The sequence below is a fragment of the Strongylocentrotus purpuratus genome, unplaced genomic scaffold (genome assembly GCF_000002235.5).
Source record: "Strongylocentrotus purpuratus isolate Spur 01 unplaced genomic scaffold, Spur_5.0 spur5_scaffold_1, whole genome shotgun sequence".
Lineage (NCBI taxonomy): Eukaryota > Metazoa > Echinodermata > Echinoidea > Camarodonta > Strongylocentrotidae > Strongylocentrotus > Strongylocentrotus purpuratus.
This window is the reverse complement of record NW_022145594.1, coordinates 4,708,951-4,781,039: the sequence shown is the minus strand read 5'-3', so window position 1 is coordinate 4,781,039 and position 72,089 is coordinate 4,708,951. Positions and strand designations below refer to the sequence as shown.

At 36.1% G+C, this 72,089-nt stretch overlaps 3 protein-coding genes across 3 annotated transcripts in view; all 3 read right to left on the bottom strand.

The window, feature by feature from the left end:
* LOC100890476 overlaps nt 1-4,166 on the bottom strand; it is an 18,980-nt gene extending 14,814 nt beyond the window's left edge. Inside the window, exon 1 of the mRNA XM_003730711.3 lies at nt 3,785-4,166. The gene's annotated coding sequence lies outside the window, so the exon portion shown is untranslated. The remainder of the gene's footprint in view (nt 1-3,784) is intronic.
* An 8,157-nt stretch (nt 4,167-12,323) lies between these two features.
* LOC115918413 lies at nt 12,324-14,931 on the bottom strand. The gene is made up of 3 exons (XM_030977551.1): nt 14,876-14,931; nt 13,865-14,341; nt 12,324-13,381 (listed from the first exon to the last, which is right to left on the bottom strand). Exons 2-3 carry the CDS (start codon nt 14,270-14,272, stop codon nt 13,217-13,219), a joined length of 573 nt encoding a protein of 190 aa, XP_030833411.1. The 5' UTR covers nt 14,273-14,341; nt 14,876-14,931; the 3' UTR covers nt 12,324-13,216.
* A 1,758-nt stretch (nt 14,932-16,689) lies between these two features.
* Nucleotides 16,690-52,520, bottom strand: LOC100890539 (adhesion G protein-coupled receptor B1). Its single transcript, XM_030978190.1, has 9 exons — nt 52,387-52,520; nt 31,802-31,913; nt 29,391-29,500; nt 27,218-27,320; nt 26,190-26,282; nt 25,599-25,723; nt 19,302-19,368; nt 18,232-18,323; nt 16,690-16,831 (listed from the first exon to the last, which is right to left on the bottom strand). Exons 2-9 carry the CDS (start codon nt 31,847-31,849, stop codon nt 16,690-16,692), a joined length of 780 nt encoding a protein of 259 aa, XP_030834050.1. The 5' UTR covers nt 31,850-31,913; nt 52,387-52,520.
* Nucleotides 52,521-72,089: the final 19,569 nt, after the last annotated feature.

Here is a 72,089-nt window from a genome sequence, read left to right as displayed (position 1 = left end):
CCAACAAACAACAAGCATAAAACAAAGTAAAGAATTATTTTTTTTCTTCTAAACAAAATTCTCGCCAGCTAAGGGCGCTATAACCAATACCGGGAACAAATACAACCCCAACCCATAAAAGAGAGAAATTCCTACCCCCCCCCCCTTTTTTTTTTGTCATAGCATACTGTACAACATTATCTTGCTGATTGTATTTCAACCAACTTAGTTTTCATTTGAATAATAAATAAGTAGAAATGAATTCCAACAATCAGATTCGATTGACACGTTCGCCATAGCACAAATAGCAAGTCTCATAAACTTCTCCCAACACAAAAAGCAAAGACCAGCCTCGGAGTCCTGGGCTGCGTTTCACGAAACCGTCACAGTACAAGTTCAGCGACATCCTATTGAAACGTGTCTTAAACTTAATACACGCATTTCAATGGGATGTCGCTGAACTTGTACTTATGACGGTTTCGTGAGACGCAGCCCAGAGAAATCAACTCAAGGGCAATTTCAATACCCTATTGTATATCCAACAGAAATCCTGTTCTGATTACGTAATACGCAATTGACATTGTAATGATCCCACATTAAGGTAGATGACGTACAAAGGCAATTGAAATTGGCTTAGGTTGGATTTGAGTACTTGAGATTGTGTTTCTAGTTCAAGTACGACGTAGGAGACAAGTTGTAATCCGCCTATAATCAAAATAATCCCCTCGGCGTCTAATAAGCATTCAATACACTGTACATACGGATTACATGGTGACGACCTTGACGTCTCACTTGAAATAGTAGGGACTTTTAGATTTGCACGACGACATAGGGTCAGTCACCCCACTTTTTTTAAATATTATTATTATTCTGTTAATTACGATTACATAACCTCTGATTATATTTAGATAATTGATTACATTAATGAGCTGCAATCGAACAATCAAGGGCCTATTGTTGAAGCCTTTAGAGTTTTTTTTTCTTTAAAAGATGACGCAAAAGGATGATACGTCTTTCGGAATGTGACGTACGGTCGGCCAACAGACGTAAATAATCATATCTGATTGATACACGTCTGTAAATATCCAATCTTTACACATACACTCTGAAATTAACTTTTTTTCTAAATAGGCTTTGCGATCGCATTAAATTTTTACGTAACATTCGATGTTTATTCATACCGTATTCAATATTGTTGCATTAGCTGCGATCACGATTTAATGATCGCTTGATAATTGAATAATTAAAGGCATATTGCTAATTTCTTTGGAATAGATTACACGGTGATTTACGGAAGGTAACTAATTTGTGCCGATATTGATTGCCCTCATTGATTTAATATTCATAGTACACCAGTTGCGTGAAGTTATTTGAGGATTATAATAATATCAAGAGTAGAAAGTGAATTAACTCTATGAGTCAACGTCCTTTTGGCTCCAAACAGACTGAACGATATAACTGCACGGATAGGAGTTCTTAAATATATTAATTTATTTATTAAGTTTTATTTTAGTGGGGTAGTTCTATTCAAGCCCCCCAACAAATTAATGGCCTGCTTTTCAAGGAAGCACTACATTATACAGGTACATAAAATAACATCACATTTAATACAAAACAAAACAAATTTAAAACAGAACTACGTAATATAAAATAGTATAACAATTTTATTTAAAAAATGGATGCTCCACACAAATACATTACAACATTATTTTAAATAACAACAACAATAGCCAGGGCCTACAGCCCATTTATTTATTATCTTTAAGACAATTAATGCCGTGCTTCTTATAATTAATACATTGGTGGGTAATAAAGATGTATAAGATGTTAATTGATTGACGGACAAAATATTGATCAGTAGATTTAGTTCATTAAATTGTTGATTAACAGTAGATTGGTTGCAGAAGATTGAAGAAAAAGTACTTTGACCGCAAATAATAACTTCTAATTAGATACACGCAGTTTAACATGCTGGTGGGCTTCCTTTCCGTAAAAAGGAATTTTCGATTTTTCTCATTGGCATTGAGAAAATCTTTACTCAACGCTGAGTAAGTTATTTCCTGAGTTGCTAGTGCAACCGAAAGCTTGTATTAGATTTGTTTTTATTGTGTCACGCTGGTTGTTAATAGAAGGGAGTGGTATTACCCGCTTGGAATCATTTTTTTGCAAAAGGATATATCATCAGGAGCATAACTTTTGTATGGATATATAGTTTGGTTGAAAAAGGAAACAAAAACAAAAAATCTAATCTTGTAAAAGATACAGGATTGATTACGTCAAATATCTTTTTTTTTCCCAAAACCTCTTTTGAGTTAATTTCTTCTTGTTCTTCCTTTCCTCTTCTCCTCCTCCTCCTCCTCCCCTCCTCCTTCTCCTTCTTCTTCTTCTACCTTTCCTCTTTTCCTCCTCCTCCTCCTTTGTCTTTTTCTTCTCCCTCTCCTTCTCCTTCTTCTTCTTCCCGTAAGAGAAGGACATCGCAAGCGCGTCTTGCCTGAATACATTCTTTTAACGCTTATAGTGATTAACCAGTTCTACTATTCACATTCACATTTGTTGTTTATTCAATTGTTCAAATGAATATTCTACAGGCTCCCAGAAGTCAAAAGATAACAAGAAATATTATCTCTGAGCGCTTTTACAAATTGTCGTTAATCTCATTAACACGTCTACAAATTGAAAATGTGAGATGTTAACCATTCCTGTATCTTTTACAAAAAAATATTTACGGTTTAACATTAAATTTATTTAATCTTACATATATTCTAATAAATGTCATTAATCATAAACAATAGTCCCTGGCAAACCAGATAGTTAGGGGGGGGGGCTATATTTACAATATATCAAAAAGGAGTAATTTTCTAGCCGTGGAAGCAAATCTTTGTCCCCACTTTTATGGATTTGCCATGTAGCAATCAATCAATTGAATAATTAATAAATAAACACATATACATAAATAGATAAATAGATTAATAAAGAGATTAATTAATCAATTTATTTTTCATTCATATATATATCTAATTATTTATTCAATATTTTTTTTTGTCTTCATTCATTTGCTTAACAAATTTGTGTCATCATGGTTTTTGTTGCTGTTGTGGCAGTCAGAATTTTTGCCTTGCCCGACAACCCCATCCACAATAGGGTTGTCGAAATGAAACTGCCGATTCCTTCATATTTGTTTTTTCACGACCGTTTTGTAAATTAAATTTTAAGATATTATCTATTTTTAAAAGAACTTACGACTTTATGCAAACAACATGTTACGATATGAAAAAGTCACATATACAGTGTAGCATCAAATTTTTAGATTGATTTCATCGTAAACATTTTACAGAAAATGAAATAGAAGATGTCATTTTGTTAGCGTGAAACTGTTTGCATGTGAGTAAAACTCGGTTTTGCGTGATACACTATAGTATTGTTCCCGTTAAGTTTAAATTACTTTTCTCACCTCTTGTTATAAATGATATGATTGTGACAGTAACGGTTCTGTGTTCTTTATAAAGGGTAGTCTCTTTAGTAAATAAAAAGTGCTATGCAAGAGAGCCCTGTATAACATAACATATTTAAAATACAATTTGAAACATTGGACTTAAATAGCAAAATAGTGCAATATACAATAAACTTTATATTTACTCAGACTCAGAGCTTTATTAATCAATCTAAAAGAGTCATAGCGTCATATTCTGAGAATATATAAATACTTTCCAGAATATTGTGCCAATCATTTCCTGAAAAGATGTATGAAAACAATTATGTCAACTGTGCACAATAATTGTACAAGAAAGTAAGGGTAAAAACTTACCTTTTGAGGTGCGCTTCAGTTGAAACAACGTCGGTCGTTTACTTTACTTGTTTACTGTGTAAACATGCGGTAGAAGTTTATCGCTTCTCGATGCAAATATATCCTCTCGTCTGCTACAAAAAGTCATCTAAAACACCACTCTTTTCGATGTTTCCAACGCTTCAAATTTGGAATATACTCTCATGAAAAGAAGCAGAAAAGTACAACATGGTCGCGTTTTGAACGCCGTTTGTGATTATAGGTTTCCTTTCTAACGTAAATCTTGGTCGAGTGTTTATAACTATAGGCGAAGGAGGACGTGAAGAGGGGCTTAATACTTTTCCATTAGAAAGGATTCTTTTGATGTTGGAGGGAAGGGGATGGCACATACTCGCGAATGGACTTACAGATGATTTGTCTGACCGTTCCATTCATTCGAAGGGGTCCAATCCTTGTGTTCAAATTCACATTGAAGAGTATTTCTCACATATATTTGCTTTCTTACTCTGTTTTCGAATTACAACTAATTCTTGCTTCAACTGAAAAATTAGTCAAGATATTAAAAGAGAAGAAATGTATAGCAATCTGCGCATTCTCAAACAAAAAGTTATTTATCTTTCGCTGATGACTTTGCTACCCCCACAGGACATTATCGACTAGTCTATTGATATCCTTGTTGCAAAGAAAGGATTGTCTCTACGGCGGCCGTACATGAAGGTCCCTATATAAACTACCGCGGGCGTTGAGTGGGATAATGCGTTTATTCTCCAGTACGCTATTGAATGTCTCCTGTATCTAAGGGCACGCCAAACAAAAAAGTATAATAGTTGGACGAAGACAAGAATGGCCATTCCCAGACAGCCGAGGGCGGTATCACCGTCTAGAGGAATTACCCTCGTCTTCAGATTCTTTGATGATCCCTCGATAGTTCTTATTGTAATCATCTTGTTTACTCGTTTGATTAACTGCGCAAAGTAGCTAAAGTGGTGTCGATTGCTTGGCAAATAAAATGGACGAAGTATAGGTGTTTTCAGATTCCCAGGTGTTTTATAGTACACATAGAAGCACTATTGGAGTACATTAATAGGCTACATGTATATTTGTATGTAATTACTATTAAAATCTGCTAAATGCATTATAAGGACAGAAATGAAACGGTAGTTATATTATCATGTCATTTAATTAAAATGTGAAGAACAAACTGCCTGAATGTGAGATGGCGAATGCCCAAATAGTGGTTGTTGCCAAACTTGATGAGAGATGGCCCGCATTGCACCTATATCCACCGCCTCGTACGACTATGAATATAAGCTTAAACAGAGTGTAAATATATGAATGTAATGATAAGTGCCGCAAAACAGCAACAACAACAAGAGCAGCAGAATAATACCTTCATGAAAGACTCTCTTCTCTTTAATATACCCACTGCGTTACCATGACAACACAGTCAACATCTTCTTGATTCTACTGACGAAGCAAGGGGTATCTCAAATTTTAGGGAGTACGAGAATGTCACTCACAAGAAATTGGCGCTGATGATGATGATAATAATAATAATAATAATAATAATAATATTTTAAAGTTCCCTCCAAATTGTATTAAGTTAAACCGAAAATGGAAAATCTTTTTGCCCAATTGATCGTGAGCCCGGCAGCCACTGAGCAGCGCCAGATCGACGTTGCTCTATCCCTTATTGTTGAAGGCCAAACAAGGTAGCAACAACTCCCGTCTTTTAACGTCTTTTGGTATGACGCGGCCGGGGTTCGAACCTACGACCTCCCGGTTGTGAGGCGGACGCTCTACTGACTGAGCCAACAGCCCCCCCCCCCCCCTCCACACCCCACCCAGTCACCCTTCATGCTGTTGTGTACTTCTCTCATTTAGCCCCGCTGTACCCCTGGTCACTCCTGCCCCTTCCACTTCTAAGATCATTCCATATAGTGCCAACAGTAAAGGTCTTGATTAGACCATTGTACATCTAACTACGAGGGCATCATAAGAACATGAGCAAATACAGTTTACATCAAGAAAAGTGTAGCTAAAGTGCTAATGGTTATCCGACTATTGTTGTTTGACGAAGAAGTGTCGGAATTAAATAAGGCCCACTTTAGATATAATAGCGCCATAATCAAGCAATGCATGTCAGTTGCATGTAGTTTGTGCTCTTTTATTCAGAAAAATGAACACAATAAAGGCTGCGACATAACAATTTCAAGGAGAAAAACAAGTGTGTTACAAAAGAAATGCCAACTCTCACAGAATTCACGAAGTGTCTGAAAATACATCTCCTTTAGTTCGTCTTAAATTTGTAATAAATTAAATGAATGAAATTTGATTGGTAAGATACTGTTTTCAACTGTTTGTAAGTGTTATAAGGATTGTTCCGCTTTGAAATGAATGAAATACGTAGTTATTGTTGAAATATGAATAAGATAAAGATGCTCTGAATGTTTTAAAATGGAATTCTGACAGCAAAGTTATAAATGTATGTTTTTGTTTCTTAGGTTTAGAGAATCACCACACAAATGTGCAACCTGAATACTAAAATTGGAATTACGAATGTAATTCTTGATCAATAATCATCATTTAATATTATCAGATTTCTGTCGTTCCCCAAAAATAAATGCATTTAATATAATTATTGACATGGTCGTAAAGAAGTTGGGTTGTTTATTATTTTGGTCTAGATCATAAGAAAACAACAACACCCACAACAATGACAGGTGAAACAATTACCATTCATTGAGAGAAAAAAGATTTTTTTTTTTTTTTAAGAACAGTAATTATATAATAATTATATTTGTACTCCAGTTAACTAAAGCATTTAAAAGATATTCAATGCATTGTAGATATATGTATCAATTTATGATTTACTTCCCATCAACATTAATTTGACTGATTTTCAACGTTTATTTTCATAGGTTGAAAATGAGGTCCACCTTTAAAGCTTTTTGCACCAAAACAGCGGAAGGAAAATGAACATTTGATCACATGCATCTATCATTTCCCAATCCTTCATACAATACGAGCCAGAGCACATAAACTGTCATTATTATGTCTATGCAAATACTCCATCAGAGTGTCATTCTGGTGTGTATGCAAATATAAGGTGTTGAGTGAGAACGCACGTATACGTACAGATTGATTAACCCATAATGCGTTCTCCTTATACGCGTTACGTTCTGGTGATCGGTGACGGGAGTTTACTATTTATTCCCCGTGCTACCAACTCGATAACTGCAATTTTCACCTGTACCTATAACAAAATAGGGGGGGGGGGCTGGCTGATAATAAAACACTTTTTGAGGTAGAATTAAAATAAACACAAAAGCGTCATTGTGGATGAGTACAATACATGTCTAATCTACATAATACCAGGCTAATACAATCACTACCTAAGTCATTTTCTTTCTTTCTTTCATTTTTTGGGGAGGGGGGTGGGGATTTTGATTTATGCCAAAATCAGGTCTATCAACATGAGAGCTACGTATCTATAAGGCCCTACGTCAATTTCCAAGTTTGAACTGTGTTTAGGAATCAAAATATGAAGTACCTAAATCAAATGAAACGGAAACGAAATTTGAATTCGTTTTAATTCGTTTTTTATTTCTTCCTCAGAAGAAGTAAAAAATAACTCAGCCAATTATGTTATTATTGTTACGAGTTGTATACTGGATATAATTTTCCTGATTGCAATGATTTAAATCAAATTTTTCTATAGACTTTCTTTGGTTACTTAGAATTTCCCTATACGCATTCAGGAAAGGGAAAATACAAGGGAAAGCACAAGAACTCGGGAGAACAAACACTCAAGCCCTGTTTTTGATACGAACACAAAGATTAATTGTGTGGAAAATCACAATAAGGCGATCATAATTATAGCCGTGTCTATGATTACATTTTGAAATGTTTAACGTATCAGTTCGAACATAACTTGATGTGGGATAAACGATAAGGAATCGGAACTACCCTTGAGTTAATTTCTTGAAAGACTTTGTAATTCTGCATTTTGAACAGGTATGTTTTTTTTTTATTTCGAGAGGTAAATATATAACTTACCGACTGTTTGTTATTCGGTATCTCCTTCCCCCAATGTTAATCTTCCCATTTAATCATGCTACATTTTAAAAATAAGACCGGGAGGGGGGGAGCACAAATATCCTAAGTCGAACTTAACTCTAAGTTGGACTTAAAAACTATGGAGAGCCATTTGTAGCCTTAAAATATAATATATTCAAAAGCGTAAATTTAAGTATTTAAGACTTTTTATAAATTCCAAATCAAGAACATGAAATTTCCTTGATAATAGAAAATATGAATGATCTGAATCAATATTTTATGCCTTTTAAAATAACTTTTACAAAATGTTTTCACAGATGCTAACGGCTTTCCATAATTGTTAAGTCCAACTTAGATATAAGTTCGACTTAGGATCTTTGTGAAACACCCCCTGGTCTTCAAAAGTAGCTTTTATATCAGAGAACATGCGTTATTGGCACGTGAATGCTCATACCCAAATAATGATGTCAATTTTCTCATCGATCGTTAATTGCGGTAATGCGAACAAAGTCGACATAGTTCCGCCACCTCCATTGGGGCCCTAATTCCCGCCACCTATTCATTCGGTCACGTACTTTCAATCTTCGGACATCCACTTTAATGGAGGCACGCAAATTCGTAAGGGTTGTACATGGTGATCCCCTAGCAACGGACAGCATAGATTAAACATGTAAAGGGGGTGGCCATGTTTTACATCGTGGTCGCTATTCATGTGCCATGTCAATATTTGCATTATGTGTGTTTGGGGGTCCATCATCGTCACGGGAAAAGAAGAGGGTACGCCCCTCTTCCAGCTTCGCATGGCGTGAAGGGGGGGGGGGGGGGGATGGGGAAGGGTCGAATCGACATACATTCCCCTCTTTTGTTTTCAATCTCCCTCATTTCTCTTTCAACCCTTGTCATCTCAGCTCACTCTCTCAGTATATATATATAAAAGATTATCCTTTTCTCTCTCCCTTTTTAATTCATCCTCCATTCACAACTCTGTTTGTCTGTCTTTCCCTCTCACCCTATATCTCTCCTTTCTCTCTCTCTCTCTCTCTCTCTCTCTCTCTCTCTCTCTCTATTTATTTCGTTGCCTATCGCTCTCCCTCTCTCTCTCTTCCTACCTCTCTCCCTATCTCTATGCCTCTCTCCCCTCCCTCTCTCCCTTTCTCTCTGCCTCTCTCCTCTCTCTTTATCTATCACCCGCTCTGTTTCTGTCTCTCTGTCTCTCTATGCCTCTCCCATGCACTTACACTAACACAAATACTAAACGCTTTTTTCCTTCTACCTCTCTTTAAAAAATCTCTCTCTCTCTCTCTCTCTCTCTCTCTCTCACTCCCAGATGCTGTTTAGTTAAATCTCATTTGGACTTGTTTGTTCATTTCCACTCTCTCCCTACCTATTTTTGTTTCTAAATTTCCATCAAAATGTCTATAGATATCAGTATTAAATATAATATGCGATATGTTTCACTCAAGTTCTGACAGTCTTTAGCTGCTATTCTCGGTTGGTATCAGAATGAAAATATGGCTGAATAAACTTTACAAGAAGAATCTACAACAGTATTTCAGCTTGTTATTACAAATATTTTGCCTTTTATTAAATTTGTTCACATGCAAATAAATAACTTTGATCATATTTTGATTATATAAATAAGTCACTTTCTGTACAAATTTCAATCGTAATTAATGACGTAACAATGGAGCAACATAGTGGTATTACTATGGACATTCGTAGATAAATTTTGAATCATAATACATCCAATGCTACTTCAATCTCATTCAGCACTAGGTATTTTTCATGTGTAATTAAACATGAATCACATTTCATTCAATTAAAATATGATTGCGTACTATAAAAATAAAATAAGATATTTGTATTGACCTTCATTCAAAACCACTTCTCTCTCTTTATCTTGGCCTTAGAAAAAGATAATTCTTCGATCCCTCTCTGTAGCTTTCTCTGTTTTTCCGCTTTTATTTAAAGCCCGTCTATACTAGTTTGGCCAGGAGGAATTAGGCCACCCAGCGTGGTCCCTGACAGGTGGCTATCTCATCAACTCAGCTCTCCATAAGAAAAAGAGGATCATGGGGGTCCAACGGGCACCGCTTATGCATTGTTTGCTATATAGAGGGTGCAAGTAGCTACAAGTAGTACAGTAGGGCTTTAAAGCAAACTTTTATCGATGATTCATTTCTCATGTAACGTCCTATATTCTCATATTTTACAGACACATGCATCTTAATTAAGAATTGTCGTTCCCCTGCTTCTTGTTGTCTGGTTTTGCCAACACAATAACATTCACTAACTTCTCATGGAATGAATTATGAACGTTCAAATGATGAACACCATAACTAAAATTACGTAACGCTCGTCCACATAATGCAATCATTTAATTTCTAATTTCTTATTCAAATACAACAGGCGAAGGCACCCCTTTCAAAAGTGTGAGTGTTATTTTATTCTGCAAAGTTAACAATACTTATATTTAAATTTAAAATCTTACCCAAGCTCGGCCATGATAGGATTAACCGTTTCCGAGATATTTGTCGTAAAGGAATCTTGCAGGTAAAGTCTTTTACACCTTGTATAGGCAAGACACAAGTATATTTTAGGTAAAGCTTTAGATGAAGATCCATGCGAAATATTTATCGTCGTGTTATTATTTTGTAAGCCTTAAAGGGATCCAGTAACTTTGTCTCAGATTCTGAAACAAAATTCTGGATTTAGCTCATGCTGCAATGATAATTATAAACCTTTAGGTCAGTCAGAAACCCCACGACTTTTACAAGCCAATCGCCTGTCTGATTATCAAGATATTTATGATTGGAATTACACATTTTGAAAACCGTTTGCCGAACGGTTTTCATAGCACTACAGTCTATTGGGGAAATCGAGTATGGTAAAACCGGTCACTCAAAGATTTTTACTTTTTTGAGGCACTTCTTGATCATTTTGAAGCGCAATTTTTTAGGGCTTCAATATAACACCATATCACAGACACTGATAACACGTAGGGCCGTGTATCTCAGATTTAGTTTTGTTAAACGATCTCTTTAATGAGAACAGCTTACACAGTATTTCTTATTTCTGCAATTGTTTCTGTACTCATTTCAAACGTTCTAAAACACTCATACGATTAGGTTCATTGATATATATCAAGTGATTTGGCTTTGATAATTTAACACGTATCAATTAGTTCGTTTCAATTTGAATGATATATTTTTCATAGAAAAGAATTGAATGGAATAAATCCAACGATTATGAAAGCATTTAAATTATGCTTATTTTCACATCGCTTGACATTATATTCTTTCTGGCACGAGTATTCCCATTTTCCGACATATAATACAGTAATATTAGAGTAAAAACATGAAAATTTTGTTCAATATTACATATTAGAAATTGCGTATACAATAGTGAATAAATATTTATTATTCAGTGAGAATTATTGCACATAAGAGGTTTGGTTTGCCTTTTAATTTTGTTTGTTCGATTACAATTACCCACATCATGTTTTTGTTTTTGGTTCTTCCATTAATGCAATGCAGTTAATGTCGAAAAAGCAGTAATTTGAAATTGGACACTGCAGCATATTATATGGACATAGGGTAGAGAGAATAATAGAGAGAGTGCATGTCATTGTAAAAGTACGAAGTGATTTTGACGGATTGGGACATAAATTTCACACAACTTAAACGACATGGCAACGAAAATGGAAGAATACCGCCCTCAGGCGCTCTGAGAAAGAAAGACTTGCGTGTCATCATTAAACCTTGATCAAAGTATGCACTAATAAGTTCGATTATACCAACAAGTAGTCCATGTAAATTCTAACACTAGCCAAATCACTTTAACCCGTTGTCTACTGAATTCATTTATCCCCTAAACAATAAACCTTGATATCAAAATAAGCTCAATCGTTCCCCCATAACCCCAATCCTTTTGCAATGACAAAATAAATCGAATATCATCGAGGTATATGCAGGATCATTCGTTTGGGTTGTCTAAGTATTTCAATTTTTTTTTACTCCCTTCCATGAGGAAATTCTTTTGCTCGGCGTGATCTTGAACTGTTTGGCTCTTTGTTACTGTAACACTTACTTTAGATGTATTCCAATTCTCAAAGTACTGGGGGCGTTTCACAAAGCTTTTTTTTCAATGACAAATAACATAAATCAGTGACAAATCTGCTGATATCCAATCAGAAGCAAGAATATCAGTAGCTCATAACACAACTTGTCATTTGTCACTGATGACAAGTCTTGTGAAACGCCCCCTGGTGTCCTGCGGTTGTGTGATCGGATTACGTGAATGCTTTGACGAAAGCGGAGCTAAAGATGATTCCGTTCTGCAAATAATTATGCTCATCAACTCTGAGGCCCCTTTTACTTGTTGTAGTTTACTTGTAGATAGTGGTGGTTATTTTGCCTGACAGCTAAGAAAGCAAGAAATGCTTGTTAGTAAGCAACCAGTAGACCGACGGCTTAAGGTCCTCTCTGAGGGACCTTGTAATGAGGATTAATGCCTTACCAAAGGGCACTAGCGCATCGACTTGGTTTCGATGATGCAGACGTGGCTCGTCATCTTTGAAAATGATTCACACTCCACTGGCAATACACGACCATGAAGATAACCATCCAGTAAGATGCTGAGCGCATTTTATACATCAAATCATCAATTCTTAACAATGCTTACGTCTATTATAGAATAAATGACGCAATAATAAGAGGTTAAAGTTAATAAACATTTCAGCTCTCAGCTGCTACTTTGCGTAATAAGTCAATCAACAAATTTAATTATTGGAAAACTTCTTTCAAAAAGTTGCAATATGACAACGCTCCCAATGACTTATCTGAAGCTACAGAGCTACCCAATGGAAAACGCGGGGCTCTGTAGTTCGCATGTCTCTGTTCACATCTTGTGTGTTCTTCACTACAATAATTATGCGTTTCAAAATATATAAAAAGTTACTGGTATGAACGCGGTCATGACCGGTTGCGTCAGAATCAGTTGCTAAGGCCATGTTAAAAAGTGGTTCTTCTTGCATCTCGTTTTCTATAATTGACTTAATACAAGTGCCCTAATTTTGGCGATAGATGATTATGTTCGCAGCACTGTATTAGTCAAGACCTGGGGGCCAGAAGAAGCGGAAACCACGAAGAAAAATTCGTTCTGTTTATATAACATAACGTTTCTGGTTGCGACCGACATATCGGGAAAGGGAATAGTCTAAAGACCGAGATATCGGAAAATGTTGCTTTGAGACCGATACATCGAAAAACAACGTCAAGAGACCGGTTCCGCTACATTTACCGGATCGAACCGGTGTACGTGTGAAGGGCTTTGAAAGACACATCCGCGGTTATGACAAATAAGCGTTCTTTTTATCAATTCATGATGTCTTGATCACGTCTTCCCCATTATTTTTCCCCAGCCGACTCTCTTCTTAGGCGCTGGTACAGGGCTTGTCTCCCGGCTGTCATCCGGGGAGTCTGACTGGTCGGTGTTGGTCATCTTCACGTGCTCTGTCTGATCGGTCAACTTCCGCACCGGAAACACTTTTAGTTTTGCCTGGAGTGGGATGAATGGAAAGAAATAGCAGAGCATATGAATACACAGTTATAAGTGTATTTGGTTTTTGAGGTTTATAAAACATAACATTTGGCTGCAGCTGCAACAATGAACATCTAAGTTAGATGTGGACATACAGACTGGATAGCAAAATACTGTCTCTTTTGTTATCGTGTTTTCCTTATCTTCGACACTGTTCTAAACTGATTGTAGGCTACTCTAACTAGGGACCCCGGGAACGAGGAGCCCAGCTGTGTAAAGGTTGGTAGTCGCAGATGTATACAAATAGTTTTCGTTAGTATTTTGGTCAGAAATTATAGTAGACGATATTACAGATCCTATAGGTTTATCTCTTTCCCTGTCTCAGGGCCCACTATGCATGATTTCTTTTCTCTAATTGTGGAAATGAAAATCCTTCATTTAATCTGATAGTTGTTGGATCTTTACGCAAACATAATAAAATGGTTAAATCTGTGATCTTACTTTAAGATTCAACGTTGACGCAACAGTGGAAGCAATGGATGAAGTAGAATCGTTGAGGGCGTCCCTCGCCTTCTTATGATCGATCAGTACCCTTTTCGATCCATTTCGACCGTTCTGTTTGCTGGTTCCCTCTGAGCTATGTGCTTCCCCATTACCATTGCTCATCAGCGAACCCGATATCGTGTTTGCCCTCCCGCTCGAGTTCAGGCTCGAATTCAGAATTGCGTTAAATCTCGACGTCGCTGATCCCGTTGCAAGATTCGAAGACGATGAAGCGACGCTGGCGGGATTGTTGAGACCAGCGTAACCGACGGAACTTTCATTGTCCATGATGATACTGTTCTCGCCCATGTTACTGATTTGAGAGATTTCATCCCGCCAGCCCGGCCGCGGGGAAGGTGAGTCCATTACCGCTCGAGAACTCTTACGAAACCACGGACAGCATGGCCCAACTCGTCTCTCATATTCTGACTGTACCTGTAGAGTTTGTTTAGGGGGAGGGGGAGGGAGTTGGGTGAAGAGAAACAAAGAGATACAATATTATGACATTGTAAAACATGTAGAGAGAAAGAGAGGATCTTTTTATTTTATCATTACTTTAAGACTAACATATTTCATGTGGTTCTAGGACACCTACTCCCTGGACAACCACCCTAGGATAACCACCCCTAGGATAACCACCCTCTACGAAAACTACCCCCTAGGACAACCACCCTTTAGAAGGACTACTCCCCCTATAATAACTACCCCAGACAACTAACCCCCAGACAACTACCCCTACGACAACCATCCTCTAGGACAACTACCCCCGGACAAATATCCTAGGGGGTATTTGTCCGGGGGTATTTGTCCGGGGGTAGTCGTCATAGAGGTTAACCACCAAGGGGTTGTTATCCGGGGTGGATGTCCAGGGGTAGGTGTCCGGATACCATTTCATGTAGGCCTACTTCATCGCTCTAAATATGGAGAGTTAGCAATGCTCTACTAAAAATAATTATTTGTCAATCTTACCTCTGTACTGAAGACTCCGAAGAGAAGAAATACGCAGATACTCTGTGGAAGTGCAAACAGAATGAAGAATACACAACATTAATTTATCAACAAGCAAGAGCCAGTACGATACATATAGAACAGAATAAGGAAAGTATCTAAGTATTAACTAGAAGAAAAAAAGGATTGCCCAAATTCCAAAACAAGCTCAAGCAATCAAGGAGAGGGGTTTTGATATCCTCAAATTTAACATCAGGGACCCGTTTCACAAAGATTTTTTTTAATAACAAATGACAAAAATCAATGTCAAGTCTGCTGATAACCAAACGGAAGCAAGGATTTCACTAGCTTATAACAAAAACTGTCATTTGTCACTGATGACAAGTTTTGTGACATGGGGCCCAGGAGTAAAAATTTAAAAAAATAAAAAGGGGGGACCTCAGGTTTTTAAATCTGCTAGCAAAAGAAAAAAACCAGCAGTGTCAATAGACCTATATGTTTAATTTACCCACTGACATTTTTTTCCTCAACAATTTTTGAATGAATAATGTAGAGGGCGTTACATCGCGAGGCTACCATTGGATTAGTGACAACGCCACTGTGAAAATGTCCTAGAGTAAATTTGCGTCTTGCAAATTTTTATAAAAAAGGACATTTCCTACATTTGTCAATCGCCACACGTTGAACCCCTTCCTTGCCTCTATTAGATTTTTAAACAAAACGGGGGGGGGGGGGGGTCGTGTGGATTATGACGTCAGCCTTTCGAAATGCTATTCCCTGATTGATTGCGGTAAAGAGTTTCTCTAATTGGTCAATGAAATTTGACGTCATCGCGCGGCGACTTTTCTTCGGGTTTAATCAATAAATAAAACACAGTTGCTAAATACAGAATGTGTACTTTGTATGTACTGCACGTTCACAAATTTCCCTTCTCGATCTCAAAAGGCATTTTGTCAATATCTTGAATGAGCAACACGCTTCCCACGCGTTTCAGTGAATATTTTAAGAAAGAATTTGAACATGGGTCATGCGGATATGGGAAAATAAAATGCAATTTAGAATTACAATAACTTTTAATTAATAACAATAATAATCTGGATTTATTCAGAATACCGTCTCTTAGCGCTTTACATATACCATTACCCCGGTCGGATTCATTTACGGACAATGTGAACCATCTCCTCTCCCTGGGGAGTATTCCTACCATATGGTCACAGTGAGTGCATATGCAAATACTGGCGCAAATGCTTTAGTCATCGTACTGGGCCCCCATTTCTCTCTTGGGTAATGAGTGGCAAATATAGATTAATGCATTGCCAAAGGACATTAATCAAGTGTCATTTCTTTAATTGCCGCCCGCCATCTTCAAATATATTTCCTCTGTTACACCGTTGTCATTATCATATGAATGAAGCAAGGATGTGGGATGGTGATAGAGGGCGAGAGAGATAGAGAGAAGAGGGGGGAGGGGGATAAAACTACTAAATTGTTAAAAATCCCATGATGCATTGCCTGAATGTTCAAAGATCATTTAAAGATGAAACATTCATCAAAGAGAGCGCGAGTGCAAGGGAGAAAAGGATAGAGAGAAAGTGAAAGACAACGAGATGGAGAGCCAGAGAACTGAAAAGCACTTGCTTCTACTAATTTGTTAAAAGCCCATGCATAATGCACTGACTGCTGTTCAAACACACACACACACACACACACACACACACACAGAGGGGGGGGGGGCAAACAGACAGGAATACTTAGAGTGAGAGAGAGAGACATACACAGACCCACACACACACCCACACACACACACACACACATATGCGGGGGTGAGAGATAAATTAGAAAGTACTTGCCTCTACTAATTTGTTAAAAGCCCATAATGCATTGACTGCTGTAAGATTTAGCCGAAGTGCTAACACGAAGAAGCTCCAGTCCAGAAGTAGAAATGTTGAAATGACCGCACATGCCCTCGCATTAGGACTGTCAGAGAAAGAAAAGATTGCAAATATTCTTAACAGAAATGAATTAAAGATCTCATTGAATTATTGTAATAAAAATAATAATTATGATTATTATTCGCTTTAACATAGCGCTAAATACGTCGACAATGTCTCTAAGCGCTCTAGAAATATGTTATTATATATGGAATTTATTTCTATAAAGTAGCTTCAAGAAAATGCTGTCTTGTTTATCCAGTAGAATGATGACAAGAAGCCTAAAATTGATGAAAGAAAATATTTAAGGTTTGATGATTGTGCTTAGGTTTTATGTTACACTGAAATGAGAAACAACATGATTGTAAGTGTGAAACAATACGATTATTCATCTATTCTTCTGCAAAAAAGTGTACGCATATTTTGTAAATCATTGTGTTTTTTGACCAATCAAGAAAAAAAATACGCTCTCGGTTTCTGGGTACATCCCTGTATTCTTAAAAAGTGTTGACCTAAATCAGTTTTGTAAATTGTGTGCAAACTTATTTTCCATATTATTTCTAACAGAATGCAAACTGAGTTGTATAAAACATCGATAATCATTAATAAATAATGACTCATTCCGTAGATTAGGTTGCCAAAAGCGTGATATTTTCCATTTTGCGCGACTCCGTAAATTATTCAACCCATGAAAAATCGATTTCTCTTTTGCTTCCAAATAGAGCATAAATTATTCAAGTAATACCTCATAGCAGAGCCTGATATATCCAACCAATTTCACCAAAGTGTGAACGGACTTAATATTTCATGGAGTCACGTGGCAAAGTACCATAACAATGTCTTACAATTTTTGAATTCGAACTGAATTAATGGAATAAACCATAGCAAGTTGTAATGGTACTTTTTAATCATAGAATATCATATATTGTGCGTTATCTATTATTTGAAATTAAAGGGACTGTTTAGAAATGTTTGAAATGTATGGCGTATGGAATGTTTAATCATCGTGTCAGAAATCACGAACTAGTGTGAAAAAAGCACGATCGCAACCACTTTCGAAAAATCAACTTAAAGTAATTTCGATAGCCCCGTTCTTTACCCTTTAAAATGAGCGAACAAAACAATAACATATTACGTAATACGAACATAAATTCTATAAGATGACATTGTTCAATAGGTATATGACATTACCATTGAGTTGATTTTTCGAATGTAGTTGAGATCGTTTTATTATTATGACTGGTCGACTAATATTATACATTTGTAAAAACTTATTAATTCCTTTTTTTTCCAGAGCGAATGTCACGTTATCCTTCATTCAGGTGAATGAAATAATTTGTATCGAGGCTCTTTACGAAGACGTATGCATCAAAATGCGGTTACATTACGAAAATAGGCTATTCGTTGGGTAACCATGGTAACAAGATGTGGTCACATGATACTTACACCACAGATAAGACTTGCGGGAGATTCTTCTTGTCTTTCTTCTTGGTTGTAACGTATTCGTAGAAAATGTAGCACAAACAGGTGTAATTGGTCTGGAAAATAAAGAAAAAATGATATCAATATATATATGCACAATTGCATTGTAAGAATAATCCGATAATTTGATATCTCTAGAACCATTATAAAATGATATTTATTTTACCTGGAATAAAAAAAAAAGCATAAGGTACTTCTTAGTCTTTAGTCTGATGTAGAATCAGTTAGAATCATGAACGGACATAATATTATTTGGTAGTTTTTCAGTTTCATCAACGCCTTTGATATTGGCGCTTTATACATTCCTGGATTGGATTGGATGTAGGGGACAAACTTACAGAATATAAACGGTAAACAAATGTTGCACTGATGTTGATATTAAACAGAGTGATCATGGTCTTGGTCATATTTATTAAAGGGGTAGAGAAAAAAATTAGCATATAGAGTCAGAAAAGAAGAGAGATAAAGAGCGAAGGAGGGAAAGAGAGAGAGAGAGAGAGAGAGAGGGAGAAGGAAAGATGGAGAGAGATAAAAAGAGAAATAACTGAAATGAAGAATAGATAGAAATAAAGAGCAAGTACGAATAGCCTATAAGAGAAAATAGAAATGAGAAAGAGAGAGAGAGAGAGAGAGGGGAGAAGGAAAGATGGGGAGAGCGCTTTGAGCATGTTTATGTAAAGGCGCTATATAAATATCAATATGTTTGTATGTACATGTATGTATGTAGAGATAAAAAGAGAAAGAACTGAAATTAAGATTACTATATATATATATATATATATATATATAAAGAGCAAGTAGGAATAGCCTATAAGACAAAATAGAAATGAGAGAGAGAGAAAATAACGCACATACACGCACACATACATACACACAAACCAGAAAAACGTAGTGCTGAGAAACATGGCGAAGGAAGGAGAATGCACAGAGAAGGAGGAAAGATGCGGGGTTGGACAGGAAAAAAATATCGGAATAAACGAGATTTCCAAGAAGTAAAAAGCTCAGCATTACAAAGGAATGGAATTCATATTTACCATGATAATAATCAGACCTGGTACGAGGAAGGCAAATATGATGTTTTCCTCCACGGGAAGAAAACAGCTGTAACAAAAAGAAAATAAGATAAGAAAATAACAAATGATGAGATAGGAAATCCACAGGATTGGCACATAATAAGCCAGCACTGGATAGGTTAAGATATCACACAATCTTTTGTAAATCTTAAATTAAATTAAACACAATTGAGCACTCTACCTATTTAAAGACATTGTGTAACAATGTTAAATCTGGGATGCACGGCCATACGTGTTATGAGTGTTTGTCATATGGTGTACTATTGAAGCCCTAAACAAATTGCGCTTCAAAATGATCATGAAGTGCCTCCAAAATGTAAAAAAAAATGAGTGACAGGTTCTACCATACGCATTCCTCCATTAGGAAAACGGTTTTGAAATTTTGATTTCCAATCATAAACATCGCGATAAGCAGACAGGTGATCGGCTTGTAAAAGTGATAGGATTCCTGACTGGCCTAAAGGTTAATAATTATGATTGCTGCATAATCCAAATCCATGACTTTGTTTAGAATCTGAGGCAAAGATACACAATCCCTTTAATGAAATCTAAAATTGCCTTTGATAACAACGGAAATTGTATTCGGGCCCAGGCAGTACTCTGTATGTTCTTCTTTAATAGTAAGCATACTTGATAACATTCGCGAAGATGTTAATGAAGCTAAAGGATTATATAGTTTTTCTAAACAAGTGACACTTCAATTAATCTATTTTCTAATTACGACTAGTACAATGTTTGAGGTAGGCGGAATTAAAAATAAGGTGAAAGCAGTTTTTTTTATAAAACCCTATGTTGTAATTAATATTTCATAAAAGGAAATGAGTCGGTATATCAAGCCTGCATGATTAATCAAGCAATAATCCCCGGGGATCGCAACGCGAGAACATCTAAAAAATGGTTTAAACCGCGGCATCGAGAAGCTGAAATGGGCTAAGCCTTTTCTCCTTTCTACCTCTTCGTACCTTTCTACTTCTATATTTTCATCCTCTTTTTCGATTTTCACCATCTCTTTTCCGTTTTATATGATATTTATTTTCCATCACATATTTGTATATTTCCTAATGAACCCAGTTATTAACACGTTGCTTCATTCAGAACTTTCATTAAAGTGACTCGGTAACATTGCCTCAGAGTCTGAAAGGAAATCTTGGATTTAGCTCATGCCGCAATCATAATTATAAACCTTTTCGTCAGTCAGGAGTCCTATGACCTTTACAAACTGATCGCCTGTCTGATTATCAAGATATTCATGTTTGGAAATCGATGTGTCAAAAACCCTTTTCCTTAACGATTTTTAAAGCACTACAGTGAACTGGGGAAAATTAATTAGGTAAAACCGGTCACTCAAAGATTTCTACTTTTTTCAGGCGCCTCATGATCATTTTGAAGCGCAGTTTTGTTTAGGGCTTCAATATTACACCATATCATAGACACTGATAACACGTAGGGCCGTGCATCTCAGATTTAACATTGTTAAACGATGTCTTTAAGGTAAACTATTATTTATTCTTTTTCGTTTTTTGTCTGTCCCTCTTAAATGTTTTCATCACTCCTGCTCGCACACCCCTTATACTTCTCTCGCTCTCTCTTTCTCTCGCTATGTTGCTCATTCTACTCGTTTATCTCCCCATCTTCGGCCTCTCTCCTCTTCTTCCTCCTCCTCCTCTTCCTTTCTTTCCCAACCCCGCCCCACTTTCTCTCCCCCTCTCCCGCTCTATCCCACTTTCAACATGAACATATCCCTTCACTTTCCTGCACATCGTCGTTTTCCAGGTGGAATGGAGGCCCTTTTAAACAAAATAGAACCATCCGTCTGTCCGTTCAGTATACCCGTTACACACGAGGCGTCTTGAACGGGGTGTAGGAATACGTCATCGACTGGCGCTTACCAATTAATGCGTCATTAGTGAGTGATATATATGTAGCACACAAAGCGGATGCGGAATGAAAAGTACAAAATGCCTGTTGCCTTTGAAGCATCATTACGATTGCTTTATCACCTGCGCCGATCAAGCCTATAGGGGTCGTTGATGCAATCTTTGAACTGTTAATTTCGCTGTATCTTGTTTTTCACAACATCAATCCCACATGGCGTGTCAAAAGGCTGCGTCAACCATTGACGTTGTCATACGTCAATGGCTGACGCATCATGGGTAATGGGGGCTTACAAGTTTGTGTTCAAATTTGTATCAGTTTACACGATCTGTTTACATTGTTTGTAACGCAAATTTGTCGTTTCCAAGAACTATAGTACAGTCATTAATTGTCTTTCGCGAAATTTTCTAAGTGCATCCAGGGAGTGCTAAGTGCAGGTTTTAATGTCTGCCGACATATCGCTCCCCGTGACTCGACTACCGATACCCGACTTGTATGAAAGGACACCGAACCCCAAGTAATAACTTTACTTATACTGAGAGATTTATTATATTATTGCCCATAAATCTACAATATCCCCCACCAAAGTTTATGAGAGAGGAATAAAGCAAAAATAAAGTACAGTTTCTCAACAAGACATGGGCAACGCCATTTTCTTGATAATGTGACGTACTATGCGAAGTCGTTTATCAAGTAATGTATTTAAATTTGTGGATGCTTCTTTCCAAGACGTGTGTGGTGATGAAGCATTTCATTCACCTGCTATTATCCTTTGTACTATAATTGCCAGAACGCAAATTGCTCTTCTGGGGTGAAGGTTTCTCATAAATGAAATAAATTTGTCAACTTCTATAGTGTAGTATTTATAAATGAATTTTGTTACAATCGTGCCCCTATTATTTATTTTTCACCTAATATAATTTCTATCATCTCAGTTATTATTTTTTTAATTGAAAAGTAAAGGTTTCGTTATTGATTTAAAAATTCTTTCCAACTAAAGCTAGGTGCATGATGTACAACTTCAACAGGTATGTCACATTTTCAAGAAAATGGCTGCGCCCATATCATGCTGAAAGGCATCACATCATGCCAGGAATATCTTCATTGATATATATCTTGTACATTTTCGTAAGGAATATTGTACATCAAAGGGCAGGAATGCATCTCAGTTTTCAGAATACCTACACTTACTCTTTGGGTTTAGGTTTCCTTTAAGCCTTTTCTCCACAGGTAGTAGCTTACATGGTAGGTACATATTTACGTACATGCATAGACTGTGAAAGTAGTGCAATGGACATGATTGAAAATGTAGTATTAACAATGCACGCCATCTTTATATACTTCATCATTCATAATTTCTCGCTCTGCTCATTAAAATATATCGCTTTTGATGATGTATAGTTACCATTGGTTACCAGCACGCCTCGCTTCTTGATAAAATAATTGAACGTCCCACCACAGCATTCAACGCGACCCAGTTTTATATGGTAGTATTATGGATTTTACCATGGCAAGAAATCTAACGGAATTCCTTTATTGAATCGGGGCAAAAAGAATACGTTCTTAAATACTGGCTGCATGGAGAGATACTCCCAGGTGAGATGAAGCCATTCTGAACAACACTGAACAGGATGTACATGTACAGATATTTCCTCTTGGAAATATGTTTTGCATAATGCAGTAAGAAAATAGTCTCGACATGTTTTGTTATTCTTCAATTTACCCTGGCTACTACATGTATTTAAATGGTGGGCATTTTATCATTTTGATTATGATTTGATTTTGACAGGCTGGCGGATCCAGGGGGTGGGGGGGGGGGGGGCACATTACCACCTCCCCTCCCCCCCCCACCCCCACACACACACACACACGCACACGCACATACACACGCAAAGGAAAGAAAACGAAACAAACTAAAAACCTCACTCGACTTCTTTAAAAAAAATACCTCTACAATTCTTCTTGATTATTTTGTTTAGAAACTATCAAAGACACAATGCCTCCCCTGGAAAAGGCGATAAATACATCTTTTTTTAAATTCTATTTATCCATTCATCATCAACAGTCACATCATTCACAAACAGTGTGGAGCAAACATAAATAAGGAAGAAGCTAGAAACATCTCTTTCGCTGGACAATATTAAAAATATGATCGCAATTATTTTTTCGGAAAAACAACTCGAGGACAACTTCTATCCCGTATATTATGTTCCATAGAAATCACGTTCGGATTACGTAACACGTCATCGTCAGGTTAGTACATTACAATAGAGTACCGAAGCTGTGACGTCATAAAAATCAATTTTTAGAATTTCTCAATTTTTTTGTTTGTTTAAAGGACATCACAGTACCTTAAAAGGACATCACAGTACCTCAAAAGGACGTGACAGTGCCTTAAAAGGACATCACAGTACCTTAAAAGGACGTGACAGTGCCTTAAAAGGACATCACAGTACCTTAAAAGGACATCACAGTACCTTAAAAGGACGTGACAGTGCCTTAAAAGGACATCACAGTACCTAAAAAGGACGTGACAGTGCCTTAAAAGGACATCACAGTACCTTAAAAGGACGTGACAGTGCCTTAAAAGGACATCACAGTACCTTAAAAGGACGTGACAGTGCCTTAAAAGGACATCACAGTACCTTAAAAGGACATCACAGTACCTTAAAAGGACGTGACAGTGCCTTAAAAGGACATCACAGTACCTAAAAAGGACGTGACAGTGCCTTAAAAGGACATCACAGTACCTTAAAAGGACGTGACAGTGCCTTAAAAGGACATCACAGTACCTTAAAAGGACATCACAGTACCTTAAAAGGACGTGACAGTGCCTTAAAAGGACATCACAGTACCTAAAAAGGACGTGACAGTGCCTTAAAAGGACATCACAGTACCTTAAAAGGACGTGACAGTGCCTTAAAAGGACATCACAGTACCTTAAAAGGACGTGACAGTGCCTTAAAAGGACATCACAGTACCTTAAAAGGACATCACAGTACCTTAAAAGGACGTGACAGTGCCTTAAAAGGACATCACAGTACCTAAAAAGGACGTGACAGTGCCTTAAAAGGACATCACAGTACCTTAAAAGGACGTGACAGTGCCTTAAAAGGACATCACAGTACCTTAAAAGGACGTGACAGTGCCTTAAAAGGACATCACAGTACCTTAAAAGGACGTGACAGTGCTTTAAAAGGACATCACAGTACCTTAAAAAAAACGTGACAGTGCCTTAAAAGGACATCACAGTACCTTAAAAGGACGTGACACGTAGCAGTCCACTTTGTCGACGTGCAAATCTAAAAGTCCCTATTAATTTATCTAAAGCGGCATGTGAATCCAGTTTAAAAGCAAAATCCTCATACTATCTTTGGGGTGGATTCCATTCTAAAAACGAGATAATCGCTAAATCACTTCTTAAACAGTGGATTTCCACCCAGTACGGCAGGTTTGAAACTCAGTTATCTCAACGACAGATAGTGAGTATCAAAATGGAACAAAAGACTGTGCTGTCATTAGAAATGAAACTTCAAAATCGAAGAATGGTAACAAATACAGACAGAATGAAACTTGTAGTCTGCCTGGCATTAGGTCTACTTTCCCGCAGTCAATGACAACCCGTTATATTTTTCGTGCGCTTTGTTCCTTTGAGCTTCCGTTTTTATATTGTCAGATCATGATTTCGGATTTCTATCCAATCTTCCGATTTATCCTGATAAGTGCAAGAATTTTGTTTCAGTGTGTCTGCATTTGGTGATATTCTTCGATTTTGAAGTATCATCTACAACGACAGAACAATATATTGTTTCATTTGAAACTCACTTTTTGGCGTTGACATTTTCTTCTGTTGCAACCCTGTCAGACCGGGTACTACGATGGCAGGTGTTATCTACCCCACCCCCACAAAATATATTGTTATTCTTATCATTGTTTGGGTAAGTAAGAATGTGCCTGAAGCCTTGCATGCATGTGACTGTCATACTTTAAAGGTATAGACCAGTTCTGTTCATGCGATTGCATTGTGAAAGAAACGTCGATCAGAAAAGGTTGATCATTTATCATATAAGTATTGGTGTATACTAAAAGGTTCTGGAATCATCAAAATGATAAGAAATTTGGCCAAGTCTTGGCAAAGTTACAAGCACTGTAAACAGAAAGATGTTTATGGGACTACCCTATATCTATCCAGTCCAGATGGGTATAACAATTTACCAAATATATCAATCAATAGGCGGTTTCCCGGCAAAATTTGTATCATCACGTATTAGTAAAAACAAATTCTTTCACGTGATTGGTAATAAGACTAAGAGCTTCCATTTCATTTTTTGAAATGGAAGCGTTTCCGAAACTGGTCTTTACCTTTAATATAATTATACTCACTATCTGGGGTTGCCATATTTTTCGAGTTGCAATCCCGCCGTACTGGCTACTACGAAAAGAGGTGTTATCCATCCAAGGGCACAATATTGGGACGTACTACCAATATCAGGTGTTTTATACGTTGCCTGCAAAGGAAATATTAATAGGGATAATAATAACAAAAACGTAAATGATATAATGTATCATGAAACCATACGGTCCCAATGTTGTCGAGGGTGTTAAGAACCTTTATATATTCATTATGTTAATTATGCGCATGAGCAGAACGAGAAAGCGAAGGGGAGATTTGATGAAAACCCATCACTATCGTGTCACAGTTATTTTATTTATTGCTTTGTTTTTATATTTTTGGGGTCTTTCGTGTGTTGTGAAGTGCAGGAGGGTTTAAATAAAATCACCTTGTGAAAAGGGCAAATTTCCTATAAGAAGGGGCGCATTTCTTCGAGTATGAAATAAGATTCTTAATTTCGAAACGTCAGAATAATGTACCTTAAGTTGCAAGGAAGAACCTTTGGAAGAACACACATAGCCGTTGAAAGACCTTTTAAAAACATATGTTTTTTAGGATAGTAATATTAAATTCACAAGTACCTTTAAGACGATTTGAACAATCATCCCTAAGGTCCAAAATGCTTCAGATAATTCGAAGAAGTGAATCATTAACGCGACGGCGACACAAGCAGCCTGGAGAGGATAGAAAAATGAGAAAAGGAATTTAACGATTATTATACAAATGATGCATGAGAATGAATGTATACTACGATCAATCCGAACTGGGGTTGAGGCTGTACGCATCTATCTTATAAAGCCACCAGGCGGAGTACGTAGTCGGTAGAGAATAGAAATAGACTGGGCAGATAACAGAAAAAGAAGAAAATGCATTAAGCGGTTAAATCTAAATGAACATCATGATTAGTAGAAATAAGAAGAAAAAGAAGAAATCAAGCGATTGTAGACCAATATCTTGAACAATTGAAAAAGAGGAAAAGGGATTTAGCGATTATAAACGCATATCATTCGTAGAAAAAAGAAAAAAAGATGAAAAGGATGTTAGTGATTGTGAACGAATATCATGATAAGGAAACAACAAAAGGAAAAAGATTGACAATTTCCGTGGTTTTTTGCTGCCTCGTTATATCCTTAAACTACTCCAATTTCAAAACCAAACTCTATGGAGGCAAACAAATATCCCCAATACAAATTCTAAAAAACAATCTTAAAAGACTGAAATTTTGAATTTTATGAAGCTTATTAATTAATGACCCATTTAACATTTATGCACATTAAAATCAAGTAAAACGAAATTGGAAAACTAAATGAAGAAGTATACATTATATCAAATTTATGTCATATCGCGTCATATCAGAGGGAAAGAATCAATATACAACTTATAACAACATTATTTTCAATGTAAGTATACAAATGACAAATGATACACTGTTGCGAGTGTGTTAGGACAGGGCCAGTGCACGAAGATTATTCAGTGCCCATTATGGCAATGCACGCGCCAGGAGAGGAGGTGCGTTATCGATATCGCACTGACTAACCACGTGATGTGAATTGACCAATCGGATCGTTTAGATTCTAGAACCCGTCTTACGATACAAAATATGTCTTACTCGGTTGGAGGTTGAATAGAGACCGCTGACGAGCGTGATGTGCTGGGCACTCATCGTTAATAGAAAGCAACACACTGTGATAGCTCGATCAGACTCAAATCTCCTAGGGAGAAAATAATCATAATATTAATTCATTTCATTTATTTCATTTCTACTGTTCAAAATTGTCTTGTAATCATGACGTAGATTTTGTTAAACAGCTATTACAACGACGACAACAACAACAACATCAATGCAAAGGTTAAGGGTTGTTTGACAAAGAAATAGGATTTCTTTGTAGGGTATGTGACATCGCGGAGTGACCTCGGGCAGTGCGAAAGAGCATCACCGATCCAGGTATTAGGGACTTTTAGATTTGAACGACGGAGAACGTGGACTGTCCTTTTAAGGCAATGTGACGTCACTGCCAGTGCCTTAAAAGGACGTCACATTGCCTTAAAAGGGTAGTCCACGTTCTCCGTTGTGCAAATCTAAAAGTCCCTGTTGTGATTTTTGGTATAACAGTCCGGAAAATAACAAACTGTGAAATTATGTAAAAACAGCAACACCCCATATAAGAAAATGTAATCTGCACCAAGATCGGAGGCAAAGCTGCTTTCAACTTTGATATTTTACTTTTTCATTTAAAATCGCGGTTTAATAACTGTCAGCTGATATTAACGCTTGGAAAGCCTGAAGAGACCGCATTACATTCACTAAGCGATTATTATCGACATGTTTGCATGAACGACAGAAATTCAGTAGACTTTTCTCTCTTGCGTGTAGACATCCTGATAAGAAGGAATTAAAGGTGATATTGTAGTCTAAAAATTAATGAGCCATGCGTTTTTTTCCTTTCCCTTCTTATAACAAATGTCTCACACGACACGACTTTGGCGATGCAATGTAAGTTGCGTTTAAAATGCCGCTGTCTTCTTCTCCTTCGTTGTATTTGGCAAGTGGAATTGACTCTTTTTGCCACAAGATTTGCTTTTATTTTGTTACAAAAATTATTGATTAGAAAGCCCCAAAACCTCAAGACATTCACTTCTCGATTATTCTCGACTTTTAAGCATGAACGACAGAACTTCTTTAGACTTTTCTCTCTTGAGTGTGGACATCCTGAAGAGAATGAATTGAAGGTGTTATTGTGTTCGAAAAGTAATGAGGCATGCGTTTTTCATTCACTTTCCTATATACAAATGTCTCACACGACACGATCTTGACGATGCATTGTAAATTTCGTGGCGCTGTTTTCTTCCTCTCTCTTTTTTTTTTTTTTTGGCAAATGGAATTGACTACTTTTGACCCAAATTCTTTTTATATTTTCATAACATTTAAAATTGTAAAGTCAAAATTTATCAGTAACCAGTCTATAAATGGAAACAAAAGTACGTGCTTGCTTAAAATATGCTGACAAAGCGCGTTACGCAACGTAGCCTAAATTTCAGACTATATGAGCTTTTCTACGATCTGTTTCTCTCTCTCTCTCTCTTATATGGCGACGTTTGCCGTGCGAATTCCGTTAAATCCACGCTACTTCTGGATTAGTCTAATGGTTTAATAATATTGTGGCTTGTAATTTAACATGGCAGAAATCCTTTGGATATACATTTAAGGGTTAAACTGCCCCCCCCCCCAAAAAAAAAAAAAACGAAAGGCGAGAATAAAGTCTGATATAAATAATTACTAGTTCCATAATTTCAGGCTTGCAAATATTTTGTTTTTTAAATTTCATTCTAATATATTTTTAGTAACCGCGTGCGTATAGTTAGCCCATTTATATGATCTCTCCCAACTTCATCACACATTAATGTTGATCCTCTACTGTATGTACTATATGACAATATCTCACATATTTGCATGATATTATCAAAACAACTCACATGTTTGCATATATTAACACAGGGGTTGAGAAGATGATAATAAAATATTCACGTTTCGTATGGTTCCCTCAGAGAGGACTTAAACCGTTGGTCCTCTGGTTGCTTACTAACAAGCATGTATGCTTTCCTAGCAGTCAGGTAAAATAAACCCACAACTACTACTACTACTACTACTACTACTACTACTACTACTAATTCATACTATTTGCATGATCTGATGATATCAAAATAACGTCTTGCCTATTTGCCTATTTGCATAATGATAGCATTAAGTACCACATATTGCATATATTAGCATAATGCCTCACCTATTTGCATATATTAACATAATGAGTGTTGAGAAGATGAGGATGATAGAGATGATGAGAGCTGCCGTTACTTCAGGTGGAAGCGAATCAATTGTTGTCGGAGTAGCCGTCTGTAAAAAAAAAAAAAAAAGAAAGAAAAAAAAAAGGGATAATTCATTGACCGGTTTACTAATTAACTTTTCCGGAGACCTAGAGACGATGTGTTATTCCATTAAACTTGCATTAATGAATGAACTACAAGAATTAAAATCCAGTATACGTTGATGACTTGTTGCTATGTCGGGCAAGCTTTTAGGATGTTAAGAACAACCTTTGTTTAAAAAGCATTTGAAAGCAATTTAAAAAGCATGCATACAATTGGAATATGTTAGTGTACCGGTCTATTGTTTTGGGACAGTATATATTTTCCCCGTTACCGCTCCGACTACAGCACTCGGTCAACATCGATCGTTAAAGATAAAGACCAGTGGTGGTCATGGGATTGCATTGTGAAAGAAACGTTGTGGAATCGATCAGAAAAGGTTGATCATCTAGCATATAAGTATTGGTGTGTACTGCAAGGTTCTGGAATCATCAAAATGATAAGAAATTTGGTCTAGTCTTGGTAAAGTTACAAGCACTGTACACAGAAAGAGGCTACGCACACGTACCTAACACGTGCGTTATATCTCTCACACGCCAATAGATAAACTAATTTCCCAAATATATCAATTAGTAAGCGGTTTCCCGGCAACATTGTTATCATCATGTATTATTCAAAACATATTCTTTCAAATGATTGGTAATAAGAGGTTCCATTTCATTCTTTGAAATTGGGACGTTTCCAATACTGGTCTTTACCTTTAACGTGTTAGTGCGGCGATACTACCCTTTATGGTTCCACCTCCACCCTGACTCACCCGTCCCCTCAAATTATAATTCCTGCATGACTAATTCCTTGGTTACAGTTACATGTAAGTTATTACTCTCATTATTATAACTATTATTATTACCTCATCATCATCATCAACATAATCATCATCTTCACTACATCATCATCATCATCAACATTATCATCATCATCAACATTATCATCATCATTATCGATATCATCATCTTTATCATAATTATTATAGACCATCAATCCAATGTATCACCTTTATATCTCGATGGAATACTTCAAAATGAGGAGATGATCGTTTGTGTTGTAAGAAAATCAGACAATTCAATACAAAATATGACATTTACTAAATGTGTCAAAACATAAGCTCTCATCACTTAGGATTATCTCACGAATCGTTAAGATCATTGGCCCATGAAATATCAAAATATTGTACATTGCCCTCCGAATAAAGAGATTAAAATTCCATGTAACAAAGGTATATCCAATCGGAAGGTTCAATACACTTTGAAATAATTGCTTCATTCTGAAATTGATAATAATCGGAGTTTATTGTCTTTTTTTATCTAACGCCAATACGGCAAATGGCCTACTCGTTCGAATTACAATTTATTTCTAACCACTCCGCCCACTATCAAATCAGTCTAATATCATTTCGCCTACTTTTGGTTTGTCTACATTGTCATGTGATTCAGTTTGGCCGCTTTCCATATTTATAATAAAAAAGGTGCTTATAAAGCGCTTTCCACTGAAGTCTCTTTACAACCAATCAGCGCAACACAATATTGTATAATTTAAGATTGGTCGATATACATATTATCATTTGGTTTAATGGCCTAATTGCATTAAGTGATAAAACATGTAGTTGCACTGGATAAAAAGCGCTTTGGGATGTCATCCATGGTCAACGTTCGCATTCAAAGATAATAAAAGTCACCAAGCAGTGGAAGTGTAAGCTCGATAAAGACATATGGTTATAGAATAGATAAATCATCAAGCTTTGCTCCTGGAATGAAATAGCGTTCATGACTCCTAAAATTATATAGAACCCCATTTAATTTTCGAAATGTCGAACCTTCGGAACATCGAAACATAATTCATTTTTGCAATTGCAAACGTTACACGGAATAATTAACCCCTTATCAGTCGTTTTTGTTTTATCGATGAACCTTTCAAAAAGTGAATCATCGAGAAGAAAACAAAAAGAGCCTTCCAAAATGCGAACGTCCACCGCAACTCTTCTCGTCGAAGACAAAAATAAATTAAAACCTGCTTAAGTGACCCCCTGTCTACAAAGATTATGTTTCCCTTGGACGGTCGCTATAAGAAAGGTTTGCCTGTAATAGCTACAGGTTATTTCATTTCATTTCATATTTCATAATTTTAGGATTGCGAACTTATCGTTGATGTTATAACAGTTGACGATTTGGTATGACGCGGCCGGGCTTCGAACCCACGACCTCCCGGTTGTGAGGGGGACGCTCTATCGACTGAGCCAGCCAACACACCGGTTTAAAGATTGTGAACTTACCATTGGTGTTGTAACAGTTGACATATTTGCATCCGTGGGTATGATCATATCCGAAGTGATGTTTGGTGCTGCCTGAAAATAGGCCGCAGAATTACTACCTCATCCCATAGACCTGGAAGATACGAAAATGCGAAAAAGAATAACAAGTTTAAAGACAAAGTTGAGTTCTGTTCATGCGATTGAAAGAAACGTTGAATCGATCAGAAAAGTTTGATCATCTAGCATATAAGTATTGGTGTGTACTGCAAGGTTCTGGAATCATCAAAATGATAAGGAATTTGGCCCAGTCTTGGTCGAGTTACAAGCACTGTACACATACAGATGCATATGGGACTATACAAACATGCGCCATTAAAAAATCCGTCCCGATTTTTATTTTTATGACATTTTAAACCCCACTGATACTCGAAACACGTGTAGTGTATTCCTCCGAGAAGGCAAGATGGCTCGACGGTAGAGCAGTGACAGGTCTCGTAAATGGGAAGACCCGGATTTGAAACGACGTGGATTCGCTGGCGCCCTTTAGTGAGCCATTAATGCTCATTACCAAGTCCCTATGAGAGGACGTAAAGCCATCGGTCTCCTGGTTGCATACTTACAAGCATTCACATGCTTACCGAAAAGTCGTACAAAAAAAATCACGAAACCATCAAACAATAAAATATGATAGTACTTGACAGTATCAAACTTTGGCAATTTTAAGATAAACTGTTTGAAATCAATTGTTTATGTCTTTATGTATGTACATTAATCCATTTATATTTCAGCATTTCGATAACAGAAGAATAATGATGCTACTTTGAACTGAAATGAATTGAACATTATTTGCTCGATAAAAGAAGCTTTAAAGCAATAACCATTTTAATGTCGTCAATAGTCTTTCACGTGGCCCCATAGTCATTATTACTCGTTTGCTGTAACCGCCTGCCCCAATTATTACCCGATCGTTAATGTGTATCCAGTTCAATTCCATCCCATCCATGTACAGCGCTAATAGGGGCGTTCACACCTACACAAAAAAGTGAGATGTATAGAAAATTATTTTTGCATCTCAATCCAAAAATCATTTTGTGTGTGTGTGTGTGTGTGTGCGTGTGTGAACAGAAAATTACACCTATGTTCGCGATTCGCATTGCGCACTAATTCAATACGCACTAAGTCTTGCGATTTTTCAGAATAATCGCGATAGTTTGCCGGGCGCTGTGTGTGTGAATGGTATTGAGAATCCAAAATCGATTTATTAATCCAAGGATTCCAAGCGCGCATACTTCGTCGAGATTCACGCATGCGCGCAGGTCGACGTTCTTGTCGTCGAGCGAGACTACTCCAAGGCCTGTGTGTGAATGGTTTGCCCCAAAAAATCAACCTTTGCATCGCGATCCAATTCGCACTAAATTGACATGTGTGAACGGTCGCAAAATACAAATTCGATCCAAAAATTCGATGCATATCGCTCTAATTGTTATTTGTGAACGGGCCTATAATCTAGTTGCCAGATCAAAGGCGCCGTTCATCCGATTGACAATATTAAGCTCCAATGATCGCGAGGGAATAACAGGCGTGATCAAGCAAACAGATCATGCGAAACATTGCTAATTATGTTCGCGGATCAATATATATCATGTCAGATAATGGCCTGAAAGTGTTGCGGATAAAACAAACTGATAACCGTTATTAATGGTACGAAGCACCAGGCAATAACGAGACACACGACTTTATCTTTGATGGAACAGTTTTATCACATAATCATTGCTATTCAAAGAATTATTATGTATGACCGTAGTGATATATTTTTTTATTATACCTTGGGAAGCCTCTTCAGTATTATTATTATTGCAATTAAGCAATTATTATTAGCCCAGCAATTGCCAGGTACCTATTTATACCTGGGTTGAGATTGGAAAATGGCGATTAATTATCTTTCCAAAAGACTTTTGTGCCGGGCTGGGATTCGAGCCCTTAAAAGTATTACAAAGTTTTGGTATGGGGTCATGAATTTGGTTCAAATGAACATATTGGAAGCATTATACGATCCGACAATATTCATTGATCGTCGTCGCGGTTGAAATCGAGTCTAAAGGTATGAAATTGAAAATAATAACTCTTTATGTTGTATAGCCCCTCTCAAGGTCAAGATATCAATTAAGCTATACAAAATATGTTTCTTGACTAAAATCGACCGATAAGCAATTCCCATTTGGAAATTATTTATCACAACTTACATATTCTGAGATTTTCACGGTCGCAGTTACCATTAAACGGCCGTAGGCGCTATTTTATATTTATCAAATTTACCGGAAGTACCGGTAATTTTTTTTGTTTAATGTTTATCGAAAGCAGAAATGTTTAAGGGGCTAAATTTTCTATTGCTTATAAAACATCCACAGGGGCATCCAAATATATCAAAATTGTAAAGAATCACTATCCACCCAGTTTTCAAAATTTCCCAAAACTTTGTATTACCTTTAACCCTTAGATGAAGAGTCAAATGAATGAACCACTATACCATAGACTTCCACGCTGATTCTTGTTAGTATACCTTGGTCTAGTGGATAAGCCACCAGACTGTTGATCAAATGATACGTGGTTCGAAACCCCGTAACGGCACTATCGTTCCTTCGTAAGACATTACTCTTCAATCGCTACTGTAGATCTAGGTGAGGTAAATGGGGACCCGGTAGCAAGAATAATATGGCCTGACTGAGCACCATTTCATGATAGTTCGGGTAAAGCTGGGGTTAATTAAACGCAGGAGAATATGTTTGTTATATAGCTTTGTCTTGTTAAAATAGCTCTATTGATATTAATATATTTTCATAATTTCACGGAATGACAAAAGAAAAAATTATAGAGTTGAATAATGGACAGATTTTTTGCATAGAAATGTATTCATTTATTCAGTCATTGATATTACTGTTTTACCAGGGTAGCCCATTCAACAAAAGCTGGTTATGGGTTTTGTAGGCGGACAAAAGAGAATGTAATAACAGCTTCCAATAATACCTTTTTAGCGTTATGTTGAATTGTATAACGTTTTAATATAAAGTTAAAGCACTTTAAATTGAGTTTTCTTGTCCTGAACGTAATAATACCGGAATTATTCGACAACAGTTTATTTTTCATTAGCACTCCCTGTTCATGCATTTGAAATGGGTTCTTGATCGGAAAGTGAATAATTTATGCATTACGTGCTACTTGGCAATTTAAAGATTTTATCCTTGAGTTAATAATAGAATATGAGCTCTGATCAATACCATGATTTGCTAGGCACCGGGATGCAGAACAAAACAGCTCCATAACCTTGCCATCCATCGTGATTAAATTCTTCTATCCATAATAATAATGGGTGTGCATGCTATCTAATCAAGTAAGATGAGCATAATGTCGAGCATGTTGCCTTGAGCTATACGATGACTTTTTAATATTTTAGGTAAAATATGTTCTAAAAAACACGGATTTTCTTTGTACTGGAAAACATTATTGCGTACTTTTCAAGAAAAAATAGGTTCAGAATATTCTGCTCAAAATTCATCATTTGTTTCTCCATTTAGGAAATATGCGTAAACTTTGAAAATATTGCTTGCTATCACATACAATTATTGCTTCGATGTATATACATATACTAGGAGATCTTTATTTGTGTTTAATCGAAAGTGCCAAATTTCAACTACTCTATTACCTAATCTACGTATATGGAACAGGGGAGGGGCACTTTAATACAAAACTTCACAAAAATCCGGCCCGTATTGACTTTACACACCGGACTTAGGGAGAGGGGGGGGGGGTGTGCTTTCAAAAGGAGGGAACATGCATATGCGTACCCTAAATAACACTGAGTGGGGGGCCGGCGTCTCAGTCCACTCTTACCCAATCTACATCCATGGAATGAGGTACATTAACACAACATTAATTCTTAAGTTGTCCAAAATGCAATTGGTTAACATATTTTCCCTTTTCCTTTTCCATTTTACCGTTTTCCCGTTTCAAACATAGCTAGCTTAATTGTTTATCCCGCGGTTGCTATGATACAAGTTCAAGAAAAGGCTAGTCTTTTATAAATGATGACAAAGGCCTTTGCTGTACCACGTCCTCTATGACCATCATCTACATTTGGAAGCACAATGCGAAGAAGTAGGTTGATTGATTTTCTGGCAACTGGCGCCATTGCCAGTTTTGACTTTGTATATGTGTAAGATCATTATGTTTTTTATTTCTTCGTTTTCGCTGTGTTTTGAGCCCCTTACCTACTCAACTTTAGTGAAGCTTAGTAATAAAACACACTACAATTAGAAAAATACAGATAATAATGATTATAATAATGGTAGTAGTTCGTTCCTCTATAGTGCTACAGCCAAACCTGTCTATATCGACCGCCCAAGGAAAACACAAAAAGTGGTCTTTGTAGACAGGTTCCTTTAGTACATGTTTCAATGAGAAACCATTTTCAAGGGAAACAAAACATGAGGTTGTTGTAGACAGGTGGTCTTTGTAGACAGGTTGTCACTATAGCAGGTTTGACTGTATATCCCATTCAAAGCTGATAATTACAGTAGATTAAGCGATACCTGGAAACTATATACAGTAACAATACAACATAGTTTAATAATAGATATGTTTTTTAAGATGTCTTCTTGACGGATTCAACAGAAGTACGCGAACGTCATTCACATGTTATTCATTACCAATCATTAATATCATGTTATATACATATTTACCACCTTTCACTCAATCTATATTTTTAAGAGATAAGAAATTTACAGCAGCCGGAAAATGTCAGTATCTTTTTCAGAAATCAAAATTAAGGTTTTTATGGATTTTATCGAATCTTTGTATAGATCTTTTGGATAAAATACAGGATTTGATGGTAGTGGTAGTGCCGTAGGAGATTTGCAATGAGCTGTTAATGTTGGTGCGATGGAAAGACTGGTCTGTTGATCATTGGTAAAGAGTACCTCATTGTTAATAAGCTCTCGAGCTTTAATTCACGGCCCATTCTGTCAAGTTCACTCTTATTTTATATTCTATATATTTTGTGTTCCTTGTCTTTTGTACCACTCTACTTTTATTTTATGTAAACTTGATCTAAACAAATCAAATCAGTATTAAGAGTTTACAGATTAAGTCAGGGTGAAAGGGATGTTGTTGGAAAACTAAATTGTTGATGAGGGTAGGCCATTTCTACAACTGATATCTCAATATTCTCTTTTTAAAACTTCACATTACAATGTTGTCAACCATGATTTTACTCTTATCTTCTAATGTAAAAAAACGTTTACCCTTTTAGCCCCTCTTGCCACAATCAATCTCCTACTTACTCCTATTTTCTGGACCCCTCCGAATTCCTCCCATCAGCATTTGATAAGGTCACGAGGTTTTATGTCAGACATGCGCACACATAAACACGATAGCCTCGATAATGAAAATGCTGTGAGGGCCTATGGAACATCAAATTGTTTCCAAACGTATCGAAATTGGAGGTAAATAAAGCACAATTTAGCTTGATGGCTTGTGCCTGGGGTACAACAGGGTCCTTAATTAATTTCAGTTGGCTTTTCCCACGCTGGCTAAACAGACCCAGACAGTGCATACTACACTGTTAGACAAAGGAGAGAATCTGTAAAATATTTGACATTTGAATGTTTATTCTATGTAACTGTTTTCTGAGGGTTGCAACAAGCATGATAAATGTTAAAGATCACCAGTTGTGACAAGAATAAGAAAAGAATTGAGAAACAAATATAATCGTTCATCCTTATACCGGGATTCGACCACTTAATAATGATTTATTTGAAATCCTTTATTTATTTAAAATAAATCAACGTTGATTTCTTCGAAAGTGTTTATTTGCCTTTTTTTCCTTAGAATTCACAAATAGGATATCAATAAATAGTACCAGCCTAGAATTTTGTATTACCTGTTATTCTATCACCAAAACAGGAAAAAAGACAAATTTAACTATTTTCCAGAGCATTCAAAATGTTATTTGTCGCTTTTATAGGGTGAAATTATTTTAAACAACTCATTGTTGCCATAGCAGTTATTGTTTCGCAGTTCAATTAAAGTTGAGATATATGCATCCTTCAGAACTTTCAATTACTTAAACAAATTCATCTCAGTTAACATTTAATGACTAGTATGAGAAGAGACAGTTAAGTTTGAACTCTGGATTGACATATGTTCTGCGCATGCTAAATGCTAATACTTCTTAGTACCAAAGATACTTAAATAATTTCACAAGAGTCAGCATCTTTAGAGGATAAATGATGAACCATTCGAAAGGACAGACTTTGCTATGAAAACCTACAACAACAAAACAAAAGTAAACAAAAAACATATGAAGTCCTTTAAGCTTTCTGGTCTGATCAGTCAAATACATGGAAAGCTTTCAAAGACGTTTTATACATCTTGGGTCAACTTTCTGGGTTAACGTTTTCGTGTTTTCTCTGGAAAAAACAAATCTTCAGAGATTCAAGGTGAGACGATCTCACTAATGACAATTTCGAAGATGATTCCGATGCAAGTCGGCTTACTAGAAGCGAATTAAATGCCACACAAAGATTCTTCCAATGCCTTATTACCATGGTAAAGACGTACCAAAGGGTTCAAGATCATTTAAGTGTTCCCGATGCAAGACTAACATCTAACTGTGTTAAAAAGGGTTGCCATGGAAGCAGGATAGCAACTACTAAAATCAACCTAACTTAGCCAATTAGGCCAGTTCACGGTTGCAGTCTGAGCATGAGCAGATAAAGGTCATTGCAGAAAAAATTGTGAAATACACGGAGACGGAATACTCGATACGTGCTCATGAAAGTTATGATCATTAATCATTATTCATTTATGCACAAGCAGAGCACTCCGTGATACACAGGTGGAAGTATTCCTTGAAAAGGGAGGGAAAAAAAGGCTAAGTATGTAGCATCTCCATCGCTGTAGGAGTGATTATCTCAAAATGTACAAAGTGAGACCTCTTCATGTTTTGAAGATCTGTGGATATTCGGGGTCATTGCAGTGATGTGCTAACCGAGGACTGGTCTATTTCGATAGCCTTGTGCGTCACCTGTAGGAATGTGCTAACCTGACAATGACGTAATCTGAACATGACTTCTATGGGATATACTATATAGTATATCAAAATTGCTCTTGAGTAGATTTTTCGAAATTAGTTGCGATCATGTTTGGAGCTAATCAAGAATGGAAACTGGAAATTTCACATAGCCATTGAGTTGCACAAAGCAACCCTTCCGTCTATCGCTGGCTATTGTTTTGTGCAAAACTGCACATGTGACAAACGAGCATTAACCGTGCAGAGTGGTGAGGAAAGCAATCAGAGTGTTAATGGACACCTCGCATTCCGTCCCTGTCTGAATTTGATTATAGTCGTGTTGGCTGGAGAGATGGGGACGAAGAATGACTGGTGATAATGCAACAGAAATCAAATTAGAGTATGGCACTATATGAAGAGTTTAATTCCCAATGGAGCTAAATCCATTTTTTGTAACTTCAGTGAAAAGGGGATTTTTTTTTTACCAGCTTTTGTACAGGCCTTTATGGAAAAGTGATATTAAAAGGTGCATTTTTTCATAATTGCTCCCAAAATTAGGTAAATACTTTTGTTGAGAGACAGGTTCTGAAGTGAACAATGTTATGATATCAATGACTCAATTTTATCAAAAGTAGATTTAGCTCCTTTTGGAATTAAACTCTTCATATACCTATCTCTGGGCACAACCTCCTAGTCCATCATTGCCTATTGTGATAATAATTACATTTGTCGATCTCCCAGAGCTTCCAGGGCCGTTGCCATGACTACCTCATATTCATAGTGTGAATTTTCTCTTTATTTATGGTTTAACCAATTTTGGGGGTCAGCTTTTGTTTGTTTTGGCTTTTAGCCTCTCCTCAGAGTTGTTGATTTAAATCGTATAATCTGAATTTATTTTGCTGCGATTTTTTTGGGGAAAAAGTGCCTGTTACAGATGCTGGGGCATCCTCTTTAAATAATTGATTTTTGTCCTTATTCAACATAAAGATATTAACCTACCTCGCTAGCGATACATTTATTCATACACGTAGCGGTCGCTATTTAGAAAATACGTAATTATTGATCTTTAACTATATTGCGACTTTTTTTCGGAAGGACGCTGACGAAAAGAATAAGAATGAAATACAGACAGGTGGACATATTGCTCAGAATGTTAGATTATTTAAATGGATAAGCCCGACAAAATGAAATACAATGATTGACCAAAAAAAAATACATCGCAGAAAACATGTGAATTTTGTTAATTCTATATTCACCCTTGATGATATGTATGAGAAAAGGTTTTAAGTAGAAATTATGAATCAACTATTCTTCTTGATTTGTTAATTGGCTAAAGGCGCAACGTCTTGTATCCTCTATGAAAGGCACTATACCATTTTTGCTATTTTGGGGGGCTATATTATGGACATAATCTACTATGAGATGTCAATCTTTCCTCTTTTCTTTCACAATACATATTCTATTAGAACCGAGGAAACGAGTTTATAAGAAAGAGAGAATTTTACAATGGGGATGCCGATAATTGGAGAAAGAAAAAAGAGTGACAGATATTAAAAGAAGGAGAGATAAGACAACTAGCCTCCTATCTATATTATATCTATATTCTATTTTCGTACTAATTTGATTTGATATTTTTTTCCTTCTCATATCTATTTAAAAAATAATGAGCAATACAAAAAGATTTTAGAATAATTCCAACCATCGTATGAACTTATGAGAGAGAGAAAAAAGACAGAAAGAGAAGGATGAGTGTGTGAGTGATAGAGAGAAAGAGACCGTGAGAGAGAGAGAAAGAGATGACGATACACAATCCTAATCAGAAATTTAACACCAAACTATCAACATTTCCCGGGGCGATGTTCTTGAAGAGCTTAACGACTGTTCTAATTCTGTCTGTACCACTGATTACATCAGATTTGACGAGCGTGTCAGCAATCGCTAATTGCAATTGTGGCACAGGTACTCCGCTGTTAAAGAGGAGGCTGGGTTCTGGTGATGAAGGCAAAAACAAACAATTTGTAAGCTTTCTCATTCGCATGACGTAAGTTTAGAAAAAAATTATAGGAAAAAGTATTTCCTGTTGAAGATTGCTCTGAAAGTTCACTACAACCCCCCCCCCTCCCCATAGTAATAATATGACGTGAAATAGCAGAAATGTTTGAAGCAAACATTCATTCGACATTTCTGTGTAGTCCCATACACCCACTCCTGTGTGTTGTGTATTTGTAGTCCCATATATCCATTCCTGTGTGTTGTGTGAGAGAGACTTTCAATTAGACAGGGTCAGTTTGTATCACTTTCATGATTTGCAAAAAGAACAGTACAGTTTACAGCATATTTATGAAGTATAGAATCAACCATACCCAATTGCTTTTAGACAGTTCTTCTCAGGACCTTGAAATATTACGTTATTTATAAGGTAGGCCTAATGTGCAAGGAAACCACTCCCCCTTTTCACTTAAAATTGTTGACAGTTTCATATTGCCACAAACCCTATTAGAAAACACCACACTAGCAATATTTTAATCATGAGAATGAATCACGACATTAACATCTCGCACGCCACTTTTATAAGTGAAAACCTCATGGTGTGTATTTTTTCTAATTTCACTTTGCACATTATCAAAACATGATCATTCTAAATATCGGGTAAGAAAGAAAAAGTATATAAACCGAGATCGTCTTTTAACATAAATTTAGCAAAAGTGACCCAAGTTGGGTATAATAATTACCTAAGTTGATTGGACACATATATCACTCATACTGCAGTTGTTAAGAGAAACATTATGGCTCGTCTTTCTTAACAATGTATAATTTTATACGATTCGCGTTCTAACTAAACAATAAAGTGAATGCAATAATTTGTAACGAAGCACTCAAAGATTTGTGCATTAAATTTGATTACATAATGAAAATGGCCTATGCTGATATCATCAAAGGGATTTTACTATGTGCCTGACTCGTGCTTAATCCTATCAACAAATGATCACCACAACCATAGCGATAATATTTGCCTTGCCTGCCATTTCATGCCCATGTCATTAGCGTGCTTTATAGCGCGTATCTTAGGCAACCAACCAAAATATACGTCAATACGTCCTATGATTGGCTAGCTGCTAATGACCACGTGATGATGTAGACTTCATGTCCGCCATATACCTACTGCCGGGTCGTGTTCCGATGCACTCACCGGTGCACTCATTAGTTGATTCAAGCACCTGTCCTTTGGCAAACAAATCAGAAAGCTATTTTTATCTTTCCTGATTTCTTTTTTTGGTTCGATATTACTTCCTCACTTTACCGTTAATGGAAAGGAATTTTCACAGAATCCCAAACAGAAATGACGTAGCCCTTCCCCGAAAAGAAATAATGATTACAACAAATATGCACGCTTGAAATTAAACGTCAGCGCCAAGAGAACTACTGAATATAATAGAGAGTTACTAAATGAATTGGAAGAAGAGAAGTTCTTAAAATTAAACGTTAGAACATTAAGGGTTAAATAAACATTTCTGCCATGTATTATTATTCAGAAGAACAGAACAGCACATGAATTGTATCTAAAATTTTATACTGGGCAAGTTAGTAAATTATGAGTGCTGTTTGCCTGGTATCTATTATAAAATATGGAAATGACATAATTGTTTTTTTAAAGAGGCATCAGCTTTCAGGTAAGTACGTGTAAAAAGAGCGCGCGATGCTGCATGTGCGCAAATTTGATACATTTCTTTGACTCATAGGTACCCTAATTTAAATTCGTCTATGGACATATAAGTTTCTGTGACATGGATTTAATTGAATACGTCTATGAACATTTGCCATGGTTAACCCGCGCTAGCAGCTAAGCGATATAGCCTCAATATAGATTCTCTCAGCTACTTCTATTGGCACGCAACAGGTATCATGACTATATTTAGCATCAATATCTTTAAATACGGATCATAACCAAATTAAACACAATTACCTTCAAAGAGAGAGTGGGGCTTCATATGTTGTACCCAAGGTTTAACTATGTTGTATTCACTCCACCCCCACGTTTCGAACGATGTAATCTTTCGAAAACCCCGCAGAAATCATGGTCTCTCATAGAAACGCGAATGTTAAGTCTGCTCAATGATACATACAGTGCGTCCCAGAAAAAACGAAACCAAGAATTATCGATGCTTTATCATAACTTAGTCACAATTACTAAATGATACATATTTGGAAAGCTTAGATCCTCCTCTTTCATTTGACGCAACTCATATAATACATATTTCACGCATGAGTGATTAAAATGAATTTGAAGATGGCTGATTGTCAACGAAACGGAGTTAAGTCTGTTGTCAATTCTGCATGTTGCTATGGCAGGCACCCAGTGAAAACGAATTCGTTTGATAAAATTATGGAAATGCAAGCACTACTTTAAACAAACAGAACTTTGTCATTCCTTGCTCATTTTTCCTGATTGAGGTGTCATATGAAAGGGCAGAAACTCAACTTTCTCGAAATGTGATTTTCTCCTTGAAATTCAGATACTTTTTGGTTTTCTCTCTTCAAATTCATTTTAGTCACCCATGCATGAAATATGCACAATAACGAGTTGCATCAACTGAAAGAAGAGAATCTAAGCTTTCCAAATATGTGTCATTTATCAATAATAAATGTGATTAAGTTATGATAAAACATAGATAATTCTCGATTTCATTTTTTTCTGGGACGCACTGTACATCAGAAAGCATTTAGCGAAGTCACGTAACGGTGTATGCCGTATGATGAGCACGGGAGATGACAATTAGCATGACTTGCGGAAAGTACTCGTACCTAATGGCCGAAGCATTGCCACTGGGGACTGATAACTATAGCGACATCATTTCAAATTGTGCTATTAGATAATGATAAACCTGATGATTTGTATCAAACATAACATGATACACACAAATTAATTTTAGTACATGTAATTGAGAAATGACAATATTGTAAAAGGTTAAATGTCAATGGGGAGAAACCGTAGTCAATAAACAACAAACTGCGTAATGTATATCACTGGAGTAAGTATGGGGGAAGTAAAGGGCTGCCTGAAAGGTTAGACCGATACAACTGAACGGATTGGATATTTAGAAAGATGATAACAGAACGTTTTTATGAGTGTGAGATAAAGATAATTAAATTTTGATAGATATTGGTATAAGAACAGGTGGTGAAGAAGGAGATGATAATTGGATGGCAGAAATCGAGAGTGAATGCAAATGAAATTTTAAAAAGGACATACCCAACAGTTTGTAATGTAAATCATTTTTCAAAGAAAGGAGACGCAAAAGACTGGACCAAAAGAAACGTTTTTCATGTGAAAATTAGAAGAGATAATGGATATGTGTGGGTGTGCTTGTATGCGAGTATATGACTAGCTGATTTGCACTAAATCTTCCACAAATCGGTGGACATGCTATATTGCATTTTACTTAATTAATTGTGGTTCCCCTTCATGATTCACTTTCTCCCCCCCCCCCCCCGCCCCCATAAAAGAACCCCGGGCTGCGCCTCTATTAGAAATAATTGAATAAATGTTCATGTTAAATTTCATTTAGTCTGTAAAAAAAAGTGGGACCTGGGAATGACAATTATCTCTGTATGTATGTACTCGCATGTTTATATGGCTAAATCTCATCTCTATTGTACATTGATGGAGTTTCGTAATGCAGTGATATCCTTTTTTACATCTCCATGAGGATTTTTAACGCTATTCATGGTGATCCTGCACTTTGTAAATAACTACTTCAGATCAATCATGTAGGTGTAGAGGTGTCCTCGATTGGATACGTCACTGGACTGTGGATCACATGTTTCGCGGTTTTGCCCTCGCTGCGGCACTAATCTCCTTTGGCAAGACATTATTCTACATTTGCCACACTCGACCCAGGTGAGGTAAATGGATACCTTGGTGGAATTAATTTCTTGAAATGCTAGAGCGCCATAATGGCAGCCATGCTACAGGAGAGGTCATAGTTGAAGAGCGCAATGAGTGTCAAGTCTGACAAACCTGAGCGCTATACAGGAACCCATTATTATTATTACTATTAATAATATCAATCTTATAACTACACTGTAAAAAATATATGTATTTTTACAGGAAAACAAATACAGATTTGTAACGTTTTAACTAAGTACAGCAATTCGGATGTATTTTTTACATATATCCCGTAAAAGTACTTTATTTTTATTGTGAGACTGATTTACATCAGAAATGTGTAATTTTAAGGCAAAATACAGGTACTAATACAGTTTGCCTGTAATTTTACAGATCTATCTCGTAAAAATACTTCATTTTTATTGCGAAACTGACTTACATCAGAAATTTGTAATTTTAAGGCAAAATATAGTACTAATACAGTTTGCCTGTAATTTTACAGATCTATCCCGTAAAAATACGTCATTTTTATTGTGAGACTTACTTACATCAGAAATTTGTAATTTTAAGGCAAAATAAGGTTACTAATACAGTTTGCCTGTAATTTTACAGATGAAATTGTTTACCTAAATGTATTTTTACAGATGTCTGTATTCGTACAACGATTTCTTAAATTGAATGGATATGGTGCAGTTTTACTTCGATGTGATTTAATTTGAATGCAGTTACTAGATTCTTTAACAAAATTCTGTTTTTATAATGTCGTTTTGATTGGACAGCATTTTACATTTCATGAAACTTATTTCACATATACTGTAGCATATTTACAGATTCCGTTTTCCAACTTTAAAATCCCAGACATGATTTCGAATAATTAGGCGTTACGAAGTAGAATAATTAAATTAAACGAGATTTAAAAGAAATTTAATATTGAAGTTTAATTTATATTCTACGAAGTCATATATGAGGAATCATGTCCCTCCCTGATTGAATGTTCTGTCAGTGTGACTATTAATACAATTGATTTTGTTGTCTTTTTCTCGCCCTTCTTCCACACCAGAGGGAGGCGAGTTGGCTCAGTCGGTAAAGCGTCCGTCTGTCGAACCAAAGATCCCGGGTTCGACTCCCACACAAGCGGATGACTGAAACCTGCGTTGTGTGTTAACGTGCCCCTTCCCTTGTTCATAGACGCAGGTTATGTCAAGTGGAAGACACTCCGTCCCTCGGATAGGACGTTAAATGAAGGCCCCGTGTAGAGAAGAGTCACTACCTTTGCACGTTAAGAACCCACTGCACTATTCGTATAAGAGTAGGGGGAAACCCCGGTGTAGTGGTCCACCTGCACACCCCCAGTATAGTACGATAATACTCTGTAAAGAGGTCTGTACTCAAAAGGAAGAAGGGAAAGCTGTAAACCAAATTAAAAAACTTCTGTATTTATACAACGTTTTTGTACTATATTTTTACATTCATTCTGTAAAATTACATGGTGGTGTAAACAAATAAAACAAAATTGCTTCAAATACAAATACACAAGAAGGTACTTCCACACCAAAGCTGTAAAGCAAATTAACAAACATGTTTTTATACAACATTTTTGTACTATGTTTTTACATTCATTCTGGTGTAATTTTAATCAACATACAATTTGTAAAAGAAAATACATGAAATGTTTGTAGGAGAAAATAACAACCAATCTGTATTTTTACAACATAATTTATGGCGACTCTGCTGCCAGCAGATTTGCTGTAAAATTACAGAGATTTTTTTTACAGTGTAGTAAATCGACGTACACCAACGAATTGAGACATAAAGAAACTTTTCGTATAGCATTCTTTAATTTAATTCAAAAGAATGAGAGTCGTAGTACCAATCATCTTTTTAGTTTTCAACTGTTTATTGTTTCCTTCATTATAATTAAGTTAATGAAGATTCACTCATGCGTCGAGTTAATTTCCGGATCAAGTTAATATGTTGACTTGCGTTTGGACACATAATACCGAAGGAGCGAGAGAATGATTTGTTAATGCTATTGGATTTTGTGCGTGAGCAATTCCCTCCCCTTGAATACAGAAATGAAAAATGAACACGAACTCATAACAATCTATACACAATTAATTCCGCACTAATGCAAATTCCCTGAGTTGCAATAACGAACCCTCGGAAAATCAAGGGCCTCCCCCTAGATACGCTAGAATCCCCCTATTAAACACTCCCTATTAATGGTGGTGTATAAATGTAGTTCTTTTTATTGCTGTTTGCAGAATCTCGAGACGTGCATAGGAAAAGAAATATCAGATGCAAGTCGAAAAAGACAAAGGATATGTTTTCTTTACTTTTATTCAATGTGTTTTCCCCATCAGATCTTATTTAGTGTATACCTTGACAACATCTGTAAGTTGATATTAAAGTAGAAATAAATATATATGTTTTTTTTTTTACTGCCATTTATCTCAAATCGGCAAAAGCTATGCATTCAACATCAAGAAGTTATGTTCTATTCATGTGACTACATGGAGAAACTAAAAGCTGTTGGAACAGGTTAATTATGTCGTACATTAGAATATTGCTGTGCTATGAGGTTTTGGAAAGATTAATATAAAAAAAAAAAGCAACTAAATCTTGCTGAGAATCTCATGGTCGAGCTGCACATAGAAATGGATATACGTTAGTTTGGCCATCCTTGAGCTACTCTTTATCATAATATTTTGAATATGAGAGCATTTACGAGCTAAGCCTTTTCTGTGATATGTCTGGTATACAAATTGACCCAACTGACATGAAAAGGCTGGCAAAGCTCACAATACTTTGTCATCTTTACCATGCAAATTTTAACCTTTTCGTTTGTAAGGTTGCTTGCGTGCAAGGCGAGGGGGGGGGGGGAGGGGGGTGGCTTATTCGACCATGTTAACATGTACCTATTATTCTTTTCTGACAGCATACAACATTTTAGCTGATTGGAGAAAATGATTCCAAAAGTAGGGGGGGGCTTATTCGACCATGTTAACATGTACCTATTATTCTTTTCTGACAGCATACAACATTTTAGCTGATTGGAGAAAATGATTCCAAAAGTAGGAATGAAATTTGCCTTCCATGCTCGATGGATAGTTACCATAGCAACGAAATAAACAACTGGGAATGGAAACCACATATGAAAATGGCTACGAATTAATTCAATGAACGGTTTATCATGAGCCTGTCTGTGTGGGAGAGTGGTATTGACAGTTGAACCTTTCTCGAGAGCATTCGTTGCTTAGCAGCACTGTTTGCAGCACCCGTGAATAAAGCAGAAATGTGATTACCAGTCCAATTTATCACCGTTCCTATATTGAAGTTTGAAAGGTTAGGTTATTGATTTACAGCGCTATCGAGGGAAACGGGGAAATGTCATATATGACAAATGTATTGCATCACACACCCTGATATCCTCTGGAATTGTATGTATCAGGTGGGGGGGGGGACAAAAGCAGGGGGAATAGTGCTAGTTCTAATACAGGTATTGATTATATCGTAGTGATAATGTTGATTTTATGTTTCAGATAATCAACTACAGAATGATGAATCGATCAATATGACGAATGAATTGCATCACAAACCGTGATATCCTCCTGGCAATGTATGAAATCGGGGGGGGGGACCCTTGTTATGTCTTGAGCTAACAAAAGCAGCGGGAGTAATACCAGTTTCAATTTAGATATTGATTATATCTAAATGCTAAATGTTGATTTTATGTCACAGATGATCAACGTTACGATGATGAAACGGATATAACATGGCAAGAGACCAACAGTGATTTTTATACCGAGTACCAAGGCAGTAATAAGCGGATTTAAATTGTACTGCAAATGCAAATGAGATTTTTGCTTCAAATTAACATAGTGATGTTACCAAGAAACTTTTCATGTAATACATGTTTGAAAATTGCCCGTTCATGAAAAATATAATATTGCAATTTTTACATTAGAGCGTTCATAAAATCCTTGTTTTCATTACGTGTAATAAATACACATCGCTTATTCAAGAACAGAATTGCAGACATATGTACTTCTTTCACATAATCATGGTGGTTTCCTTGTATTTTATGCATGTAAATATAAATAGTTCCCATTTGGTTTGAATGGACATTTTATTGATGATAAAACATTGAATACTTATATAAAGACTATTTCAGGAATAGAGCAATAACAATGAAGCAACATTGAAAACATTGGAACGTGAAGCATTGTAATTGCTCATGAGACATACTTAACCGCTCTTGAATTCGTTTTAATTAACGTCGTCACGACATACTAATGAAATAACTGTCAATTGCCCACTGCATATGAGGACTTGGAAAGCAATTATAATTAATTCCAATCTAATAGTATTGATGTTACTGATGAGACCATGAATGCAGTCTCCATTGCCGGGAAACGATGAATATTCAACTATGCCCAATACCGATAGGCCTTTTATCGATTTCATTTTCGTGCATCGCCCAAGGAATGACATAGATACAACTATAATACTAATATACTATTATAAAAAAATTCATCCACGAGTTGAGCATTTACTTAGGCTACTTCATAATAATAATAATGATAATAACAATAATGCCAATGACGATGATAGCCCAATAATAATAGCAATAGTAATAATAATGATGATAATGATAAAAATTATATTAAAAAATAATGATGATACTTATAATCGTCACCATGATAATAATAATATTAATAATACTACTACTGCTAATAATAATGATCATAATATCAACAATCATAGTGTACCATACAAATAAAACGTATATTAACAACAATCCCCTGTGCACTGTTACGGAGAGAAAGAAAAGACTAGCGAGGAGAAAGAGTTGCGCTTAGCATACGGTATACTCAATAGGTTAAACAAATCCTTAACTACGGTATTGTTTAGTGAAATACGCATTAGATAAACAAATCGCGAACCCTAAAAAAGGTTGTCAGAAGTCCCTCGAGACAGACGTGAACTTGCTGGCTCCATTTTTGTTAACTCCGGCCATTCCGATGTCTATTAGGTACGACTTAGTGGCAAAGCATAGTTAAGATATCAAAATATTACGCAATAAATTGTTAACATTCTCATGTTCACTTCCTAGCAATATTCAGAATCTTCTGTATTAACACAGTCTGAGATCTGGTTCATAGTGTTCCTTACCGAACGATAGTTACAACAACATTTATATTGCTTTGCTTGAATTGCCTAGAGCAAGTCAGACGCAAAAAGTGCCCTACAAAAATATTTAACTAAACTTGTAATAAACCCATTTTTCAGAGACATATACTTTGACCGAATATTGGACCAGCGAATGCTGCCTTCTAATCACCTTGGGAATTTTGGGAGGTAGTACATGCAAACAAACAGGACAGGTTCTTCTTTAGCATATGGCATTCAATTCTTTTCTACAATAAGTTCTTGGCTGACATATAGAATAACTGTCATCATTTTCTTCTACGCAAAAAGAAAGAAAAAAAAGATAGAAAAGAGAATTGTATTATCACCGGCCGTCGGAGTCTAGTTCGTCAAAACATTCGCGTGATTGGAATTCTCATCTACGGGTATCTACCTTTTTTATCATTAAGATATTCCTTCTTCTGTCTATTTCCCTATGGAATGAGGTAAGACGTTGCACGACATGCCCTAAATAAAACATGCCCTTGGGCGGTTTTCAAATGGCGTGTCTCTGATCAGAGAATAGAGATCACCTGGACGGCTTCTTTATGAGACTTTCGACATTTAGATTGAACTGAATAATATCTGCTACGAACATGATGAAAGAGATTGAAGCGTGTTGGCTTCTGAAATTATTTCCTTACCTGATAAAAAGATGGGAGTGCAAAGGATAGGTACGAGTAAGGAAAAGCCATTTCATTCAATTCGTAATTGATAAATCTTCGTTGCGTTTCATGAAACTAGTGCTGCATTTTACACAGTTCGAAGGGCTGCCTCCATTAAACAACATCTCTAAAGCTGGCTTAACATGTTTTCATACTCTTGTGTAACATTGAAACCATCTAAACAAACATCTATCGTATTCTTCCCTGAATACCTGTTTCTATGGGTACGGAAAAGTAGAATTTTCCAAATAAATCAAACGATAAAGTAGTGTACAATGAAGTTTGTCATTTCATCAGAAAACTACTGATTAAAAATTATTTCGGAATATCAACCTAAGACAATATGTTCGTCACCTATTGAAATGTGCAAACATTACCATGACGAATGACGTAATCCAAACATGATTTCTATGGGGCATAGAATAGGGTATTGAAATATTCTTTGAGTTGTTTTCGAGATCTTGTGGGGGCCATGCATATCCGATGATTGCAGTCAAATTCTTTCTAATGATCAAAGGATAAACCAGTTTTTGTTGATGTCTCATGAAAGAAATATACTTAATAAAATAATCTACCAGCTCTAAAAGCGGGGGGGGGGGGGGGTTAACAGCCGACAATGTACTGCAAAAAACACATCTTGTTTAGCATAAATCAACACGATGTGTGTTGAGGATTCGTGACCTGGCTTTATTCCTTTCCTTTAAAATTAAGATGTGATTAGCTTATTTTCATGCCAATTAACCAGATTTAATGAGATTTCATAGTGATGTAAATGGGTACTTTGTCTTTGGAAAGCTAGAGCGCCGTAATGGCAGCACAGCTAAAGCAGGGATAATAATCTTCAAGTTTGGAAGCGCTTAGTGATTGCAATAAGCGCTATATAAAAACTGAATATTATTATTAGTAGTAGTATTATTATTATTACTGATAGGACTACTCTGTAAGTAATCATAATTTTAATTTTTGGTAATATTATGTTTTTTGTGATAATTATCCATATAGAAATATGATTCTAAAAGAAATGTTAATTATGTTATACAAATTATTAGTTAATAATTTGAAAGTGTATGAATATGACAATTAGAAAAATGGTTATACATGCGTTTATCTCAATGAGTACAACATGTATTATTTTACTATTATTTGATACTACTTGTTAAGTTGATTAGAATCATTAATTAAAATGAAGATAACTTAAAGTCAAGATTTTTTATATTCTTGTACGTATATATAATTTGTAAACTGAATCGTGAGCCTCAGGACTTTGAACAATGAACCAGAATTGAATTGAATAGAGAATCATATTGGATCATCGTGGCGGTGAACTCAATTTTCATTATTGATCATTGCTCTGATATTATGACATAATAAAATCCGTATCTAAAGACAGTAAATTTCAACTGCTCCTAAGGGAACGTTGGAGAAATAATATTTATGATGATGACGTCAACTCAAGTGAGTAAACAAAATTAACGTTATGACATGTAATATGCAGATTCACGTATCTACCCCCCCCCCCCCCCTGAACAAAACTTAAAAACAAAAGCTTCACATGTCATACGCATGACATCAATAGTTCATCGAAGATTTCACATAAGGGCTCGGGTTAGAGAGCCTATGTAGCCCGTAGAGACACGCGTCGCCTTTTTCGGTCAAAATTATGACCGTGATGACGCATGAATAGTATCATGTTTCAGAAACAATACAGGTCCTATCAATGAACCCTGTGGTACAATCACATGTTAGAAAGACATAAGGCGTTATTGGTTAAAAACAGGTAATGGATAGAGAAGCTTACCTTTTGTAGAGAAAAACGTGTGTAATATCCGATCTGTTTTCTTGCGAAACGTCAGCTTGACGTGAGCGGTGGAGGAGGAAGCTATTAACCACGGGGCGCGTTGTGAACACGCTGTCTATCAGGGAGCTGGATGCGGTAGCCGTGAAACCAAATGAGAGAATAACAAACAGAGACAGCGCATGAGAGTGAGGAATGGAACGAGTTATTGAGAGCGACAGTATTAAAAATGGAAATTTAATTAAGATAGATGGGAGCCATGGCGACCCGTACTGTGTTTCGACTGGTTTCTATTGACTTTCAACAAATGAGATGGAGAGAGAAAGATAGAGTGGGCGAGAAAGGGACGGGAAGAGATTATTGCGAAGGGAACATGAATAGATAAAGGGTCGAATACTAGGAAAGTGTGGAAGAGAGAGAGAGAGAGTGAGATATGATTATAGACTAGAGAATTGATGGTATACAATTACATTACAATACAAACATGATATAAGAGATGATATTTTAATGATTTGAATGAAATCAATAAAGAATATTGAAGAACAAATAGATGAAAAGGTTGATAGCTTTCTTGGGAAAAGGAAGAAGAAATAGAGAGAAAAGAGTGCTAGGGTGACATAGATAGAAAGAGAAAGAGAGAGAGTGTGAAGGAAAGAATTTCACATCTCCAACAACAGATAAATGCTAATAATACTTTGATTTAAAGATGATGAAGATAATACTGTAATGATAATATTAATAATATAAAGTGATAATAGGGCGCAAACTATATCCTAGAATTTTCTATGCGCTTTACAAATTTTTCTGTGAAATAATGCAAAACATAAGTTCTAAGTAATATAATTATGATCATACAGGATTGTAAAACGCATAATCCTTTCATCATATTGACTTTTATATATTGATAAATTTTCTTGGGCAGCATCAGAATAACGCATTGCACGTTTGATTCATTGAGCCTCGAACCGTGTAGTTAGTGGAGCCAAAAGGGTGATGCATTATTAATAATGTGCAATCACAGACACAACCGTTACTATGTTACAGACACGCTCAGACCCAAACCCCCTTTGTATATACATATATATTTGTGTTACTATGTACATCACAAACATGGTGAATTTATAAAAGTCGGTATCGTAGGGATGGTTATACTCGTCAGCTTTACATCAACGCATATTTTTTTTAAGGGATTGGGTATATTTGTCTCAGATTCTAAACAAATTCCTGGATATTTGCTCATGCTGCAATCATAATTATAAATATTAAGGTCAGTCAGAAATCCCATGACATTTACAAGCCGATCGCCCGTCTGATTATCAAGATATTTATGATTGGAATTCGAAATTTCCAAAAAATCGTTTTCTCAACGTTTTTATAACATTGAGAAATGTTGTAAAATATAGTCTATTTGGGAAAAATGAGTATGGTAAAACCGTCACTTGATTTGTTTTACTATTTTGAGGCACTTCATGATCATTTTGAAGCGCAATTTATTTTTAGGGCTTCAATGCTACATCATATTACAGACGCTGATAACACATAGGGCCGTGCATCTCAGATTTAACATTGTTAAACGATGCCTTTAAGGTCTGCTTGTATGTTTTCAACATTCTAAATCATGTGGCACCTGAAGATCTTAATGCATCCTCCAAATTCACACACCAGCTCGTAAACTTTGCTCACCAACTGACAAATGTAGACTAATAATTCCCAAATGCAAACTCTCATCTGCCGGAAAATGCTTTAATGTGGCTACTTCGAAAACATGACACAATATCCTACTTTCCACAAGAGTATCAAACCTGGCTTGTCTCTTTCGAAAGTTCACTTAAAACATATTTCTTCTCTCATTTACTTAAATACGATTAACCTATTTTTTACAAATGTGTGAATTTCATATTTGTTTTTCACATTCTGTATTTTTCCAAGCGCTAATATTTGTTTAACGCTCCTAGATGATCGATATTATTGTATTATTATATTAAAGGTATGATACAATAATATATCGACTTTACAAATCTTCTGCGTTATTACGTCTAATTTTTTGTGTGTAAATACACGAAATTATTTATTTTCTATATAGGGCTTCTGACTTCACATATCGGCTCTATCATATTCATCTATTCGCTTTCCCTCTTGTTCTCAACGAAATCATTTCTTTTCTAAAAGAATATGTACTGCGTTATTAAAAAAGCAACTTAGCCATAAAACCAAATACTATAAGAAAGTTCGTAGAATAGATTACCTGCGCATGATACTGAATACATGTACATTAAAGTTTTGTTATCATAATGATATTAACAATAAAATTTTTGATTACACAGGGAAGCTTCTTTATTAAGTGATCGTGGGCATGACTTATATTCAATTATATACCTCACTTAAGAAATCCAGCCATCTGATTGGTCGAAATTGCAGTCATGGTTTTAACCATTCCCGTAAATAAACGAAAATGCCAAACCCATGTAAAAGTTCGAGGGTAAAATTCCAGTTACCGGGAAAAATAGTTCAGTCTTGCTGAAATACCCATTGGTTCAGAGTTAAAAACTGGTTTGAGCGATCGCGGATACCACACATACGTGTACGTGTGCGGAGAATTGGTCGCTAGCTTAATTAACCGATTTTTAATATAGCACAGCGCATACGACCGACCGTACGGCAATCTCGATCGTACTGAATTCCAAACAAGGCAAAAATGGCAGAAGGAACTCTCCCAAGATTTCAACTTCTTGATGATGATCAAATGCAAGACTTTATTAATTCTGCTGACAACAAGAACACCAAAAGGGTACGTGAAATTCTCTATAAAAATATTGTGTGCTAAAATTCTTCCCATAGAGATTGCACACATCTCTATGCAGTCCAAGTGCATTGCGCACTCATGCTAAATTGGTCGATGTTTTAATTACCAAAATGAGATTCAAACCAATATTGCCCGTAAACCTGAAGGTGATACTCAAAGTGAGGTGTCATATGAAAGCGCAGGTTTTTCTCCATATTCCCCACAGGGGCCCACCCCCCCTCCCAATTTTAAAAATATCTTGCTTAGAGTCAGACTAGAAATAAACTCTCAAAGATACACTCATAACAAACAACCGTGCAGATGAACTAGAGAAAGGCCGAGGTGGTGTCATAAGTTGACACTTTTTTCTTGAGCGTATAAAAACAACTATTTCTCTCAAAGCAGTCATTAATACTATAATATCAAATGGACTGATTTAGGTTTGGTTGTAAAATTCAATAGCACATTCTGTAACTAAAATATCAATTGGGGATGACAGAAGTACGAAAATAGGTGGCAATCATTTTGAATTGTGCGTTAAATTAATCCAGATTCGAGTAATTATGGATACTGCGTGATGATCTAATGATCTTCATTCGATATGGTTGCTATGGACTTCGTAATCAAATGAAATACCTTTGGGATCTAAATGATATCAATTAGCGGAGATATCATCGAGCCGTAGTCTTGTGTCCTCCGAGATGTACAAATATTGATATTCCTTGATGAGACTAAATTAGCAGGCAGGCATCCTGGTGCCTTCGTTTGCTTGCATTGTCTGCATTTCTATAGTTTCACTGACAACAGTTTTTTCGTCTTGGTTATGACTCGTTTTGCTACTGTATTTCGTATTGTAACGGATTTGTACTGCATCAGTGTAAATTCAAATATTTTATTCTCATGTGCGCTTCGTATTTGTGTTTTTCTTTTAGGACTTTTATTCGGCCCTAGACCGGCAAACCAGAGAAACCATCTTCTCAAGAAAATGTAAGAGCACACAAAAGACGAGTAAATGCAAAAAGTTAGAAGTTATTTTCGGAAAGATTTCGAAAAGAACGCTAAAAACAAACTTGGTCATGTAACTGGAAAGAACATGAAACAGAAATATCCTTCTTCTGTATATTTCACGAAAATGATTTTCCTCATGCCTTTACAAAAAAAAATCATGATGCTAGCGTATCAACGAATGACTGCATTTAACTTCCTTCGTAACATGAAGAACTAAGATTATCGGGATTAAATCAAGGGATGTATGTCATTTCTTTCAAAATTGGAAACACGGAATATTAAGGGGAAAGGGTTTAGATGGTTTTAATCACGGGATTGTACGTTTAAACCAACTAGTACCTACATTTCAAATACATAAATCTAGCGAAAATAGTTGTATAATTACTCATTAACGACAAAAATGTATAATGTCCTTGAAGCGATTGTATAACGTATTTTCGAAGGTTCATAATACTTCATAATACAAAAATGAAATAGGGTTTATAATTCCAAAAGTTCTTGATTCCGAATGACTCATGAGTCACATGTTATGTTCGGAATAACAAATTCTTATTTCATCTTTGGAATTACCAACATTCGAAACATAATGAACCCTGTTTCACAACCGGAGCTTTGAACCCTCGGATTAACGAACCTTCGGAATAACTTAAGAACTGTTCGGAATTATGAACACTATAACATGTTCGGAGTTGCGAACCCCCTTTAATATGGAAAATTTCTATTTTGGAAATACGAACCTTTGGAATAATGAAGCTTCGGCAAAACCAGTGCAAGCCGGTAAAGAAACCGCTATAGCGCTGCTATACATTGTAGCGTTTAGAGACGGTCGACATAATAGGACCATGATCATCATTAAACCCCTCTATCTGCTAACTTATCACGATAATTAAATCGGTCAACGAGAACAATGGTGATAGCTAGTCGCTGTTATGTGACAAATTAAGTAAATGATTGCAGGCATTGTTCCAGGAATCAATATCGTTCATAACCCATCATCTTCACTTTAAAAACCAATATGTATGTAAATGATTGTCTTTATCCAACGAGTTATCGGCAGCTTGACAGATGAAACAAGGGGAAATGGAACTCGGTCCACTTTCCCATTTACTCAACACCTTAATGCCTAGGGGAGGCATTGATATCCAATTAAAAGCTGATTGTGTTATAACGCCTATTCACTCGAGAGAGATGGAAGCGATAGGTAAAGTGTAAATTTATGCATGGGAAATAGCACTTTGGCTCACAGCAGACTGATAAGTCAAGAATCAAGGAGCTTTCTTAAATCCCGATTCACTTTTTTTCGCGGCCGATATCTGGCAAATTATTATTTATCAGACCTATAGATACATGTAAAGACCTTCCATTTCCGTTTACTTTTCAAGGAATTGCGTTTATTCAAATCAGGACGGCCTATCGGAGAATTTTAAAAAAAATCTAAAAAATAACTAACATGTACAAAACAATACCAAAACAAATCTGCATAGCTTCGTGATGTAGAAACACATAACAGAAACCAAAATAAACGCCATCAAAGAAAGAGATGTCCATAAACTACGTTAAGTTCGAGGCCAGAACTGAATTTCAATCCATGCTGCGATATCGATGTAATCCATAGAAACAAGCAATGTTAAACTTTTCTCTCCATAGTTATTTGCTGTTATTGTTTGCTTGATTTGATTTGTTTTGTTTCCCACCAAATGAATAATGAAGTTTCATCATTATCAAGTATAAATATAATGAAGATTAATGTGTAATGAATCTCACAATTAAAGATTTATACTAAAACAAAAGGAGACGAAAATGGCGGATCTTTTAATGTTTATTGACGAGATGGCGCTTACAACGTGACTAAATCAACGCGTGCATCCGCCATGCGAGGCGCCGGACGCATGGTCATGTGACCGGGCAAATTGGCCAATCAAAATGGAGACATACTACCCACACGGATAAGCAAGACTTGGGTTGGTCTAGTGATCATCGTTCTGGATTCACTTCATGTTGTAATCATGATGATTCCAACTTAAAGGCATGGTTGCTGAGAGAATTAAGGGGTTAGATTCGACTCAATTACCAAAAAAAACAAAAAAAACAGGAACATCTGAAAAAAACATGAAAATATTATCACCTGACTCAAGAAATCTGATGGAAAGCTATCAACCATTGTACGGGTTGCTCGGATTTAACGAAATGTATGTATCAAATATACACTTACCATCATAATATGTCTGCTATACAATATTGTCTAACATAAGTGTTGGATGATTTATGAAATATTATTTGTCAATTCTTCAGATTGCTGTTCCAAATCAATTACTAGGGACTTTTAGATTTGCGTGGACTGATACGTGTGACGTCCATTCAAGGCAGTGCATTAAAAGGACGTCGATCGTAGCAATCCACGTTGTCGTTGTGCAAATCTAAAAGTCCCTATTGTCAGGATACACAACCTGACCGGAGGCACACAGCATCTAGGTATACTTTGTATGACAATGACGCACACGTTAACTATGTCAACAAAAGAGGCCAGTTTGTACAGGAAAGCAAGGACGATTTAAATTTCAATCAATATGATCTGGTTTATTGATTTTTAAAATGATACTTAATACAAAAAAACGATGAAGCTGAAACAATGTGCAGTATTTAGATTTATACTTAGAAGTTGTGCCGGCACTAAGGTGTCTTTCTATTAAAACCTGTCCAGACCGGTGCATTTTTGTATGTCCAAATACCTCCGATTGGCGCAAATGAATTGACCTCTCTTGTTTAGGAGGACAATATGCACTGATTATATATTCCACGTCCCCGATAGACGCGACCTTCTGGAATTGTGATTCCATTTTAATTGGCAAACCTTGGTCAACCCCTAAAATAACAGTTTCTTTTGTTTTGTTTTGTTTTACTTAAAACACTTGTCAGATATGACGTGGATATTTATAGTATTTATATAAAGACAAACAAGTAGTGGATAGTGAGGCAATGACGTCACAGACTCATGAGTGAGTTGCCAATTTGTCTTGTGATTTCCAAAGTATTTTATGTCAGTTAAAATTCATAACTTTGTTATTAGTTATTCGATTTTGCTCAAACTTTGTTTGATCGGTTTGTCTGATATTTTTGCTACTATTGAAAGTAAATTGTTTTTTTGAGTGGACTTAGACTTTAAGTGTGTAAATGAATAGCAACTGTGGACGAGTGGACTTGCCCTTCAATGACTTTTAAAAAAAATCATAACTTCCTTTTTAGTTTTCCGATGTTACTCCAATTTGAATAACTCTGTTTCTCTTGTTTTTCTGCATCTAAAAAAGGCAAATTATTTTTGGAGTGGACTAAGCCTTTAAGTGTGTAAATGAATATCAACTGCCTGCAGCAAAGGTCCTACGCGTATTCACCGAGCTCTTTATTTAATACACGATACAGAACTATAAAGTGTTATTACACCTACGTCATCATTCTTTTTTTTAAAGTGATTTATATCTGAATGAAGCTTTCGTTTGTTAACGTGAAAGAGACATGCAAAGTGACTTTGCCATAGCCCATCACTATGTTCAAACACGTAGTCATAGTTTCTCTAAAAGCAAAACAAATCTGCACAGTCTTTCTCCAAACCAGATTATTATAGCTTTGGTCTCATTATATTACGTGACACGAGCAGATAGTTGAATGGGGCATGTTTTGTGCATTCATTTATGCAATCCCTGGTCCATTTTGAAATTGCTGTACGGTAACTCTAGATGACAATTTTTTCCCGCTCTGTGTAAAACGAGAACACGTTTGAATCTACAAACTGCCGCGTTTATTTCGAATGTTTAACATTATCAGGGTACCGCGCCAAAATTGAACAATATATGCTGATTAAATTACAGGGAGGTGGTTCACCTAAATAATTGTACTATTATAGTGAGTGTCAATGAAAACAAAAGATAAATTTTATTTCATAATTAATATCACGATATCTGCATGATTTGTTCATATGAAATTATCGGTGAAAATATGTTGAATCGGAATGGCACTGAGAGTTTCGACAATATTTTACTTGATTTTATCCATAATAAAATGTCCGTTAAACTAAAGCGCATATCCAAACATAACATTATTGCCTTATGTCCTTTAAAAACCAAAAACCAAATAAAATTTTAAAAAATCAGTCAAGCATCAATTTTTATTGCTTTTAGAGGATCATTCACAATGTGTACACATTTGCTACATTATGGGTCAATAATGGAAAACATATAATGTAGTTCAATTCGTCAATACCCATGACAAGTACCATGACAACCAATACACTAGGCAGCCTGTATTGTATACTTGTTTTGACACGGAGAAGAAAAAACAATGTTCCAATTCATATTTTTTCGAGATACATCTTTCCTTTAAAAAGAGTAAGAAGGTTGAAAATGATAGATTGCTTGTTTGTATATCTCCCTATTTGTTGCTAATATTTAGCTAAAAATAACTTTCCGTTATTATAAAACCCATTTCCAAGCGATATGTTACGTTCTCATGTGCTTCCACCCAAAAATGAAGAAAAAAATAACCAGACAGGGCTTAGGTCCGCCAAGCTTTTTTAATTTCCATTGAATTTCAGAGAATAATTCCCAATAGGTATACATTTGCTACATCATGGGTCGAGTGTGGGAAACATATAAATGTAGGTCGATTCTCCGATACCCAAGACAACACAGTTACCATGGCGTCCAATACACTAGGCAGCATGTATTGTATTCTTGTTTTGACATGAAGAAACATTTTCTCGTTCAAATTCATATTTTTTCGGCATACAATTTTCCATTGTAGCTAAAGATATTTTTTGGCATGTCCTTCTAACAGATTAGAGGCTTTTTAAGAACATAAATTGGTCGAGGCAAAAAAGGTAAGACAATACTGGCGATGTAGAGATAGTAGAGCATCGAATTTCATATTTCAATATTATCGTTCACGCTGAGTGAGAAGAATAATCCTTTAAAAGGCAAGATTTCAATATTACCTATAATCCTCATCTTTTCACTTCTTTTTCTTTCACTGTCTCTCTGTCTCTGTTTGTGTATCTCTCTCTTTCTCTTGGTCTCTCTCTTCTTCTGTTCTCAAAGAGCAAAAAGGCAGAACCCTTTAAGGTCCTTTTCTGTGATATTGTACGGTTATACCATTATTACTATGAAGTGGTGGAACAGCTAAATAAAGGCTTATAATCATCTTAATTAATACCTTTAAAGATCTAAACATTATAAATGATAATAACATTGAATCATGAAATATTTTTCCCTTTCATGATCTCCTAGAAGCTATCCCCGGATGATGCTATTTCGGGATAAGAAAATGTAAGTCGCTATTGTGTAACTTCCATTTCGCAATTGTACATAAGGAGAATAAACAGGAGAAAATAACATTCCACAAGTACTTAATACATAAAGAGAAACATTATCCAATGAGGGTTTTAAAGTTGACGTTTGAGGATTAAAGTATGATGGATTACAGTGAAACATGACTATGAAAAGCTATTTTGAAACAAACGAGTCTTACTATACGACTGAATAAGAAATGTTGATGTGCAAATGGAGGATACATCACTAATTGAAAGAGAGAGGTTGTTTTAGATTCTGGGTAGAGCACTAAAAGGGCACGATTTTCATGACTAATTTTTGTTTTGCTCAGTGAATAGATAAGGAGAGTAGTGTCCTCGGAAGTACGAAGTCCGTAAAGCACACTATACGATTTTCCTGCGATCCGATTTTCAAAGAAATTGCTATATTTTTGGACACGGACATCTAAACAAACATCCTCATCCTGATTTAGGTTCTGAATAATGATATGAATGTTAACATCCGGAAGTTTAGTGCATTTAAGCCTTCCAGTCATAATACAAGGCGAATCGGCTTTCGATCGTAGACAATCGTAATGCTGTTACGACGTCACTACGATTCTCAGCCGATTTAGTTTTTACTCCTCCAGGGAAGCTTTAAATACATTGAAATTCAAATGTTTTGTAATCATATGACTATTCTGATCATTACTAAGTCACATTTTAGAAGCTTGAATTTTGTATATCGAATGATATTGCAAATTCTTTAAAAATCGGATCGCAGTCAGATCACATGATGAAATTAAGTTATTCAGGGTTTTCCTTGCTTAGACGGAGGACGAACGGTGAACGGCTTCCACATTTTAGTTCAAAGTATTGGTTTAAATCTCAATAAAGGTACCTAATCGTTGTTTTTAAATTTTAAAAAAAAATGACATTAATTTTAGGTAGCTGCGTTTGCTAACCACAGTAATTAAAAGCGTAGTGATATAAGATATGATTTTGTAGAATCCAAATGTATTAACGGCTCCATTGCAGGAGACAGCTCTAAGGCATAACCACAGCGCCTGGTTTGTCTTCTTATTTCTCTTTGTAAAAGAAATATCCAATATCGCCGATTGAAATTACGTGTCATGTCTAGTTTCTTACGTCTTGAGCTCAAGCTTCAAATATAGCATCCTTTTCATTAAGCACATCACAGAGACTGGTGCTTGGGGCGGGGAAATGAGATGCATGCTGCATTAACGTGCAGGAAAACGCTTGCCAGAACGTACGTGTCAACGATTCTGGGTTATTTGTTAATATAGTCTTACTTCTTTATTTGTATATATTTACCATAAAACATTTCTAATGATATGTTGAAAAGGTGATAGTTATGAGATGGTGATTTTAAGGCCTATAATCTTCTGTCCAATGCATTGCATGAACAAGGAATAAAGGCAAATGTGAAACTCATTTTAGCTCTGTAAAACTCCCTGGTCTAACAGCACGTTGGCTTTGTGAGACATTCGAGAGTAAGCATCATGAGCGCCAAGCAGAGGCGGTTACCGGCACTATACAAGAAGCCATCACCATCATCATCATCATCTTGAAACACAAGGTTGTAAGATTAGCATTAGATTTTGTCTCCTAGATTCAGTCTGCATAATTAACGTAGGTGCAGGTAATTGGAGACCCTTAAGCACATTTACATAATTTACATAAACATGAAAAATGTTACACATACAGAAAGTTTTGTATTCTCTTCCGTAACTTCTTCTCTTTATTTGGTAACAAAATTGTGGGCATGATGTACCTGATTAATGAGATAACAATGATTAATGACGTCAGCACCAAATGTCTCTCATCACCTACATGTGCAGGTAATAAGGGACAGTTACAAATCAAGGCATTTTAAAAACAATTTGAATGAAAATGTGATTGTTATGGTTAGTTCAAACACTTTTTCATAGAGATATATGCAGCCAATGAACTTATTGTTATTTTGAAACGTAATGTACATAAACGAACGCAATATAATTCTGCTGTATTGTCATTATGTTACAGATTTATTTACTATGTTTCGTAATACTATTGTACATGTATATAATTAACATCACTGTACCTTTGTAATTTGACCCTTTCAGCCTTGTGCTACTGGTCGATCATTATATACCAATAAATGAATAATAATTATAGTAATATATCCTGGACCTGGTGTCCCCCATTACCTGCACACATTTCTGATCAGACACCATTCATAATGTGATGTGCAACACCCATTCACAACATACAATGGCCATAAGTTTTCTGTGATGGTTGGCACACTTCATAAACTTCATTTTGAAATTAATTTTTAAGAGCCACCCCTAAATATCTGCATACACCACAACATTCAGTGTAAATTGTGTTTTTATATCAGAGCAAAATTTTACGGTCAAAATTGGTTACCTTGGTCAATTTTGCCAATTTTCTCGGGGAAAGAGCATATTGTAGTCAACACGGACAGACAGTGATGGGTGGTCTCCAATTTCCTGCACCTACCCTATATCTAGCTATACAGCGTATGAAGAAAAAAACAAAAACAAAATCACAATCAAGACCATGAGCTTGAGTACAGGTAATGTTTATAAGCACCTCCTTTATTACCATCCCCAAAAATATATAGACAAAAATGGCGGAGAAAAGTTAACGATTTCAATGTCACCTCATAAAATGCCTCATATAAGCCAAGCTGTATAGTGTTACCACTGATTCACTTATTCTGTTTGCTATGTTCTAAAGTGCCAGCGGCTGTCAGTTTCCTGTCTATGTTACCTCCATGTCGATGAGCTATCAAGAGCATGTGTGGCTTATATCCCCGTCACACATACAAATCAACTCCGACCAACCGATAACAGACAGTCTTTGCGGTAAGTTTTACTTCAATCTATTGTCAGTAGGCGTGCAGGTACATCCCCTGTCAGTCGTCGTGCGTAGAAATGTGACTGAACTAAGAGACTATGCCGACTGCACGGTCTAGTGCACCCCATAGGTCTTATACTTCTTTTTTTTTTTACATAGCCAGAGACTGACAGAGCTAGGCTCTGATCAAGACTTGTGTTCATGTGTCAAATTAGAGGAATTAAGGAATTGTGTTTATGTGTCAAACTAAAGTCTGAGCTTGCTGACTTATCCTGCTTCTAATAAATCTGGGCCTCGTCTTGTGAAGAGTTGATACCAATCGCAACTTATTTGCGATTGATATCAATCGCAACTATGTACATAAAAGATAGGAGATTGAAAACTTGCGATTGATTGGAAGACTTGCGATTGATTTGGATCAAACACAACTTTTTCGGTTTAGGTGTGACTGCGGCCACACACTGAAAGAGTAATGAACTCATTCCGGTAAGGGAGTGCATTTCCCTCGCCAGATCGTATTTATTATATAGCCTTTGGACATGCAGTGACAACTGATTTCATCCACTATCTGTATTGCACATGATAGAGTAGGTTTATGTATTTCCATTTGCACTTACACTATAATCAGCATTTTATATTTATAGTTTCTTTCTTTTGTATCGAGTATGGATTATAGGCTCTCTCTCTCTCTCAGTTTTTTTTGCTCTCCCTGTCTTTCTCTATTTGTTTGTTTTTTCTCTCTGTGTGTCTTTCTCTCTCTCTCTCTACCTCTCTCAGGTGTTCCACAAAGAGCAGATCATTACAGTCCAAAGGCCTTGTTAGTCATTTCTCCGTTCCTTTCCTTGTTTAATTAAGCCTTCTTCTTCATTATGTCTAAAACCTATCAAATCTGACACCTTCGCCATTCTGAGTCTTAATTAGACCACGTTAATTATTTTAGGCCTTGATGTCGGAACAGGTTCTAGAGAATATGAAGGTTTGTCCAGGAACACGTAATTATGTTTGGATTTGTGAACATCTCCGGCTTATGAACTGAAAGGAAGATGAACTCAATTCGAGCAGCCAGTTAATTTCCCTTGTGTGGTCTTATTCATTTTGTAATATTTAATTTTGTACGTGCATTTCAGACTAAAAAATGTTTAAAAAATCATATATCAGGAATTTTCAGTAATAATATGAAACAAGAACCATCGAATTATATAGTTGTGCTTACATTTTTTTAACTATCTATAACCACCAGCTCCCCCTCTTCCTCTATCTTCCTTCTCTCTTCCTCTCTCTCTCCTTTTCTCCCCCATTCTCTCTCTCTCTCTCTCCCTCTCTCTCTTTCTGTGTCTCGTTAGGTTGCTATTTTTACTGAGTTTCTTTTCTTCTGAAAGCGTTCCTGGTAACAGCAATAAAAAGCACCTTTAAGGCTCACAGTTGAATTTCCTAAGCGTAAAGGGAGTATTATCTATCCAGTGGTTTTACATGCACTGAATATATTTCACCCCATGTTACAAGAACATTACCAATATAAATAGATCTGTAATGTAATTGTGTTTTCAAAGTGGAAGTCAATATTCCCTCGATGTTTCTCCCTGTTTTCCTGCCCAGTCTGTCCGAGTCTGATGTTGTTTTTCTCAGACTAAATTCATTTTTGATGCACTCTTAAAAAGTAACAAAAGGAAGTAATTTCAAAGTTCAGTGTGGTTTGTGTTTCATGCGAGCAATCACTTTAAAAGGAATGGGCTAGTTGCCTTTTTGTTTAAGACCACAAATGTCCTCAAAGTGCATGGTTATTGCTCTTATTCTTATTCATGACATTTGTCATTACTTATTTACGACAAAATGTGGGAAACAATGGTGTAGTGTAAACCCGGAACACACAAAACATGGATTGTACAGATCAACTTTTCGCGAAATGATTGAACTATTTTTCCAGTAAAACTGAGAAAACATTTTTGACAATTTCCTGATCATATTCTATACCCTCGAACACCAAACCATGAATCCAAAATAATAGCCTACAAAAGCTTAACGTCTCTTGTTAGCGATATGAAAAATCATAATGACCCGTGGATAATTATATTGACAATATTTTTTTGTCCTAACTAGAATTGTCAGATTTCCCATGGGGGCGTGGTTAGTGAAGCGGCGGAGCCTTGTAAGCAATTAGTGCAACCGGGGGGCAACGTGAATGGCCTATGATGATATCCCCAGGGACCACTTCGAGGATGGAAATCACGCATGGCTGATAGAGTATGTCAAAAGTAATTCTTCAAATAGGGGCTTGTAAGGTAAGGATTGATGTTGCTGGTGCAATGCACCATGAGGTCCCGCTCACATTTGACGCCTTAAAACGCATCGGGAAAAATGACGCTGCTGAAAATTTGTAGTAATAATAATGATGATGGTGAGAATGTTGCATTATTTTGTTAGATGCAGGTCTATTATTGTTTACGGGCGCCTAGCCTTGCGGCGAATATATATATATATAATATAAATAAACAGTTCACCAAGTTTAAAACCTCTATGAGCAAGCCGTTAAAAAACTTATCTAAAATTTATCTGTAGCAGCCAGATAAGTTTGTGAAGGAACGAATTTGTGCCAAAGTTCAGATGAAAAATCTCAAAAGACTGTGGTATTCTCTCAATGGGCGAAAAATGAAGCCCTCGATTTGTACACAATAAATGGTGTGATTAAAAACCCTGCCAGTTAGAAAAGGGGAATCAAATTTAGAAAGAAATAGATACTTTGCCATCATAATTTGTGCGATCTTTTTTAAAAACTCTTATCCTGCCACAGGGCTAATCCCTATTGTGCCAAGCCACAAATTCCCCCAGTGCCAAATTTATAACGAGATAATCGGATTAACGCGATGGTACTACCAATAGCGCGTGCAAAACACTAGGCAGAATCCAATGGGCATGAATAATAACTGCTACCACCAATGCGTGCAATCATGCAAGAAGCAGAGTAACAGTAGCTTGCTCGCGTGTTCAAAGCACTATAACAATAGCGTGCATGCAGCCTTATGGCAGGCTATGTGTTAACAGCATTATTGGCCATTTTACAAGTTTTTACATTTTCCGCGTTCAAATTCCTGCAACGCCCTTTAAGCGTACTTTTACTTCATAAAGGCATGGTATGAAAGTGATTACGCAGATATAAACCAAGTTTCCGGCATTACTTTACAGCCAAGCGAATTTATTAGTCTTGCTATACTTGGTAGATCTTGATACAATCATTGGCGTGAAATAATCCATCCCTATCTAACTCAGAAGTGTGAACAGTTTCAGTTTGAACATCGAAAATTTTAGTAAAGGGAAACCGGGAAACGTCAAATTTTGAGTAAGCTAAATGAAAAAAGGGACGATGGCTCAAATAAAAAAGAACGCAAAACAGTTAACAGAGCTGATTAATTTTGTTTTACAATCAAGCTTTACATTCTTATATTAAAATGCTTAAAAAGAAATGAAAAAAGAGAAATGAAAGAAGAGGTTCTGAAAACTGAGCGGGGATTTAGTCAATCTTAATCAGTCTCAAAATGTTTTATTCAGTCTCAAAAATGTTCTTTCACATTTGCTGTGTTCTATCTTTCTAAATGTACTATGGCATTTTAACAGTTCTGTATAAACGTTTATATGCTTTCGATGAAAAAATGTTCATGTTTACTCAGGGCCCCATGGAAGACCACTTCTTATTGGTGAATGGGCTACCCTGACAAAAGATTAGAAATAAATAAATAAATACAAATCATCATTACTATGGCAAGTGAATGCAGCTATCCAGGCACCATGAGTACTTCTGTCTACCAGGGAGTTAATTTACGATCATGAATTTTGTATACAAACACTAGACAATTTTGATGGTTTGATATAAAGTTACCGATGTAAATTGATGTTGAGCGCCGAATTATTCTGGGAGAATGGCTTCACTTTGGATTCGACAAGAATAAAATAATTCAGGCGGGCCCATCGCAGGGTTCTCCTTATCAGATGCTACACAGATCTGTTGATATCTCGTGGCAGAGTGGTTCATTCACCTGACTTCGCTAAAAAATTAAATTTGCTGTGTTAAGAAGTAAACTAATGTTAAAGATAAAGTTAAGATTTGGTCATGTGATTGTATTGTGAAAGAGTTGGTGTGGAATCGATCAGGAAAAAAGTTGATCATGTAGCGTATAAGCATTGGTGATTACTGCAAGGTTCTGGAATCACCAATGACAATCGATTTGGCCAAGTCTTGATAAAAGTAACAGGCACTGTACACATAAAGATGTTTATGGGACTACACAAACATGTAGCATGAAAATGAGGCCAACATTTTTAAGCTTTTACATGTCATATTTAGATTATGAAGGCATTTATAGAGCCATGCTTTTCAGGGAACATTTTTTTCTTTCACACTTGCATAATAAATATGAAAACGCTCACATATTATTTTTCACCTCTCCTCAAAAATTGAAAAATTGACGCGTTTCACTCCTTTTTGTCTATCATCTTGGGATTTATTTAGAGAATGTGCCTGCAGACTAGAAGATATGTTATGTAACCATGGCAACTTATTCGTGTTTCATCTTGGGTCTTATTTGGAAACTAGTTGTTTGCATATCTGATATGACTACAATCGTTGCCTTCAGATTTCCCATCATCATATTCAGATAATTACTAATCCTATACATGTATATTTCAGTCTCTCGCCCTATTTTATATATATTGATATTATTTTCAGAAGCATTCTGATTATGTTTCCCCTTCAAATATGAAAATCCATTCCGTACATCCAAAATAAATGATCCATAATACTTAACAGCCTCATGAGCATCCCCCCCCCCACGAAGGCAGCACGTGCACACACAAACCAAAAGAACATTTTTTTTTTTTCAGATTCCATAGCAACATTGACACCAACGCCATGCAAGTGATCAGCTAAGTACATGTACCTCATTACATACCGTCTTTCCTGTTAAGAGATCATTCAGAATTCAACATTGACGTACATGCATTAATGATTCTGATGATGAATATTTTCATAGTACACTTATCCACCTCGCAGGGTGTGCAAGGCGCTCCAATATTACCCAGGCTCTGCTAAGCTAGCGTTTCGGTGCTCACAGCATTCAAGGAATTCCTTCCTACCGGTACATCTTATAACATTATTCATACATAGATCGGTTAATCATAAAAACATAGGATACACATGAATTATCCTTCGATAACAGTGCTTTCTAGGTATTAGGTTTGCGGATCCGCATAATGAAAAACTGACATCAGAAATCTGTGTAAATGTAAGGCTCCAATATCCTTCAGAATAAATTTCTAAAAATATTTCTTGATATAAAGTATAAACAACCCGCATAAAAGATAATCGTATTACATTGTACCATTCAAGAACGACGAAAAATAGAAAAGAAAGGAACTGAATACTGCTCTGTCTTAAAAATTCATTTGTTAAATGTTATCGTTCCTGCAATTGTTAATACTGCCAGCGTGGTTTCAGGATCGAACTGTTTGTATTTGTAATAATGAGGGGATGTGCGAACCTGTCTTTATGTACTTGGCGCAGATGACCCAATATTTGCAAATTCTTTTCATCAGGATATTACATTTGGCTGTGAATGTGCGTCTCCATGGAAACGCTAAAATAAGCAATAATCGGCGGTAGATATGACACGGAGAGAATATAATAAAAGAAAAGGAGAAAATGAGAAAGTAAAATATATACAGAGGGACAGAGGGGGTTGGAAAATGAGATAGAATGTGAGATCGTAGAATGTGATAGAGAAGGAGAAATATAAAGTAGGACAAAAAACATAGAGTGGATAGCATAACACCTATTGTACTCAACAGATAGGATTGCGAGAGATGAAAAGAGAGAGAGAGAGAGAGAGAGAGAGAGGGGGGATTGGGGAGATACATGTAGAAGAAAGGTCAACGCGTGTAAGTTTCAAATAGAGAGAGAGAGAGAGAAAGAAAGAAATAGAAACAATTATAAAGAGAAATTGATCAAAGAAGAAGTGCATGGTAGGGACATTTTGCATTTTTACCATCCTAAATGCTCCCCCCCCCCCTTTTTTTCCCCCTCATTCGCTCCATTCCGTTTTCTTCTGGGACCGCACCTTAAAGGATTGGATGGATGGCTGATTGGTTTTACCTGACTGTCAAAAGGTATGTGTGAGTAATCAACCAGCCAGATTGTAAATGGGCCTAAGTTTCCGATGAAATATAAAAGCTGCTTTGAATTAATTGTAAAGCTGCTGTGAACTTCAAATAAATCAACCTCGTAAATATGATAAACAAAGAGTAAAAAGGATTGTCATTGACGTGTTTCCCCCTATAAAGGTACATTTGCGAGAAACATCTTAAAACTGATATAAAATGATAATATGAGGAGGACAATTAGGGGAGGGACATGACGTTTTACTTTCAAGGTTCGATGTAAGATATTGTATTAACCAGTATTGAGTTTTAGAATAAATTTATTATGGAAGTACACGGCACGGGCACATAAACGGAAAACATGTGGAAGATGAGGAGGGAGAAAGAGGAAAATATCAACGAATCTCTGCAATTTATATTTAAATCTTGATTTGGCATCACTCTTGAGGTATTAGTTTGAAATGAAGTGCAAGGCACTTCAATACAGAAACGTATCAACAGAAGATTTGTGGTAGATGGAGAAAGAGAAAAAGAAGGAGGACATTAGAGAAACTATGCATTTTACTTTCAGGACTAAATGTGTCACATCTCAACGTCGAGTTGAAAGAAAGTGATAAAGGAGATAGGGGCACTCAACATAAAATGAGAAGAAGACAAAGGAAACATGTGACATTTTTTTATTGCTTGATATTGAGTGGAAATAACGTGTGGTGTTAGTTTGAAATGATATGAAAGGCACTTCAACACAGAAACGTTTCAACAGAAGATTTGTGCAAGTTTGAGAAAGAGAAAGAAGGGAGACATTAGCGAAACTATGCATTTTACTTTCAGGACTTAATGTGTCACATCTCAACGTCGAGTTGAAAGAAAGTGATAAAAGAGATACAGGGGTACTCAAGATGGAGAAGAAGAAAAAAAGATACATGTGACATTATTTTATTGCTTGATATTGAGTGGAAATAACGGACATTAATTCCCATTAGACTTTGAAATTGTGAATTACATTAACATTCTCCATCAAAAGCCACCGTCATTTTAATGGCCCATTATATGCTCTTTAGTTCTGGAAGAAACATTATTAGAGATTTTATTGTCCTTGGAAAGAAATAAGCAAGCCGGCAAGTAGTCTCTCTGAGTCGTGTTTTACTTAGTATCGGTGAGTAGCAATAAAAGAAAATAAAGAAAATTTGAATGAGAAAAAAGAGCAAAAGGAAAAAAAAATTATTCTCACCGATTCTTGGCTAGCCCTAGAATATCTAAACGTATCATTCTAAAAACTATGCAAAAAATGAATAATGTAAAACCCCGAAATAATAATGATAATAAAACTTCTTCTAATAATTCTTTTTCCTACTATTGCATCCTATTTTCTCTGGAAACTTTTCCCTCTTTAACAATTGTCAGAAATGGGAACGTCAATGTCGTTCTCATTAGATTAATTTGCTTTTATTAGGGGGTAAACTCCAACTGCATTCGGAACTTAAGCTTCGCTTTTAGCGTATTCGCCTTCTTGTAATCACTTTACTTATTCATATACAAAATTTACCATCGATATTCAAATGTAGATTAATGCCTTGCAAAAGGACAATAGTA

Bases quoted from the DNA above. Each gene is read 5' to 3' on its own strand.
- LOC100890539 (XM_030978190.1), bottom strand. From the start codon at position 31,849: ATGATCATACCCACGGATGCAAATATGTCAACTGTTACAACACCAATG. The intron at 26,283-27,217 runs GTAAGACATATT...TATCCTCTCCAG, and splicing joins TCTATTCAACCTCCAACCGA to GCTGCTTGTGTCGCCGTCGC. The intron at 18,324-19,301 runs GTAAATATGAAT...TTTATTTTCCAG, and splicing joins CAGGTCTGATTATTATCATG to ACCAATTACACCTGTTTGTG.
- LOC115918413 (XM_030977551.1), bottom strand. From the start codon at position 14,272: ATGGACTCACCTTCCCCGCGGCCGGGCTGGCGGGATGAAATCTCTCAA. The intron at 13,382-13,864 runs GTAAGATCACAG...ATCCCACTCCAG, and splicing joins CGTCAACGTTGAATCTTAAA to GCAAAACTAAAAGTGTTTCC.